The sequence below is a fragment of the Podarcis raffonei genome, chromosome 5 (genome assembly GCF_027172205.1).
Source record: "Podarcis raffonei isolate rPodRaf1 chromosome 5, rPodRaf1.pri, whole genome shotgun sequence".
Classification (NCBI taxonomy): domain Eukaryota; kingdom Metazoa; phylum Chordata; class Lepidosauria; order Squamata; family Lacertidae; genus Podarcis; species Podarcis raffonei.
In genome coordinates, this window is record NC_070606.1 from 84,681,966 (window position 1) to 84,754,054 (window position 72,089).

A 72,089-nucleotide genomic window follows, 5' to 3' on the forward strand; every position below is an offset into this window, starting at 1 on the left:
TCAAGACGGTGAGTGGGGCCGTTTGCCTGCTGTGCCCGATACCACCCCCAAATTTTTGAGGGGGATGGGGGCACTAGGCACAAAACCCTCCTGTGGGGTCTCGGCACTCCTGGACGCTGTCTCTGATCTGCGCCACTAGCTGCAAGAACTTCAAAAGAAACAAATTGGCATGAAGGAAATGCACATACTTCAGGAAATGAGGAGCAGTGAAGGCTGCAACAGAAGAGGTCTCTGGAAAAACAAGATTTAAATTATGAGAAGATACGTCAAGATACGGTACGGCAAATGACTGATGGGGGAGGGGGGGAAATGTTTTATTTTTTTACTTATGTGATTAAACCCAAGAATCCCCTCCCTTCAAGAGTCAAAAGCCAGAAATGAGTAAGGACTTAAGCTGTGAATTTAAGGCTGTGTGGAGATAAACTTTCAAACCAAAGCATGTTTATAGAAGACTGTGGAATGTATAAGAGCTTTGTTATGATGCAGTCAAAAATGCCGACGCCATTTTGGGAAGCTCTGTCAGAGGACTAAGACCGGGGGGGGGGGAGAAAAAGTGAAAGAGAGCTCTTTTATATCGTGGGAGAAACTCCTCAAAGAGGTCTTCAGAGCGACAGAGCAACAAATCTACGATGGAAAAAGTGATCTTATCTCCGAAGGTGACGATTTATGGGAACTATCTGGATTTGAGGAATGATGACGGGAAATTCACACAGGAGTATTATTGGCGTTTATCGGCTTAAGGAGACCATCAGAAGAGATCATAAAGGACAAAGAGAAAATATAAGAATAAGAAGTGATGTGGAAACAGCAAGAGAAGATTGGAAAGAACTATGAATATCTATCTGGACTTATTTGGACTGATTTGGACATTAATGCAGAAGTAAGGATTTAGATCAGAATCCTTCCTCGGATCTGGAAGTATGGGTCCCCCCCAAAAAATTTAAAAATTCGGCTCTGTAATTTGGAATTTATGTGGTTTGATTTGATGTGATTGGCCGGTTAATAAAATTTATTAAAAAAAAATAAAAATGAAAGCAATAGTAAATAGATACTACCTAAGAACATAGGATGCTGTCCTGCTGTATAAACTTCCAGGAGATGTACCTTTGGATAATAGGAATCTACTTTATAATCCATCTCACCACTCATCTGTCTAGCCCAGTTTTTCCTGCATTGACTGACTGAAGCTGTCCAGCATTTCAGAAAGCATCTCCCTATCCAGAGATGCCAGTCATTGAATCTAGGGTCTTCTTCAGGCGAAGCGCATTCTCTACCACTGAGCTATCGCCCTTCCTATAGGTATACAACCCCTAGCAGAATGGTACAATGGGATGTGGTTTAAGGTGCAAGTCATAAAGATCTCCTTATATCTAAGGGCTAAGTCTCTCTTCCTCCCACACACCCCATTTGTGAATTCTGGAGAAACTACTTGAATGTTTGAAGAGGGCTGGTGTTGCATTTATGACTGAAATAACACATGCCACACACTGAATGAATCATATACCTCCTGTTATTAAACAGGTACCAAGAGAAAATGATATGTTAATAGAAGTCTAATTGATGCTTTCTTTAATAATCTTGGCTTGACTTATACAGCACAAGTGTTGGGAAGCAGCGATGCTGGAAGGGAGCACTTAAAAAATAAATCCACAGACACAGTTTCACCTGTAGAAGGGATCTGAGATTTGTGCTGGTTCCAACAAGATAAGTGTGTTGCCAAGAAGGGGTTCCATTTACTTTCTCTCTCTCTCCCTCTCTGTATTTTATTTAAGATGGATTTTCTTTCATCCACTTCAAGTGATGAGTGGCATCAATTCCTGAGACAGACAATGAAATAATTGTGTCTATAAAATACAGTTCCTGACTTCTGTCAGATGGAGAAGCCAATGTCTATGCAGAGCTCACCCAGATGCATTGCTTATGCAATATTTGAAATAGAAAAGTAGACAATCTGGACTTCCTGAAGCTTAACCAAAATGCAGATATTCTTTGAAATTCATACTTCTCCAGATTTCATAACCTAGTGATACCAACAAAATGTGTATGAAGGTGTGTGTGTGTTAGGGGACAGTGTGCATTGAAATAGATATGTTTGTGAAAATAGTATATACAAATGCATTACAATAGGGAAAATTACTTGCGAAGATTTGCAAGCAAGGAAAAATTGCATACCAAATGTGTACATTAGGAGACATGTGCAATAAAATGCTGAACATCTTTTGGATCAACTTTTCCTTTTCAAGCTGCACATTGCATCAAAAAACCATTCTGCTTCTGTTGAAATTCAGTTTTATCTAGACCTGTGCACCAACGGCCTCTCAAAATTCTCCTCCTCATTCGCCAGCAGATGATTTTTATGGGGATAGGGGGAAATGATTTCACTGAATTCGGCACAGGAAATGAGAATTTCACCAATAATGTCCAAAGTGCATTTCTAAATTTGCAGCTGCCACCACAAAGCATTTCTCTCCATTCACCTGAGCACATCCCTTTAGGCTACTTTTGCCACTATTTTGATCCTCCAGAACAACCTGGGCTACCCAGAGCCATTGCATGGCACAGTGGGCAGAACATGGTAACTGCCACAAAAAGAAAAAAGCAGAGAATTTTTTAAGAGTAGTAGTATTAGTATTATATTTGTACCCAGCCCATCTGATCAGCCTTCTTTTTCCATGACAGTTAGAAAACAATGGATTTTTTTTCCTTTGAGAAATTTCAGCTCTATTTTCACCAGAAACTTCAAAGTTCACTTTGAATTTGTTGACATTCAGATCCCCCCATGGGATCTGCAACCCAACTTCTGCAAATGTTTGCTAGACTCGATTAAATCTATTTTAGCTTCCTTCCTTTGGGATTTCTCAGATTTGCTGCCCCAGTAGGAACTTTAAAGGTCATCAAAACTTTCATCCTGGAAGGAAATGTGTCAATAAACACCATTGTTAAATGTTCTGATTTTTATTTTTAAAATGAACATCCCTGCATCCCTGTGTCCTTTTTTCCCTTTTCTTTAGGAAGCTTTATCCCAACAAACCTTGTAGTTTAAATGTCTCAAAACTCATGCAGCAGATGCACTCAATTCAGTCAAGACTCCGAGCTGTTGACTGTCATGCACCATTATCAGACTTCAGAATGCCTGTCTCTTATCTGAAGGATGTTACCTCCCAACAGGGCTGATATTTGCCTTTGGTGTCAGCCTTCAGGCATGTGATCTTTGATCATGGATCAAGTCCTTTGTGGTAATGTAACGTGGTAACAACAAAGCACCAATTTCCCAAGACTGACTGGCTGTTGCCTGTTGTGCTTCTGATATGAGTAAGTAAACTTCATTGAACATTCTGAGCATATTCCTAGCTTGGGCAAACACATTCCAATATGTAGCCTTGCCTGATTATTAATAATAATAATGGAATCTATGGTGCAAGCTCACTAATAGCTCAGTGCACCATTCCCTTCATGTGTAGTGAAGGCTTCAAAATCCCATACCGTGTATCCAATACAGTATTCGTGATCATCAGTAGGTACAAGTTAGTTCGGATTGATGAAATGATTGCTTTCTAGTCCACGCCCTTTCAGGATCCCTTTTGTAGGGATTCCCTTCTCTAGGATCCATTTTAGGAACTCTCTGTGGCACAATTGGTTAGTATGTTCAACTGTTAACCGAAAGGTTGGTGGTTTGAGCCACCACTACCCCCCCAGGGACAGAGGCAGCATTTTTATCCTACTGGTGCAGCAGTAAAACTGCTTTCACGTTTACAAAGCTAAGCAGGGTCTGCTATGGTTTCAAATTGGATGGGGCACCATTTCATAGCTGTCAACCGTCCCTTATATGGCAGGAAACTCCCTTATCCCAGCGCCGTTTCCCGCTGCTGTCCCGGATTGATGATATCCCGTAAATTTCCCGGGTTTCATTTATTTTTAATATATATTTATTAAGATTTTCAAATTTAATACAATAAAAAAGAATCAAAAAAGAAAAAGCAAAAAAGATTAAAAACACATAAATTTCACAATACCTATTTTTCAATAACATATTTCCCTGACCTCCTCATACCTCCCTTTCTTGTATTCCAGTTCAAATTGTTAATTCAGCAAATCCTTATCCATAATTTTTAACCTATTTCTATACTTAATTTAACATATTGTCATTTTACTTTTTCTCTTTCATCCATTTCCTCAATTTGTTTTTGCTAACCTTATTTTCATTTAATTTAGTTCATTTTAAAAAACCAATTTTACCTTATCCAAACTTATACATCAATACTTATACATCAATACACATTCTTAAAACATTCTTTCTAAAGTCGACCCAAATTCCCTTCCACGAATTTCCCAATTTTCATACACATTACAAAAACAAAATAAAAACAAAACACATTATAATTATGTACCCTTTGGATTCCCAAACCCCACCCCACCCCTTTCCCGGTTTCAGTCCCCAACAAATGTCAATCAGTCTTAATCTAGTATTAGCCTGGAGATCTCACATCCGAGGCTCTTAATTCTCTCTCAATTCCTCTCTACCGTTTTTTTTGATAGTCCTTAAAATTAAACACCAAATCTCGGAGAAGCTCTGGCCCTTCAGGATCCATATTTCTTCCAACCAGTCCTCCATACTTAAAAGTGGAGCCCAAATCTTGTTTCTTACCCCTTTCAAGTCCAAATGTCCCCAAGGCTCCAACCTCCACCTTAAGCAAATTTGTAATCCTTAGGTCTTCAGATCTCCACATAAGGAGATCTCTCCTTTTTTCAATCTCCAATTCAGGCCAGATTTTCCACATCAAGTTCTTATTTTCCTTCATTACCATCATGTCAGACCTCAAGTCCTCCTTCATCATCTGCAGAATTACAGCTCCTCCTTTCTTTTCTTCAGGGACAACATATGTGTCCTTCTCCAAATTCTCAAAGTTTTCAAGTTTCTCTTTCTGTTCAGTTGAATAAACTTCCTGATTCAAATCCTTATCAGATTCAATGATATTGTTTACAGTTGAGTCCAGAGTTGTAACATTTATAGCCAAAACATCAATTTGGCCTTGTAACTTTCCCAAGAGAACAAAGACTCTGTCCAATTCAGCCTGAATTCTCCCTCCTCCAACCATTCTTGTAATGTCCCAAAAACCCCTCTAGAGGGATTTTGGTTTCTTACTATTCATTCCAGTTCAAATCCAAAAATCCAATTAGTTTGTATCAGTTCTTCCTTGTTTTCAACAAATTGTAACAAAATTGTAACAGATATAACCAGCAGAAGCAACAGAAACAAAGTTCTCTTTTTCCGTCTTGACAGCTAATTTGACAGCTGTCAAACTCACTAGTACTTCATCAACAGGCTCTCTCGCGGAACACTCCCGGGTCCGGGAGGGTGGCACTTCAGCTCCCAAAATTAGCTCTTTATCCTCCAGCAAGATTTCTTATACTGCCAAACCGTGAAATTAAAGTCTTTTACCAAAGATGGAAAAAAGAGGTTCTCTCGACCTTAGTTAGCAGGTCCTTGCTTTAACTTGTTTACAAGACGGGGAGGCAGACTTCCTTTTTACCCCTTCCCCGATCGTGCCTAATTCTTAAAAAAAAAAATTCTTTACAGTTCCAATTTCCGTAGTACTCACGGGTTGTTACTTTTAGAATCCAATTGTTCAAAAGAAGAAGTCAGCGCTCTCCAACCATGGCAATGCGGCTTCACTCCGCAGGAGAAGCAGTCGACTCTCAGCACCGCGCCGCTCACCCCGTCCCCCGTTCCGTAGCCTTTAAAAAGGCTCCTTCGCAGGTTGGGGGGCGCAAATGGTGCCCGCCGAGTCACCAGGTTCACAGGCTTCACCGCCTGTGATTTTTGAGGGTCCCCGCGTCGCCGCAGCGGCAAGACCCGATCCTGCGGAGCCGATTCCCTCCGGAGCTCAGAGGGAATCCGCCATTAGTTGATGGCGCTAACCCGGAAGTCAATTTCCCGGGTTTCAAAGGAAGCAGCACCTCTCCCTCCCTCCCTGCCAGCCAGGGAGGAGGCAGGCTCCAACTGTGTTGCTTGGCTGTGTTGCTCACCCAATAAGGAGTCTAAGGGGTGGAGCTTGCCTGCCTTGTGTCTAAGGGGTGGAGCTTGCCTGCCTTGTGCTGATCAAATTGGCCGTGTTGCCTGGGGACTCGTCTTTGCTCAGCGCTTCCCAGTGGAGAGGTGACGGTGGTTTTCCTTGCTGCATCCCCTTTGCCGGGTTGCTGCGCTGTGGGAACCACCGCTTGAGGCTTCGTTTGGCTGCTGGCTGGGCTTTCTGCCTTTGGCTCGGAGGGGCTCAGAAGTTGAACACACCTATGCTTGGAATCTAATGGATACGTCATCAATGTCCCAATCACCCTTGCCAGGGAAAAGGTCTGTCTGGAGCGGGGACACATGGTGGGGAAAAGGAAAGGAGCTGGTTGAGTACAATGACGGGTGGCGATCTCGTGGGAGAGGGGGCTTTTGGATTTGTTTTGGAGGCTCCTTTGATTGACTGTTATGGGGAAAAGGAAAGGAGCTGGTTGGCTAAAATCTCTTATTTTGGCTGCTGATCCCTTATTTTCGAGGCTTCTGGTCCCTTATTTTGAAATCTGTAAGTTGACAGCTATGCACCTTTTGTTGAGATAGGTTGGACTTGATGACCCTCAGGATCCCTTCCAACTCTACAATTGTGTAATCCTATTATTCTCCCATGGGAGCCTGCCTGCTTGTCCTGATCCGCCAGGCCTTTGGTTGGGGTTCAGTCTGATTCTTTTTTTTCTGTATAGGAACAAGCATTAAATAGGCCTCCTAGCCCTCTCACAGGTCCTTTATAAGACCAGTGGTAACATTTGGCCCTGGAGAATATTAACCTCTCTCAGTTGTACCTGTGGACTGCCATCTGTCCAGATTTTAATTTGTTCTGAACTAATTGTAAGATATATTTTAAGTGATTGCCTGTTTTTATGTTTTTATGTTATTTGTATACTGTGTAGGTTTTATGATGTTAGTCACCCTGAGCCTGGCTCCGGCCGGGGAGGGCGGGGTACAAATTATTAATAATAATAATAATAATAATAATAATAATAATAATAATAATAATAATAATTACTATTATTATCCACAGGCCCAAAGGAGGGCCTGGTAAAGTGGTTTGATGCAGGGATACCAGAGAAGGATGTCAAAAATGATGGAATGATTAAGTCTAGTGCTCTATTAGAAGAATGTGTAAATTTACAAAGGCTTGCAAAGCCTTGCAGCCTTGAGTCAGTGTGAACACCAAAACAGCAAGTGTTTGTCGTGATTATCTACACCCATGCAAGCATTTTATGCATTACTTATACAGAAAAGAGCATACATGAGTTTCACCAGAAATTCCTTTCAGTCAACGTGGCCAATGAAGGCAAAGGTGGCAGGTATCCATGTCTATGGATAGCTCCCTTTGCCAATAAACATCCCTCTTGTTATCAAAGAAATCTGAGCAGATGGTACAATGGGCATGGATAGGCATCCTTTACAACTGCAAGATCAAGGAAAAGATGCAAAGATTCAGATGTGGAACAGCCTCTCCGCCTGTCTCCAGCTCTTGTCCTCCAGCTTCCTTCCTGAACCCGAGAAGCTTCCTGGGAAGGAGCGCTCTCCCTGCAGCCACCGCTATCAGGCCCAACAATGAACCTGTCGGTTTCCAGTTCAAGCCTCACTTGGTTGCCAGATTCAAATTTGGTTCCTATCTCAGTGATTTCCGGAAGGGAATGGAAATGATGTTCTTAATTAAGGCGCAGGAGCAAGCCAGGGCTGAGCTGATACTACCCTTGCTGGTACCTTTCCTGGGAAAATCAGAGGCTCACTATGTCAGGTTCCTATTGGAAGACTGGACAAATGCTAGAACATTAGCAGTGGCAAAGTTTTTATCGGTGGTTGCAAGAACCAATGATCCCTATATTCTGAACAAGATGCACGTTTAACCTGGAGGTAGGCTGTATGAATTGTGTATTGCTTTGTAACGATTTGTTGGGTCTCTGGACTGTAATAAAGATTGATTGATTGATAAACAAAGGACCCAAGCAAAGGAATGCAAAGGAATACTGAAAAAAAGAAAGTGTTTGAGGAGAACATTAAGACCAACAATACAGACTTATTTAAATGCATTACAAGCAGGAATCCAAGCGGTGCTGGTGCGAACGACGGGCATTTCGTTCCCAACACAGGACTGCAGATACAGCCATTTCCCTCTTCTTCACTTCTAAGATTGGTTTGTTGAGAGCAAATTAGTCAGGCAAAAAAGAAGAGTGATGAAGCCGGGGACATTTTGGTTGCAATGCAATTAACATTTCCATCTTCCAAGAAAAAAAAGGGTTAAAAAAATACCATCTGGTTTTCGAATATTAAATGTGCTGCAAAAAAAAAAAAGCGCTCTTGTGTGCCTCCCTGAAATTATATTTCTCATTTGCTGTTGGCAATCAGGAAAAAAGCAAAAAGAAACAGAAATGTTCTCTGTGAGTAACAGGGCTGCGTGCAAAGTGGAAGCTAATCAAGCAGGTGCAGATCATCATTCTGATAATGATTCGGTAATAACTGCCATGCCAAATATGGCCAATGACTGCAAACACTATCCTGAAGTTGGTACGTTTTGAAGGACCACATTTTAGAGACAAAAACCTGGAGTGGAATCAAGGCCAGCCAGATTCTGGCTGTCGGGATTGTCTAGAGCTGGTATATTTGCATGGATGGAATGTACTCTTGAGCCAGTGTGGTGTAGTGGTTTAGAGCGGTAGACTCGTAATCTGGGGAACCGGGTTCGCATCTCCGCTCCTCCACGTGCAGCTGCTGGGTGACCTTGGGCTAGTCACATTTCTTTGAAGTCTCTCACTCACCTCACAGAGTGTTTGTTGTGGGGGAGGAAGGGAAAGGAGAATGTTAGCCGCTTTGAGACTCCTTCAGGTCGTGATAAAGTGAGATATCAAATCCAAACTCTTCTTCTTCCTCTTCTTCTTGAGCTATGATGATCCCTCCTGCTTGCCTGCATGAAGGAGATAAGTGCATGTATGTATGTATGTATGTATGTATGTATGTATATTACATTCATAAACTACCATTTTCTCCAAGGAGCTCAAGGCAGTGTACATGCTTCTCCCTCCCCCACCATTTTATCCTCACAGCAGCCCTGTGAGAAAAGTTAGGATGAGAGACGGTGACTGGCCCAAGGGCACCCTGTGAGCTTCATGGCTAAGTGGGGATTCGAACCCTGGCCTCTTGGGTCATATTCCAACACTCTAACCATTACACCACCCCGGCTCTCATGTAGAAAGCTGTGGCTTTTGCATGAAATAAATGTAGCCTATCGTGAAATGGTAAAAGTTATGCCTATAGCCCAGGCGACCAATGGCGTGTGGCCCTCAGAAAGTAGCTCATGAGGAAATGTGGCCCTTGGGGTTAAGGCATACTCCCCACCTGGTCTACAGTAGTCACCCACAGGTTATGTATCACTTATTGATTGATTGATTGATTGATTGATTGTATACATACCAGATGGCAGCCCCTTCAAGGTCCCTTCAGCACCCCCTCTTTTGGTTTTTGAAAACTTTGTAACCCATTTCATGACTCCAGAGCATGATTCTCTTGCATGCTCGAAGTGACTTCTTTAGGAAGAAAGTTTGCAACAGCTGTTTATCAGCTCCATTTGGTACGCAGGCTGAGCCCCTACCTGCCTTTGGACTGTTTCGCCAGAGTGGTGCATGCTCTAGTTATCTCTCGCTTGGACTACTGCAATGCGCTCTATGTGGGGATACCTTTGAAGATGACCCAGAAACTACAACTAATCCAGAATGCAGCAGCTAGATTGGTGACTGGGAGCAGCCACCGAGAGCATATAACTGTAGGAATCAAGCCTAGTCAGAGGAATTGGCCACTCTCCAGGCACCCGGCTTGAGTTCCTTGTTGACCTCCCCGTCTGCGACTCCCGGCAAGATCAGGCGAGATCTCAATCGGCGATCCTCCTCTAACGTGAGAAGAACACACCACTCCTCCCCTGCCATCCCCAGGGAGGGGAAAGAGACAGACAGAAATGTATTTACATGCCTTTATTTCTGTCTTTCCAGCAGTACAGAGAAACGTGTCTGCACTCTCTTAACACCAACAGCAGAGAGAGGAAACTCCTCCCCGTAATTCCAGTACAGGTCAAATGACACTCTGAGCTAGCATCCGGTGCTCAGTACAATGAATAGACTGTTCCTTTGTTCCCACGGTACAGTCCCAAACAACAACATCCTGTCTGGCTTTCCAGCCATCTGGAGCTCGCTGCTGCATTGCTCCTTTTTCGTAACAATAACATCAGTCTTGAAAGACCTACACTGGCTCCCAGTACGTTTCCGAGCACAATTCAAAGTGTTGGTGCTGACCTTTAAAGCCCTAAACGGCCTCGGTGCAGTATACCTGAAGGAGCGTCTCCACCCCCATTGTTCTGCCCGGACACTGAGGTCCAGCGCCGAGGGCCTTCTGGCGGTTCCCTCACTGTGAGAAGCCAAGTTACAGGGAAACAGGCAGAGGACCTTCTTGGTAGTGGCACCCGCCCTGTGGAACGCCCTCCCATCAGATGTCAAAGAAAAAACAACCACCAGACTTTTAGAAGACATCTGAAGGCAGCCCTGTTTAGGGAAGCTTTTAATGTTTAATAGATTATTGTATTTTAATATTGTGTTGAAAGCCGCCCACAGTGGCTGGGGAAACCCAGACAGATGGGCGAGGTATAAATAATAAGAAATTATTATTATTATTATTGACTTAGAGAAAAGATGAGTAAAAGATGACATCATAGAACACCACAACACCAGAACTCATGGATAGCCCAGGAATCTGAATGTTGGAATATTCAGAATAGTTAAAAGAAAGCATTTGTTCACACAGCACATGGTCCTGCTATTGAACTTGCTCCCCCAAGAGGCAGTGATGGCCACTGACCTTAAGTGGCTTCAAAAAAGAATTAGACAAATTCATGGAGAGGGCTAACAATGGCTGCTAGCCATTATGGATATGCTCTGTTTCCATATTTGGAGGCAGTGATGCTTCTGGAAACCAGTTGCAAGAAACCACAGGAGGCACAAATGCTCTTGTGTTTGAATTCTGCTTGAGGGTTTCCCACCGCATCTTGCTGGCCATGGTGAGAACAGGACGCTGGACTGGATGGGCCACTGGCCTTATCCAAGAGCCTCTTCTCATGTTCTTAAGCTTTATCCCCACCATGTGTTAGGGATGGGTTGTTGGCTGAGGCGAGACAAGAGCTGGGATCCAGGATCTGTAGGACAAAGCAGGAGGCAACAGGCTTGCCAACTTGCAGGAAATATTGGAGGGGCCCTGGTAAGCCCTGCCCTGCATAACTGGTCACATGACGAGGCACAACCACACCATTTGAATGGCAAGGCCCATCAACTTTGGGGGGTGGCCCACTCAAATATTTTATTGGGGGGTGTAGGGACCTCAGCCCCTAGGAATTGGCTCCTATAGGAGGCAATGTCCACATCAAAGAACAAGTCACAAGGCAGGCTCAAAGGGTGAGCCAGGGTTTAGGACTGAAAAACAATGGAAGACACAGGAATACAAATCAGTCAACCAAAAGCTCCTTTGTGAGCAACACTCAATGAATACCCACTGTATAAAGGAAAACCTTTATAAAGTTAATGTATATTGGGCTGGGGTGATGACATGTAAATTTCTCTTTTACTTTTCCTTCTTGGCTTCTGTTCCTGCGAATGAGACAAAAGAACCTATTTTGCAACAATTTTCGCTAATATATGCATTATTATGATAGCTTTTATATATTGTATGTGTTTGGATTATCAATGTATTTGGGTGACTTTGTATGATTTTATGATTTAACTCAGGCATAGGCAAACTCAGCCCTCCAGATGTTTTGGGACTACAACTCCCATCATCCCTAGCTAAGGGAACCAGTGGCCAGGGATGATGGGTACTGTAGTCTGAAAACATCTGGAGGGACAAGTTTGCCTATGCCTGATTTAACTGTTTTAATTTATGCGAATAAAGGCTATCAGTAGAAACATTATAACTTTACACTAAAATGTTCATTTTGGTTCAGATTTTGTAGTTGAAAAATAACATCACAAAATTCAGAGAGGTGCGAATTCCCCGGGAAAGCAATCAAACATTTGTGTTTGCATATTGTTGAATTAGATAGATACATCTTAAAATGTGAACGAAATTTCTCCTCCATTTGTAGACCTGTCCCTTAAAAAAACCAAAACAACAACAACCTGTGAGCTCTACTGTGAAGAGAGAAAATGGTGTTTAATTGCTGTGCATAACTCACTTAATTCCCGAAAAGAACATAATCCACTGCCCATTATCCAACTTTAATCTTTCCCTGTGTTTATACTTTCTTCTAATACGGTCCAAAAAAGCCTGGGCAGATCTACAGCTGGATTTGAGATGTATGTGAAGTACACAACCAACTTCTTTAATCGCTTCTGACACCATCCAAACCCATATGCAACCTCCGCATAAGCAGGAGATAATTTGGACAGATGTTTTACTGACTGGAGCTTATTAAAATTCACCAAATGTGAGCTGTCAAAGTCAAACAGCTCCAAGCACAATAACTCAGAGCCAAAGTGGAGGAACTAGGAGAACAAGATTACAGCATCGTGATGTGATCTCTTGACAAGTGGCGAGGGAAACTTGAGAGCAATGAACAAGGGAGGGGGATAAAGAGGAGCATAGGCTTACTTCTCATGCAATACTTGTAAAAGATTGTTTCCCCTAGAAAAACGTTCTTCAGCCTTGGGTCCCCAGAGGTTGCTTGAGAGCAGCTCCCTAAATCCTCAGCCAGTTTAGGCAATGGTCAGAGATGATGAGTTGATTTGGGGACCCAAGGTTGAAGAACACTGCCCTAGACTGATTTAAAGGACGGAGTAGAGGGCAGAAGGTGGTTTCTGATTCAAAACATGAAGTGATTTTGCTTTATTTTTTGGTCATCCAAGAAACTAGAAAGTTCATATCTTCCCTGAGATGTATGGCACAAAGGTGATGCAAGTATGCCCATATATGAGTATGGGACTAAGATACTTGAAATCTGTCTCTTCCACTGTGACTTTTCTGGCCCAGGGCCCCTTACCCTGCAAAACTTGCTCTTACTACCCACCATAGTCAGAGGTAGGTTGGGAAGGAAGGAAGGGCATTTTCTACTTTCCAAATGGTTCCCCAACACCCCCTTTGAAGCTCTGAGCAAGCTGTTGTTATCTTTTTACTTTGCAGAGTTTGTGGATTGGCTTGAAGTTCTTTTGTGCTTTTGGACTTTGCTTCAGCTGCTTTATTCTGCTCTTCTTATGGAATTAAAATGAACGATGTATTGTCTTCCCACTACTTTATTGTGAGACATTTTGGGTGCCCCTTTTAGGTTCAACGACAAACAATACATAAATGATATTAAATAAATAATTCAACAAGCATGCAGCTAGACCTGGTTTGTACAATTATTTTATATTAAGGGGGGATGGGTTATTGTAGCAGAGTAATCCTATGCATAGTCAGCTGTGTGTGCAGAGACCCTCGCACCACACTTTATGTGTGAGGTATCATATGAGACGTCAGGAGCAGGGCAAGTAGAGATATGGTGGCAGAAAACAGGGTTGAACTATTCCAGAGTATGCAACTGTGCAGGGAGTTCAAGCCTGTTCAGTTTGGGCACACCAGCCAATGCCTGCTGGGAACTGACTGCTGTCTGAACACTGCAGGAAGTAGGATCGAACCATTGTTTGGTTGGCTACTGTGAGAACAAGAGGCTGAACTCTGGGCCAACCCAGAAGGGCTCTTCTTATGTTCTTAACATCTGGAGGGCTCTAACATGGGGAAGACGGGCCAAAAGTAATATTTAAAGCAAATCTAAAGATTGGAGGGCTTTTTCTACAGTCGTTCCCTGTTTGTGCAATGTTCTTCCCTGGGAAGCTTCCCCGATGCCTTCATTTTAGAGCTTTAGGCACCAGGTGAAAACATTCCTCTTCAACTAGGCCTTGGACTGATTAACATCCTATATCCTTTTAAATGTGTTTGTGGGACAGGCGGTTATTGTTTCATTTTCGTTCTTGTTTTAATTATGTATTTTGTGGTTTTATCTTGTATTTTTATGCTGTGAATCGCCCTGAGGTCTTTGGATGAAGGGCGGTATACTACTACTACTAATAATAATAATAATAATAATAACAATAATTTCTTCCTAGGCTGAAACGTCTGGCGGATTATATGGGAAATTGCTGAGTTTCACTAAGATGACAAAAATCTGTCACTAACGCAAAATAGCAATGTTCATTTAAAATGCCCAAATTAATGGATTCTCATTACTTGATGGTGAAAACCATCATCCTACATTTATACGCAGGCTATGAAATGGGAGAATAAAAACACGCACCAATCAAATTTAGATTACTTGATCCAAATTTAGACTGCATCCATTATGCCCTTATTTTGTTTTAAGCTTCCAAATATGAGGTTGCTAGGAAACACATTGCAAAATAGCAAAAAGAGAATACCATCAGTCTGTTATTCAGCAGCTTCAACACAAAACACAAAATGCACAAGCTCCCCCCCTCCCCCGGCCAAAAGAAATCCTGTTTGCTAAAAATGCTAAGAGAAGATAAATCTTAAGTAAGCACGCATTGTATTTTCCCCTTTCTTCCACTAGTGACAACAAAGTGTCCCTTCTTTAGATGACCCAATATCATCAGGTGGAATTCCTAGGCAAATGAAGATATTGCTTCGCCAACTCCATCCCACCAGATGCTGGTCCATTAGGGCAGATGAGGTGCTGCCCCACCAACCTTAGTTTTCCTTCAGCCCCCACTTACATCTTGTGACCCAGCCTGCTAGCTTCCCCCTCTTTAGTCTCAGTGTTGCCCTTGTAGAACTCGGCAAGGAGGAAGACAGAGACAAACCTGAGAGTCCTTTTTGTTCAGGATAATTCAGATGGAGATTCCCAGGTGTAAAAAAAAGGTTATCTATGTATGCCACTATGGCGGCCCGTGTTTGTTAGCCCCCAAATGGAAAACGAGCGAGGACCCAACCAAAGAAGAATAGCAACTTAAACTGATGGAATATGTGCAGCTTGCGAATCTGACGTATAGAATAAGAGAACAAGAAGAACATTCATTTGAAGAAGATGTTTATTGAATATATGGGGGAAATTGTGTACACTTGAGAATGTTGGCAGCATTAAGATGAATTCAACAGTGTAAGTTTTGATGTAAGTAATAATGGAATACTGAATGGTTTAGTTTATATAAAATATGCAGGGATTTCTGCTATGTAAAATGAACCATGGAAAGAGAAGAAGGGAAGTTATTGATACAGTGGTACCTCTGGTTAAGAACTTAATTTGTTCCAGAGGTGCATTCTTAACCTGAAACTGTTCTTAGCGTGAGGTATCACTTTAGCTAATGGGGCCTCCCGCTGCCGCCAGCATGTGATTTCTGTTCTCATCCTGAGGTAAAGTTCTTAACCCAAGGTACTACTTTCAGGTTAACGGAGTCTGTAACTCAAAGTGTTTGTATTCTAAATTGTAAAACAGAAAATTTAATAAAAAATATATTTTAAAAAAGACGGCGACAAACCTGCAATTACTCGACTCTTCTTGTCATGGGCTCTGGCACCACCTAATGTTGGTCTTCCTGGCTGTTCTGCCCTATCAGTCCTATGGAGCATCAGCCACCACTGGATCTTCCTTCCCAGAGCTCTTGTGTGCACCTGGTGTCAGCCATTATAATTGCCTACAGTGGCCTCAAAGCGAAGCGGGGAACCTTAATCCCAGGAACCAAATAGGTCCCTGACAGCTTCTCTGTTTGGCTCACATCCCCCTCCACGGGCCACAACCCCACTGGTTCTGCTCTGCAATTTCCTTGAGGGTTCCTTGAGTTCTTGCTGGTCTGGAATGTGTCCCTGAACCACAGCAGCTGAATGGACCGAAGAGGGAGAACCCGGGGCCGCACTTGCCTTAAACGAGGCAAGCCACACCCCCGGAGCCAGCTGATTGGCTGGCTCAGGAGATGACGTGGCCCAGGGATTCCCCAGATTGCCCGGGGGCTGGAAGCCAGCCTCCGCGTGTGTGTTGGGGGCGTGAAACCCGCAACACCACCTCTTCCCGAGGTCGGAAGTGGCTATGGAGAACAGAGAGAGGTGTGTGGGTGTGCACCCAAACTCAACAAAGGTAAAACATTCCTTGCGCCATCCACTTTGCTGTTGGACCCACCCAGCACAGCCATGTGGCCCTTGGAAAGATGACCAGAAGGGAATGTGGCCCTTTAGGCTCATCCCAGACCTAGAGGAACCTTACTGTGGCCCAGGACATTGTGCCACCCATCAGCAGAGCCACCCACCACAGCGTCTTCCAGTCAGAAGTCAATAGGAGGAGGGGCTTCTGCAAATGAGTAACGTCTGCTTCAGTTATGTGATCAGGGACAAATAAAGAAATAGGCATATTGTATTCTTTTAAATGCATTTGCTGATTTTCCCCTCTGTACACCCCTACTAAAGACAACGCACTGTGCAAATTGAATGCTTTTATTGTTGGCAACTTCTCTCTGCTTCTTCTAAGCTCACTGTGGGGAACAACTACAAACTGGGGAAGACAGGAAAACTGAAAGGGGAGAAGTTTAGACAAAGGAAACACTCCCTAATGGTTAGGTAACAACCATTTAAAAATGGAAATTGCTGGTAAGTGGCCTTTTCCTTTTTGTTTATTTGATGCATGCTTGTTGGTTACTGGAATAAGGGAAAGAGGCAGAGAAAAAACCTGGATGTTACTAGATTTTATTTTGGTGCAGGGAAATAACTTTTAGCTCAGTCTTTAATTATACTGACAGTCCTGACTTACATATATATAGGTGCTTGAAGGCAACAGATGCTTGAATTTTAAGTGTCTGGAAGGCAAGAAACACAGCTGTTCAACCATGGGGGGGCACTCCACACATGCTCAGAGGTACTTTTACTCCTACATTCTGCTGTTTGCATGGAATGGCATATACCAGACTGCCACATTGAGGGGACAGAAAACATGATTCTATAAAGTTTGGGCTTACATTAAAACTAACAATGATAAGAAGACTGCGTCTTATGCTAGCAGTGTATTGAAATAGTTGCTTAGTACTTACATATGATGAATATACCTAAGTTCCATTCATCTTTCAGACAGGCTGAAAAGATTATACTTGGTCTACAACTGCAAGTGGCCCCTATGTGACTCATTGCCTTGCCCTAGAATGCTGGATTGACTATGTCTACTTGATTTATTTATTTTTAAGCAAACAGGTTTTCTTGCTTAAAACTCAACAGCAGCCTGCTGGATCAGGCCTGAATCCTGTTCCCCCAGTGACCACCCAAATGCCCTTGAGAATCCCTCAGGCCAGACTTGCAAACACTCTCCCATTCTGTGGTTGCCATTGGCTGTATTCAGAAGCATAGCTGCCTCTGACTGTGGAGGCAGTGCACAGACATTGTGGCTAGTAGTAGTAGGAATAATAATAATAATAATAATAATAATAATAATAATAATAATAATTTATTTATACCCCACCCATCTGACTGGGTTTCCCTAGCCACTCTGGACAGCTCCCAACAGAATATTAAAAACATCCAACATTAAAAAACTTCTCTAAACAGGGTTGCCTTCAGATGTCTTCTAAAAGTCAGTTGTTTCTTTCCTTGACATCTGATGGGAGGGTGTTCCTGAGGAGATTTCACCCTTCCCATATCCAAGAACTGCTGATGTTCTCTGCTGATTCTCCAGAGAGGAGGGGACAGTTTCTGCTCTCTACTTATTCCGCTCCACCTCACATCAAAGAGAGAGAGAGAGACTGACTGAGTGTTAGAGAGAGATCGTGTGTATAGATAAGGTTGCTGCTAAGAGCAGCTGCAGACACTCAGTGCAGTTCAGCATTTTTTGTTTAGACCTCATTTAGCTCTGTACATAGTTATGTATTATAGTTGTAGATAGAATAAAGAAGATATTCTACAGAGCTGCTCTCTGAGACGTTTATGCTCTGCTATACTCTGCTGTAGTCTGCTGTGCGACGACTGTCTTCTTGTTGGAGTGAATCTGGTGCTTACAACTCTAAGCTGTGAGTCCACAGCACTTTGACCAGTTCCTGTGCAGAAGGTGGTCTCTGGAAGTGCCACCCAGCTCGCCTGGCCCAGTCGGGGCTGAAGTGTGTGAGTCCAGTTGGTGGCACTGGCTCAAGGGAGATGCTGACAGTTCCACAGGGCAGGTGCCACTACTGAGAAGGCCCGCTGCCTGGTTCCCTGTAACCTCACTTCTCACAGGGAGGCAACCTCCAGAAGGCCCTCAGAGCTGGACCTCAGTGTCTGGGCTGAACAATGGGGGTGGAGACACTCCTTCAGGTATACTGGGCCGAGGCTGTTTAGGGCTTAAAGGTCAGCACCGACACTTTGAATTGTGCTCAAAACCACACTGGGAGCCAATGTAAGTTTTTCAGCACCAGTGTTCTATGCTCTCAACGACCACTCCCAGTCACCAGTCTAGTAGCCTTCTGTATGAATTTGTCTATCCCTCTTTTAACACCATCCCGGTTGGTGGTCATTACTGCCCTCTGTGTGAGCAAGTTTCATAGTTTAACTATGTGCTCTGTGCATAAGTACGTTGTTTTATCTGTTCTGAATTCTCTAATATTCAGTTTCATTGGATATTCACTAGTTCTAGGGTAGTGACAGTGGAATAAAGACTTTTCTGTATCCACTCTATTCTATCTGGGGTTTGGCAGCTTGGGATGTTTGGGTCATTCTTCAATGGTTCTTGCCAGTGTTTTTAGGATTTTGTGAGAATGCAGTTTTAAAAAGGATGTTATCTGCTTAGCTGCCTCAGGTGATAAACGAGGTTAAATAGATTAAACGTGGCCAAATAAATAATCCATGCAAGTACTAACCGGAAAAAAAAATTAACCACCACCATTTCATCACGTGATGTGGATAGTCAAGAAAATAAACTGTGACAAACCCTGCTCTGGAAATGTCAGTAGGTGCAAATGTGAGAAATATTTTATGTCCCCTGAAAAAAATCTGGGGATCACTTTTCCTCTCCAAAAATTCAAGACTTTATCAAAAGAAAGGCACCTCTCCACAGGGCAGAAGCAAGATCAGTAGCATTTGGAAATCTCACAGTGCTCAAAATTGACACAGAAGAGACCTTACAGGAAGACTGTCAGACTCTTCAAGATTGAGTTACTACCACTGAAAAGTCTATTCAAGTGAAAATGAAAGAACCTACTTAGACTGCCAATACATTTCACAAAATGAATTTTAGTGATCCGTCAAGGGATTGCTGGAGTCAATATTGGTAGCACAAGAAATGTCAGCACTGCAGAGCTGCAGAACACTGTGACTTGCACGGCTAGTCGAGGAAAAAAAGTGACAACCTCTACGGTCTTCAAAATGACTGTGATAGCTTGAAGTTTTTAAGATTTCGTTTGTATCAAAGGGTCAGCATAACATATGGTTGGAACGCTTTCCCTTCCTGTCTTTGAGACAGGCAGTTGGAATCAAGCCAGGGAAAGAAAGGACTAAGCGTACAGAGAACATTTTTTATATATATAAAAAGGCTGTAAAAGAAACAGTGACCTTCAACTGCAAAAGGGCTTAGATGGTAGACTTATGCCACCGATTCATGAATGGGGACAATCTAATGGTACCGAGTGGATTTCATTGGTGCGTTAAATGTAGCCTTTTGATTTGGAAATAAGACCTTTTTGTGAAGGAGCAAGAGGTTTCAGCTCGTAAGTGCTGCACTTGTCAGAGATAAATGAGAGGAAAGCGTGTAAGTCTCAAAACTGAAAACATCAAGCAGAAATAAGTTCTGACTCCTGAACCAGATCCATATGAAAAAGGAGAGAGATGGGAGAGATTAAAGAAGGATTTCGGAACTGGCAGAGTGTACATAAGAAAATGGTGCCCATATGTGTTTCTGCTGCAGCAGGATTTTCTCTCTATCTATTTTTCTGTATGTTGGCTGGATATGTTTAACATGTATTTTTGCACACTTAAATTTTTATAATGTTTACATCAGTAGTATCAAGAAAATTACATAATGCATTTTAATTATTGAAACATTTATAATAAAACTTTAATCACAAGATTAAATAAAACCAAATAATTTTAAAAACTCAGCTTACATGATTATCCTACTGGTCATCTTGCCACCCAAATGCCTCCACATATTGGCACATGTTCCTAAAATCCCCTGTAACATGGGGTGTGTGCGTGTGTGTTATTTAACACCTTGTCCTACCAAATCATATCTACAAATTCAGCACTTTCCAATAAAGGTATTACTCATTTACCTCCCTAATCATAATGTCTGCTAATGTAAACATATAAGTGCTTAGAAGTTTTCTTACAGTCAAGCAGGATATAAATTTTGTAAAATAAATAAGTCAAGTCCCAAATCTTCAGCATACATTCTACCTAAAAGGAATGCATCTCCTTGTTTCCATTTATAGCTAATCACCATTCTGGCAGCTGCTAACAGGTGACTCACAATTCCTGTAGAACACATGATTTTACATAGCAAAATAGCATCACCGCTGTGTTTAATGCTGGGTCCTAACCTGACACAAAAATCCTAATTCTGGGATAGTTTCCAAAAAGATGATCAATGGTCTCCCATAGCTCCAACACACACCACTGGTCCACGATAATCTATATTGCAATGAATGGTTTGTTTTTTCTTGTGCGATCCAATAAAAAGCAGATGCTCATGATCAGGCATGCGGACTGGTGGCCCTCCAGAGGTTGATGGGCTCCAACTCCAATCAGCCTCAGCCAGAATGGCTAATGGCCATGGATGATGAGAGTTGTAGTCAAACAATATTTGGAGGGCCTTCAGGTTTCTTATTCCTGATCTTGATTTAGGATTGGATCTAGATGTGGGCTGAAATCCTAAACACCAGGTGTTTGGAACGTTTAGCCCTCCAGATGTTACTGAACTAACTCCAATCATCTTTTAATGTAGTGACATCAGTACTTTGAAACACTGTTCCTGTTGACATCAGACAGGCACCAACAATTTAGATATTTGGTAGACTGCTGAAAATGTTTTTGTTTCATCAAGGATTTTCAGAGAATTAACTTGATTCAGTGCTGGTTGTGTCCTTTATGTAACACTACACAGAAGTCCCATTTTGGGTGGTAGGACCAATAATGTGTATTTCCGTGCTTGTTTTTTTTAAGACTCAGTTAGGTCAAATGTAACAAATCATTCCTTCTATTGGCATTTCTTGTTTCATTTGTATTTCTAAGTTCCTCCAAGTAGCACATCCTTTGAATATTTCAGACACCATCTTTTCCTCTCGCTTCTTTTTACTTCGTGTGGTAGTGAAAAACCAAAGTCATCCTTGTTAGGCTAAGGATTCAGATTGTCAGGATGTAAATGATTAACTGAGCCTAAGTAATTTATGTGCCTAAAAAGCTACTCTGTATCATGCTCTCTGCGCCTATCATGCATGTTCCTGAAGGATATGTCACCTCTCTCTAAAGCAAGGATTGACAGCACCAGTCACTCTCGAGACAAATGGTAGTTCTCTAAATCTAAATGTGTCAGGTGGCATACAATTCCTCTTCAAAGACTCTGCACATATTTTACAATTATAGACACAGTTCTGTGCTTAGTAAATATGGATCCTGATTAAGAACAGAACGGTCTACTATGCTGAAAGCAATACTGAGAGTGGCTACATATGTGGCAGTGATGCAGAGGGAACAGGAAGTATGAATGCACAGTGCTTCCTGTCCCCTTCTCTTTCTCACCTGAAACAAAGCTTTAATGTATTAGATATTGGGGGTCAAGCTGTCAGCATCGCCCTTGAGCCAGTGTCACCAACTGGACTCATCCACTCAGCCCCTACTGGGCTAGGCGAGCTGGGTAGCACTTCCAGAGACCACCTTCTGGACAGGAACAGGTCAAAGTGCTGTGGACTCACAGCTTAGAGTTGTGAGCACCCGATTCACTTCCACAAGAAGACAGTCGTCGCACAGCAGAGTATAGCAGAGTCTAGCAGAGTATATAAACAACTCGGAGAGCAGCTCTGTAGAATATCTTCTTTATTCTATAACTACAACTATTATACGACTATATACAGAGCTAAATAGGATTCTAAGCATAAATGAATGCTGAACTGCACTGAGTGTCTGCAGCTGCTCTTAGCAGCAACCTTATCTCTACACACGATCTCTAACACTCAGTCTCTCTCTCTCCGACACACTGACTGACTGACTGACTGACTGACTGACTGATTGCTGGAGCGGAATAAGTAGAGAGCAGAACACTGCCCCTCCTCTCTGATGAGAATCAGCAGACTCATCAGGAGATTCTTGGATATGGGAGGGGTGAAATCTCCTCACAAGCTAGCTGACACATGTGATGTTTCAGGTGAGGCCAGACAGCACAGCCACATTTCCCTTTCAACAGTTGGATCCCCTTTCAGGTGAGCAAGGTGTGATGGTTGCTCTAGTTAAACTAGGATTGAGTAGGAGTAGAACAAAGCTCTGTGGTTTTTCTCAGAATAGACCCTGGAAATATTCTCTACCATATGTTAGACACAAGTCCCTCTCACCCACAATGCCCCCAAACAATGTTAGGTCCCAGGCATGGAGGAGGTTGCAAAATGGCAGAATAGCTTTTGTGTTCTACCTTCACTGTCAGAGACAGTACGCCTCTGAAAACCAATTGCAGGAAATCAGAAGTGGGGAAGAGTGCTGTTGTACTCAGGTCCCACTCTGCAGACTTTCCATGGGCTTATGGTTGGCCACAGTGAGGCTAGAACTAGATGGACCTTTGGTCTGATCCAGCAAAGCTTTCCTTATCATCTTGTGTGACCAGCCTAGTAACCCAATTGCTGCTGCTGCCTCTTGTGGAGTCTGTTAAGTATAATTGTTTAATAGCACACTGAAATGGGAAATGCATGTATAGTATGTGTATTGCTAAGGGTTTAACATTGGAAAATCCCACTGGCATATACTGAAGCTAAGAGGAGCTCTTAAAACACCTAGTTGTGTTGATGATTAACTGTTCATGTTTTCTGATAGCTCACATGTGGTGTTTAACTTTAGATCATGTGAGGAAGGTATTTAGTTGCAAATGATCATTTTGAAGGAAGTTGTCTTTGGACTTTGGTTTCCAGCAAGCAGTGGCAAAAAGATGAGTCTCTCTGGGATAGAAAACAGCTGCAGGCTAATGGAGGCTGTGAAGAGAGACAGACCTCTGATTTTAAATCTGTTTAGGTCTTAGTAATCTAGTATTACTAAGAAGATGAACCTATGCTTTGACAAGCATATGTCTTAGGATGTTATTTGGATTTATCATTATATGTTTTTGTACCTGTTGTGAATAAAGTTCTGGTTAGTAAAGCTTTCAAATCAAATTTATTTAGAGGAATCAGTTTTTGTGCATCCTTTTGCTTCAAGCTGTGCAGTATTAATATCTGCAATAGAGGCAGAAAGCCATGGTGTTGCCGCTGCTGGTGGTGATCCCCTGCCCGAAACTGTTGGAGGATTTTACCATCCTCCTGGATAAATTCAGAGAACTTCCCTCCCAATAGCCCTGCCCACAATATGGTAGACCTCTGAGAGGTCATTTGCACGTAGCATTACACAGGTCAGAACGACTTGGAGAAGCAATCCAGGAATGGACTGGGAGGAAATCCCCTCATTGCTCTATGATCTGAAGAGCTAGCTTAAGGCTTGCTTAGGAGCATGGGAAGCTGCCATAAGTGGGGTCAGGCCATTAGAAAATCATTCTCTCATGTAAGCCTTTGGGTAAAAGCTGCCCTGTGAGAATAAGTTACTTCTCAGTAACTGGGGTGAACTCATTGGGTTGAAGCATCTGTGTTATTTTGTGCTATCTTGCTTCAGGGTCAGTGGTGAGGCCTGCTAATTGGGAATTGGTCTCAGCTGTGAGATCCCACATACACCACAGTGCTAGGAGAATCTAGCTTCTATGGCTTCTGATTGGCTTATAGGATTAACCTCAGTCACTGTGCTTCTTATCATAAAGCTAGACTTTTGCTGTCTCCATTTTGTTTTCTGTTCCTGTCTTCCTGACAGGTTTCTTAGCAATGCCTGGGAGATAATATCTGCTGTACTATGGAGTATAACTTTTGGAGTACTGCTCTATGGTATGTAAAAGTAAGTCCAGTCAAAGGTGACTATGGGGTGCGGTGCTCATTTCGCTTCAGGCCAAGGGAGCCAGCGTTTGTCCACAGACAGCTTTTCAGGTCATGTTGCCAGCTTGACTAAACGACGTCTGGCGCAACGGAACACTGTTATGGAAGCCAGAGTGCACGGAAACGCCATTTATGGTATGTATAGAGGTAGGAATTAAGCTTGTTACTTTACTTTTATTTGAAATTCCTATTGATTATTAACAATAAATTAGTTCTTTTATTGAACATTTGCACCTCTTATATACTGCTATTTTTATTACAATTTTGAAAATGCTTTTTCTTTTTTAAAAATAAACCAGCATCATTTAAGGTTGTTGTCTGCATTTTTGCATGATGCTTTGGTACTAATTCCAGTTTTTAACCTCTTGGTTGCAGGCTAGTGAATGAGTTGGTTAACCTGAGGCTTGGGGAGCAGGTAGCCCTGTTGTTTAGTTCTTCTCTAGAATCTTGGAGGTGGCCTGTAAGGTCTGGAAATCTCCTGGCCCAGATTGGTTGGACTTCAGAAGCAATGGCAGCTTACTACCTTGCAGGGTTGGTTTTACACCCTGGTTATTCGATACCATCTGAACCAACAAGAACTGTGTCCCGGGGTTTGTCAAGAAGCCATTCTCTTTAGGGTTCATCTAGCTCAGTATTAACTACCCTGACTGATGGTGACTCTCCAGTATTTCAGAGAGGGTTCTCCCTCAGCCCTACCCAAAGATGCTTTGGATGTTGTACTAAATTCGCTAAATTCATTTTGGAAATAAGATCTCCAAAATTAATTTAATTGTAACAGTTTCTGGAGGGATAGCTGTGTTAAGGTGCATTCAGACATAGGGAATATTGTGTTGGTTTTCCTAATTACAATGCTAGCATTTCTGTCCTGTCTTCTAATGTTCCTTTCACACAGAAGTACTTGTTGTGTTATGGAACTGTGGCTTTTTGACACATATACTGGCATGTCAAACTAAATTTCATTCACACCAGTGGTCATGTTATGACAGAAAAACAAATGTCATTGGAGAACGTCGCTACTCCCCTACCCTTTCTGCATATGTATGCTTCCGTTCCCCTATGAAAACAGCAGGAAATAACTGTATGCTGGAATACTGCTGCAAATTGCATCATTGTAGTCTCATGATTTTCCATGTTAAGGGGCCATGAACAGGGTTTTGTTTTTTTTCCTCCCCGGAATCAAATAATGCAGAAATGGGCACTAAACATTAGTTTTCCGGGAGTGGTTTAGTTTTCTGGGAGTGGCAAAAGTGCAAATAAAATGAGGAGATTAATGGTTAGGGAAACACCGGGGGACTGGAATATACTGCCATGTGAATGCAGCCATAGTCTTTTGCAGCAAAACAAAAGTGAAGCATTTTGACGTTTATGCCATAATAAGGTGCCCATTTTGGCTATTTTTTCTCACAAAATTCTTTCTGCCACTGAAATCCAGCTAAGTAAGTGGGAAGGATAGAAATGTAAGAGTTAGCATCTTTGCATAGCTATGAATTCCCACTCCTCTATTTCCTGGGCTGTATTTTTTATTTTAACCTTTATAGGCGGCGGAATGGAAGAGAAATAGCCCCAAGGTCCCCACCGGATATGGTTTTGAGCGTGCATGTGGGTCAAACAGCTTGTGTCACCTGTTGTTAATGTCATATTACTATTTCCCTCTGAGGCATCTGTCTCTCTCTTGTGAAGTGCTTTTGAAATTTACACAGAGTAAAAAACATGAGCATGACAAGCTGGAGAACTAGATTAACATATGGGCATCAACATCCGTTTTTACTCAAGGGGCTAAGAGGGCCGATTGAAGGATCATCTCTGTGAAATAAAAGAATGTTGAAGGCTACATTTGAAAGTGTGCGTTTCCCCAATTTATTATCCACTTGTTGTTATATCTTGTCATATCAGATTACTGCTTATTGTAGCTTTTATATCTCACCCTGCTTCTGAATATACGTGGTTTTCTCACATTGACCCCATTAGATTGGTTGAACTGAAAGACAGTGAAGGATAAGGTTATCATTACCTACTAGCCATCATGGCTGTACTTTGTCCATGGTCAGAGGCAGTAAAGCTTCTGAATACAAGTTTCTGGGAACCCAGGTTCCCCGATTAAATCTGACTCTCTTGTCTAGGGATGAGGAACCTGTGGCCCTCCAGGTGAACTGCAACTCCTGTCTTCCCTCACTGAGGCTGGATGGTTCCCCATCTCCTTTTTAAAGATCTATGTAGTGTACAGGCTAGCACAAGTCGGCAGAGCTGTATGGTGGCTTCAAAGGCTAATGCAATTCTAGGCTGCATCAACAGATACATCATGTTTAGATACTGAGAAGATATGGTTCCACTTTGTTCTGCTTTGGTCAGATCTCACCTGGAGTAATGTGTCCAGTTCAGCACATTGCAGTTGAAAGAGTGTATCTGCAAATTGGACTTTGCCCAAGAGGATGGCAGCAAAGGTAATGAAGGGCCTGGTGACCAAGTCCAAAGAGGAAATGTTGAGAAGAGAATATAATGCTGACCATCTTGAATTATTTAAAGGGCTGTTGCATTGCCAATGAAACTAACAGGTATGTTGAAAAAATGTTAGGAAGAACTTTATGAGGGTTTGAATGTGACAGCAGAATAGACTACCTTAGAGGTTGAACCTATCAGGGAATACTGAATTGCCTGCATCAGCAAGACAGTGGGTTATAGATCCCCTTTGAAGTCCCTTTCAAATATTTTTATGATTCTGAAAGGTTCTCAGGTAGTCTCCCATCTAAGCACTGACAAAATCCAGATTTGCTTAGCTTAAACATGATTCTTGCATCATGCTCAGCCATTTCACTTATACCATTCATGGGGACCACTTTTGTTTACCTGTTTCAGTGCCCTTTAATCTATATTGAGATCTATATAGCCTTTGGAATGGATGTCATGCAAAGGGTCTCTTCAAGTAAAATTTATGGATCTGCCGAAGGAAAAATGTCAATATTCCCTTCATTGAGCTTTGATTTAGGGAGGGAAAAATATGAATTATCAAACCAAGAATAGGCCCATATCTTTGCCCCAGCAAAACAACATCTGAGCATACACAGCAGAAACAAATAAATCATGTAATATGGTCTTTTCAAAGGTCAGAAAACAATCCATTCCAGACTAATTGGTATTGGCACATCCATTGCAGAGAGGGTGCAGGGAAGTATGGAAACTGATTAATGACTAAATGGTAAAGTGATCACTATGAGATAGAGACCTCATAAAAATGTACAGGGCCAAGATAGTGAATAGATGCATGGTAGAAATTGCCCTCTAGATAGGGCCTGGGTGAAGAACATTTTTCAGCCTGGAGGCCACCTTACTTTCTAGGCAACATTTTGAGGGCCACATGCCTGTGGTGGCCAGAGACAGAGATAACACTTGGTACAGCACTAGATGCAAATTATTGTTAAATACAGTAATTCAATTCACCGAAATTGTAAATGCTTGTATGCATTACTTTGTGTTTAAATTTGATTGGGTGGTAACTGAGTTCTAGATAGTTCCCTAGATTGGCTAACATTGGTCACAAGGGAGATACCTGGCGAAGAAGAGACACCATTTGATGTGAAGCAAGATGACTGTATTTTAGAATCCACTGTGAACACTGCTAAGTTGACTAGAGTGTTGGAGTGCTTGTTTTTTTTGCTTGAAAGAAACAGCAAAGCTGCAGAAGGTAAAAGTGGAAATCTCTCATAGGAGCTGCAAGGCATGGCCTAATTGAGATACAGGAGGCTGAAAGTGTTGAGCTCTGGAAAGAGAGGAAAATACAGTGGTGCCCCGCAAGACGAATGCCTCGCAAGACGGAAAACCCGCTAGACGAAAGGGTTTTCCGTTTTGGAGGTGCTTCGCAAAACGAATTTCCTATGGGCTTGCTTCGCAAGACGAAAATGTCTTGCGAGTTCCTGCAGGGGTTTTTTCCTCCCCCCCCCTTTTCCCCAAGCCGCTAAGCCGCTTATCAGCTGATCCGCTAAGCCCTTAACAGCTGATCCGCTAAGCCGCTTAACAGCTGATCGCTAAGCCGCTTATCAGCTGATCCGCTAAGCCGCTTAACAGCTGATACGCTAAGCCACTTATCAGCCGATCCGCTAAGCCGCTAAGCTGCTTATCAGCTGATCCGCTAAGCCCGCTAAGCCGCTAATAGCGCTAATCCGCTAATCCGCTAATGGGCTTGCTTCGCAAGACGAAAAAACCGCAAGACGAAGAGACTCGCGGAACGGATTCTTTTCGTCTTGCGAGGCACCACTGTACAGTTGTTTGGACGTTAGAAGAAGAGACTGTAAGCCCATGCTTGGAGAAGCATTTGGCTGTAAATATTATGTTTTAATTCATCTATAATTATAAGTTTCTGCAAGTAAAGTTTTTGAATGTTAAAGTCTGGACATTGGTTTAGTTTCCAAAGAAGGATGTCAGTCATATTATTTTTTTCATTGTTTTTCAATATTTTTCAATACCACTGGCACCAGGAAATTTGTTCAATGGCTATTGGGGCATCAGAAAACACTCCCCCACAGATCAAGCCACACACCACCAGTTCATCACCCCTGATTCAAGGGGAGTTAAGGTCAAAACACTCAAGCCAATCGGTGTTTTGTGAATGCAGCCTACAGTTGTCCAACAAAAATTCTATTTTAAAAGCACAGCTCTTACACACAAAAAAGACCTGAGTGATATTGGCATTGTGTAGTTCAGCAGGTAGAAAAGAATCCAAAACAAAATGGCATTCATGAGTAGTTAAAACAGGCTCACTAAAGTTTTATTAGAAAAGCAGATGGGGAGGCTAAAGTGAATTTAGTTTAACTAGGTTTTGCACAGTAGGTGCATAACTAATCAGGAAAACAGGTCTCTATGAATAAGCTTTTACAGCAGCTTCAACAGGATCCTCTGCTGATCAGGTAGGGCTGGAATGTGAATTTGTATTCCAAGGACTATTAGCAGGCATCATTTTGATGCATTTTCACAGTGGGAAGAAAATGAGGGGAGATTGTTACATCTCTCATATGATATTTCATCTATTTACATCAGTGGCTGCCTCCTTCTCTCTTTAAAACTTTTCCTCTGCTTTTCTCCCCACTGTTTGCATAGCACTGCAATACTAAATATATAAATATTTTAAGGGAATAAATAAGATGTTCCTTTTTTAAAAAAAACAACTACTGATCTGCTTTACAAAGAAACTTTTCTGCAGTGCTCAATGGAGCTCTTGAAGAGATTATAAGATGAAAAGAATGAGTATATTAACCCTAATCCATGAATTCCTCCCCTCTTCCCCGCTGCCCATACATATAAACTGCCATTGCTGCTATGGTGACATTATTTCCAATTCTATTCAACAGCGAGCTTCCTAATATTTTGATCACTAAAAGGTTATGCCTGGAATTCCTTTGTGTAGGAGAAGGAACTTCACAAATCACTTGTAAGTCTTGTATCAAAATACCCTATTGGAAAATAATTCTGATCACCAGGAGGCAGGGATCAGCTCAGTTCTGACACTACAGCAGGAATAGGGAAAGTGAGAACCTCCAGATCTTGTTGTACTCCAAATCTCATTGGCTTCAGCCAGTTTGATCAGTTGTCAAGGGTGACGGTAGTCCAATAACATCTGGAGGGATACATGATCCCCATCCCAGCCCTATGGGCAAATAGTGGAATACTTTATCATTGGTGCAAGTTCACCAATATCACATCTTACTTTAGCAAATTGTGTACTGGAAGAAACAAATAACACCAGTGTCAAAGCAATGATTCTTCAACATCAACTTCATTGGACTGGTCATGTTGTGCAGCTGCCTGATTATCATCTTCCAAAGCAATTCCAAACTTAAAAATAGAAAATGTAATGCTGGTGGTCAACAAAAGAGGTTTAAAGACTTTCTCAGGAAAAATCTTTAAAAAGTAGTGTAAACACCAACAACTGGGAAACACAGGCCTGCAGGCACTCCAATTGGAGAACAGCCTTTACCAAAGGTGTCATGGACTTTGAAGATGCTCAAACTCAGGACGAAAGGGAGAAACACGCTAAGAGGAAGGCACACTTGGCAAATCCACACCGTGATCAACTCCCGCTGGGAAACCAATGTCCCCACTGTGGAAGGACGTGTGGCTCCAGAATTGGCCTCCACAGTCACTTATGGACTCACTGTTAAAATTGTGCTTATGGAAGACAATCTTACTCGGGTACAAGTGATAGCCGAAGAAGAAGAAGGTGTAGCATCATATATGCAGAAGAGAATTGTCAGATTGTTGCCTGCAGTTGCCCCTTTAAATGCCCCCAGCATAAGGCCTAACGGGCCTGGAACTAGCATTGTTCCACTGTTATCCTATTGCAACCTATCCTTCAAGAGTTAATGATTTCTTTGTGCTCAGCATTTATTCAGTAGAGATTAGCATACAAAATAAGGTATTTTTATTTATGGTTAGGCGATGCTATATGTCGCTATAAGTCGCTCAGAGGCAATTTTGTAACAAGCAACGGAGTCTAATCAATCATCGCCATCTGCTTCTCTGGATATCCACCTTGGCTTTCACCTATGAACATCAAACTTGCCTAATCCCTGAAGCTGACTCAAGCTATGGGCCTCTTGGCTTCCTTTCTGAGAATTAATTGCTGGCTGTGTACCTTCACTCTTGAATTTTTCACTGTGTAGGGGGAGAAACCATTACATGGATCATGAACAATTTTAAAAGGTTGTGATGATGTCATGAACAGGGATGTAGTGAACATCAAAGAATCTAGATTGACTGTGTAGTCTTCTGTTTTCCATCTAGAAAGAACAGGTCCACTTACAAAACACTTACACAGAAGTTAGCAAGAAAGACTAACAGGTTAATATGTCTTAAATGCATGACTTCACATCAGGAGTGGCTGACTTGCCACATTCACTCTCAGGAACCCATGCATAATACATGCAACAATTTGCAGAACATGGCTGAGATACCACGCAACACTCTCTTGTAGGGAGGTGGGATGATGCTCTAACTGTGAGTATATGAGTTTCCCTATCTTCATTTTTTTTGCAAGCCTAAAGGGAAACACTTTGTTTTATGATGCATTCTCTCTGATTTATAGTTTCTTCTTTCCAGATAGAATCGCAGACTATGTGTTATTCATGTACACCGTGCACAAGCTCTTGTAGCATTGTCAAATTCTTCCTCAATAAAACTAAAATTCATTGAAACGGGTCTAATGAATTTCTAAATGACATCCACCTGTAGACTGATGGACCAGCTGATTTTCTACTCAAGCATAGTGCTCCTGAGAAACAAATCATTTTCAGGCCTTTGAAGACTGGAAGTGTGAGGAGTGGGACTCCACGGTGATTGTGTTAGATGACCACTCTGACATTTGCACCTCCATCTGCAAGGGTCTCTATTCATGTAAAGTCATAGATCTTTCACTCGTTCTTCCACCATCCAATGGGGGGGGGGAAAGAAGCTGGAGTCCAGGCACATACCAAATAAAGTCCTCTACATGTATGCTTATGTCTTGTATTCCTTCCTATGCACAGTGTTGTTTATATACTCCAAAACAAGACCTGGGCCCACCATAGCCCTACACAGGTGTTCTTTGCCTCATGGGATTAGATGTAGGCAGTGGTGTAGCAAGGTCAGGTGGTACCCGGTGTGGAAAATTTCTTGTCACCCCCCACATTGAAATCTAGTTGGACTCCCAAGAGACTGCGATCTACTCACAGTGTAAAAAGTCTGGCTGTGATCTACCCATTGTCACTGCCAGGAGTTGTTGAGCTATTTTTAGGGTTGCAGGGTTTGGGTCCTGAGTTGAGAGATCTTCTGCTTCTCTCCTTCCCTCCACCCTCTGCTTGGTTGCTCGCCTGCCTCCTTCCCATCCTCTCTCTCCCTGCCTGCTTGCTTGCAGGCAGTGCGGGAGCGTGGAGATGTCAAAACAAAGCGGTGCAAAGTAGCACAACTACCCCCTTCCCCTGATGGCTCAGGGTAAGCAGGAGTTGTGGGTGGGTGGTGCGCCAAATGTCACTCCCCTCAGAGATGACACCCGGGGTGCCCTGCCCCCACCTTGCTTTGCCCCTGAATGTAGGTGAGGCAACAGCTAACAAGTACACACCCATCTCCCAGCCCTAGGAAGCTTGTGGTACTTACAGAGACTCTCTACTTGATTTAAAACCGTGGCTGCGTAGAGATTGTGTGGAGTTGGTGAGGGGTTGGGACTAGTATTTCACACCTGAACAAGGTGCATTATGTGGAGTGTTTAAAGCTGCCTTAGCATGCATCCGATCATTGCAGATGGTGACAGCAGCCATGAAATTAAGAGACGCCTGCTTCTTGGGAGAAAAGCAATGACAAACCTAGACAGCATCTTAAAAAGCAGAGATATCACCTTGCCAACAAAGGTCCATATAGTAAAAGCTATGGTTTTCCCAGTAGTGATGTGTGGAAGTGAGAGCTGGACCATAAAGAAGGCTGATCACCAAAGAATTGATGCTTTTGAATTATGGTGCTGGAGGAGACTCTTAAGAGTCCCATGGACTGCAAGAAGATCAAACCTATCCATTTTTAAGGAAATCAGCCCTGAGTGCTCACTGGAAGGACAGATCCTGAAGCTGAGGCTCCAATACTTTGGCCACCTCATGAGAAGAGAAGACTCCCTGGAAAAGACCCTGATGTTGGGAAAGATGGAGGGCACAAGGAGAAGGGGACGACAGAGGACGAGATGGTTGGATAGTGTTCTCGAAGCTACCAGCATGAGTTTGACCAAACTGCGGGCGGCAGTGGAAGACAGGAGTGCCTGGCGTGCTCTGGTCCATGGGGTCGCAAAGAGTCAGACACGACTAAACGACTAAACAACAACAACAAGCATGCATCCTGTGGGAGAGGATTCCAGAGTTCAATTATTTGCTGTGTGAAGAAGTCTTTTCTTCTGTCTGAAACTGAAGCTGACGAGAGGGAGAAAAAAAATTCTTTATCCAACTTCTCTATGCCATGCATAATTTTATCATGTTACCCCTTCCTAGCCTTTTCACTAAACCAAGTGCTGTAACCTTTCTTCATAGGGCTGATTGGTTTGATCATTTTGGTTTACTAAAACATTTGCAGCTCTACAATATCCTTTCTGAGGCAATGTGCTTCCGGACCCCACCCCAGCCATTTTCCCTTCCATTTCTCCTCCTTGTTTCCCTCCCAGCCTCCTTTTCTCCCACAAGACTGCCCTCACCTGCATGAAATTGCTTTGAGGTCTTCATGAGATTAGTGTGGTAAGAAAATAAGGGCATGTTGGACCAGGCCAATGGCCTGTCTAGTGCAGCCTCCTGTTCTCACAGTGGCCAACCAGATGCCTCTAGGAAGCCTACAAGTGGTTTCTGAGCACAACGGGAAGTTCAACTCCTGTGGTTTCTGGCAACTGGTATTCATGAGCATATTGTGTGTGCCTAGGGAGGCACAGCAAGACCATTGTGGCCAGTAGCCATGATTACCAGCCATGGGATGCAGCCCTTGGACCTGAGGTAGTCCTACCCCAAGTTTAGCATTACTACATGGTAAGATAAGAAGACCCTTTATCCCTGCAAAGCAAAGAACCAGGGAGCAGGCTAAGTGACGAGGGTGGAAGAGTGAAACAATGTCTTTTCCACATTACTTTTATTCAGAACAGCAACAACACAAGTTACAAAATTTCTTGACTACAGCAAGGAATGTATTGCAACACAGTGCAATTATGAGTGGCTAGCGATATCATTTTAAATTATTAAACCTGGAATTGGAACACCGGTCACTTACTGGTGCCTAATGATCATTATAGCCTCTTATTATCCGACATATTCATTTCAGTTTCAGAGTGGGTTTGACTAAGTAATAACCACCATAAATTATATTTCTACACTGTGTTGTGTCGTTATTAGTTATTATTGCTGAAAGCAAACACACGCATACTTACTTGTTGTTTCAGCCTTGTTTTCTCAAACACTATTTTTTGAAACTGGAAGGCAAGATTGATAAAAGTACTGGACACTCAACTTTGGGCAAGCTCTGCTCACAAAAGGGTTTTGTTCACTATGGACAGAGCTCCAAAACGGTCTATAATTCATTCTGGCAACAAGGGATGGTTGAATCAGTGCATTTCCAGTACGAGTCACTTACAAATGTGCTCACACATAAGTCTGTTCCATTCTGTCCACCTAGTTCACTATGTCCTACAATGACTGACAGCAGTTCTCCAGGATTTCAACCAGAGGAATCTCCTAGCAGTATCTGGAGATGCTGGGGCCTGAGACCTTCTGCATACAAAGCAGATGCTGTACCACTAAACTATGACACTGTCCCTTCTCAGGTCAGAGTTCTACTTTGGAACTCAAAGGCCTGTTCATGTTAATGGCCTCAGTAATTTAGAACAAGAAATAAAAAAGTTCAGGCATCCATTTATGGATACCCCTGTTGGCAAGTTCACCACCTAAGTTTCAGAGTTACAGAAATATAGCTGATGGCATTTCTCACAGCTATTCTTTGGGAGTATTATGCTACCTAGGTGCCTGCCGTCATCATTTTGTTGGCCATAATCACACGATAAATGTTCAGCGTTGGCTCTTGAAGTCGCTGAATATGAAAAGCTGAAGCAGCTGGCTCTAAAAGGTTTAAAGATTTTGAAGTGTCAACTTAACCGCAGCCTTGGCTTTAATTAATTGGCAATGGCGGGTGCGTAGCCTGAGAGCCTCTGCTCAGGCATTTGCAACCAATGAATGGTCAAGTCCTTGGAGAGTGATATGGACAGTTTACCTAGCAAGCTAATGGACTTTTACTGCTCAGATTGCTGTGACGGAAGCATCATCTGAAAATTAAGCACTAGTTCCAAACAACGTAGGCCCATCTGCTTTAATATAGCTGAAGTCACACGTTGAAAAACAAGGTTTCCTCTAAAAGTTGGAGTCATAACTAGAAAGTGATTTCAAACAGGAGATAATTCCCAGTCCTACCTGGAGATATGAGGGATTGAACCTTGGATTTTTGAGATACAGAGCAGATGTTCTGCCACTGAGTTCTGGCCCATTCCTCAGTGTTTTAAAACCTGTTGAAAGGCTGCACAAATGAGGGATTTAACCACCATCTGAAAACTACCAGAAGGATGCTGGGGAAATGGACATGGGTACAGTGGTACCTCGGGTTAAGTACTTAATTCGTTCCGGAGGTCTGTTCTTAACCTGAAACTTTTCTTAACCTGAAGCACCACTTTAGCTAATGGGGCCTCCTGCTGCCACCGCGCAGCCAGAGCATGATTTCTGTTCTCATCCTAAAGCAAAGTTCTTAACCTGAAGCACTATTTCTGGGTTAGCGGAGTCTGTAACCTGAAGCGTATGTAACCTGAAGCGTATGTAACCCAAGGTATCATTGTATTCCAAAACTGAGCCCCTCAACTGAAAGGCAGACTGAGCTGTGCCTCTAATGTAGCCCCTACACTATTTTATCCCGTGTTCTCTCTTATTGCACTTATAACACAGAGATGGAGACTTGGCTCATTTATCTATTTGGGTGCACAGTGATCTCCCTTCCGGTGAAGTGAATGGTGAAGCCCTTTTGAATGGTTAACCTTGCGGATCCAGCCTCAGTTGGGTCAACATTTTTGTTTTCTGAAGTTTTACTATATATATATATATATATGCATCTTCCTTGAGAGCCACGATGGCACAGATTTGGGGGGACATTTTTCTAAGATGTCAGTATTGGCTAAGATAAGTGTACCCAGTAGAAAACTAAAAATAATCAGTAAAGGATGCACAAAGGACAGCTTAATCTCTCTGATTGCTGCGAAAGTTGCTGAGCCTTTAGATTACCCAAATGCATGTCTTTAATATTAATATACAAATAATGTGTTTGCCCTGGTGCCAGAAATAAGAATGGAAACTGATTGGGGAAGGTTAGAACTGATATGAGCCTTAAATATAATCTTAAGAATTAATCACTACCTTTATTTTGATTGAGAGATACTCTGCAGTGTTCACTAGTCCCTTTGATAGGACAAAGAAAATGCAAACCTTTGCAGTAATTCTGCATAAGAAACAAAAGCATGACCTAGAGGAGTCGGCCTTTCTCTGTATAGTAATTTCCTCAAAAGTACTAACCCATTTGCCTTGATCTAAGGGAACTTGAAAACAGTGAGTGTCTGGATGGCCTCAGCACACATAGGCACCTTGTGATAGAGACCGAAGGACTCCCATCAGAGCACTGGGCTCATCCCACCCCTATGTGCTTACCTTTCAAATGTGTCATTTCTTCCTCTGGCTTGGCATTACAGTGGGACCTTGGGTTAAATACTTAATTCATTCCGGAGGTCTGTTCTTAACCCGAAACTGTTCTTAACCTGAAGCACCACTTTAGCTAATGGGGCCTCCCGCTGCCGCCATGCCACTGGAGCACAATTTCTGCTCTCATCCTGAAGCAAAGTTCTTAACCTGAGGTACTATTTCTGGGTTAGCAGAGTCTGTAACCTGAAGCGTATGTAACCTGAGGTACCACTGTATTGTTAGAAGCTCTTACTGCTACAGAACAGGAAGGGCTTGCTCCAAGTCTATCTTTTTCTGAGGGTTCTTCCATTTATGTCAAGAAGTCTCATCACATTTCTAGAAAACTATCTGTTTTCTGTCTATTTTGCGTGTAGCATAATAGCATTCTGTTACAGTAAACATATTCAGTCAGAATCATTTGCAAAATGTTAGAACAAATCGTTTAAAGCAGTTTCTAATTATCATCAGTAATGCATTAACAACAATAAAGTAGTGGTTAATTATTTGTCATATCCCTGCTGCTCTACACAGAAGAGTGCCGTATTGTTGTTGTTTTTCATTGTGTTCCTTGATGCTAGCTAGCAGATGGGAAAATGCAACACATTTTATTTTTTACAAGCAATACAAATAGGGCTACATATATTATTCTCCACTCTCCATGTTGGGGCTGAAAAATAGTGATCTGGGAAAGAGGGTAGAAAAATATTGCTAGAAAAAAATATTTGAAAATATATTTATGGTTCTACAATTCTATTTGGTTGGATTTGTTTCTACAAGCTGCTAGTGGGCTGCCATTACAGGGCTATGAAGCCAATCAGAACTAGCCATATGATAATGTCTCTGGGGGCAAATGAGGGCAGTAGAGGGATCAGCCAATCGGTTTATCTTGTCCCATTTCTGCATGTGTCCCTAACCATCTCCATTCAGTCCTGTCGTAAGGAGGGAATCCTGAAAAAGTAACACATAGTTAGTGATAAACAAAACTGAATGCTTAACAAAGTTATTTCAAGGTGAGAGACCCACCTCAACATGGAATCCAGTAGAAGTGAGGATGTCAAAGTGGACCCATATCCCAGTCTAGGACAGACATAGACATTAGTCTAGGACAGGCATAGGCAAAGTTGGCCCTCCAGATGTTTTGGGACTACAACTCCCATCATCCCTGACCACTGGTCCTGTTAGCTAGGGATGATGGGAGTTGTAGTCCCAAAACATCTGGAGGGCCAAGTTTGATTATGCCTGGTCTAGGAGGTGCAGGTCAGGTAAACCTGCTTCAAAAGCCACTTTCATCAAATTGCTCTCCCATCCTTAAATGAATAGATCAGCTACATGATCCTAGCCACTCAGGGAGCACACCGTGAATTGGACAGCATAATACACAACATAGCCAATCAGCTGTGGCTACATGATGACATCACAGAAACAAAAAATGAAGGGGGGAAACAGATCAACTGAGTGATGTAAATGAGCAGGTATAGCAAGAGAGGGCAATGCCACAGAACAGGCAAATATTTTTTGCAAGCAAAGAACTGTCCAAATGGAAGTGCATGTTTCAACATTGCTAAAGATGTTCCTGGGAAGCTTTGGGTGCTTTCAGCTCAGCCCTAAACAGGACCTTTGAGTTAGCACAACGTAACGTTCATGTCTTGCACACTATTCTATTTCCTCACACCCAGCGCTGTGAAGTTCTATCTTTAGAGTTCTTGCTTTTGCCAACAGGCAGTCATCAGCCCTGACCACAGGGTGCATACTGAGACTCTGCCTGGAGATACAGGCGCCACCATATGCACCCTTCTGTGTGATCCAGCCAGCCTCTTGGAGTATGGTGTTTGTGCCAGCTGGCCGTCCAGAGGACAGCTGGTCAAGTCAACTTCCTCACCTTGAAAGAGCAGGAAGAAAGTTGTATGAAAGATACAAACTTCACTGAATAATGGATCAGCTTAACTTCATGCTGTTTCATAGAGCTCAGTTGATTAGGTCCCATATATTTCCTAGATAATGTTATAAAACCTTTCTAGGGATGCAACAGATAAATTATATTTTATTTCACAGTAACTGAATTTTACTAGGTAGGTAAGATTTTTAACATTGTTTTCTTCTTAATGACACAGTAAATTAGATTCCAGGCCCCTGCACCCTAGAGTTCAATTAAAGCGGATTTTTGTGGTTGGGGGCTGGGGAGATAGTAAAGTATTTTTTATTCAAACAACATTCCAGAACATTTTCCAAATAAAACAAAAAGCAATCTGTCTGAAGTTCTCCATACTGTGTACTAAATCTTTATTTGGTACTTAATAAATCTGGAAAAGCTTTTGCAAATGGGGTATACTGTACTGTGTAACAATGGATGAATGTAACGACATTTGACTCTACACATTTTGGAGTTTGGAGTATTCTCCTTGAGCAAAGCATCTGAGCAATATATATATATATATAGAGAGAGAGAGAGAGAGAGAGAGAGAGAGAGAGAGGGAGGGAGGTGCCAGGAGAAATGATTAAACCCCATTGGTACCTTTAATCTTGAACTACTACTACTTTGCTGAAGTCTCACTAAGTCTGGCCAACTGAACTCTGTGCTTTGAGAGAGCTTGTGGATGGGTTCATTCTTAAGACACAGTCAGGTTGGAAGGTAGGTGCAACTCCAAACAACCTATTTATTTGTGCACCATGCCTGGCTTGCACAAAGCCTCCACGGAAGTTACAATATGTCCAGTCTTTATTGACCATTCATTTGGATTTCTTTGTGGGGAGGTTCTATAACAATGAGCATACATCATGAATTAATCCCAATTTGCTTGTGCAGTGATTATACATCTTCACATTATCATTCATCCCACACTTTCTGAACCATAAAAGTCCAGTTGTTGTTTTAAAAAAGTGGATTTGTTGCAACAATGCAAGAGTGTTTTAATCCAGTTTAATTGTGTATAGCTAAATTTATGGTGCCCAACCAATTGCTCTTTTAAAAACCTTTTCTGACCTTGGTGCTAAATTTGCAAAGGTTTGAAAGCAGCCCAGACACTCTAGAGATGGGTCTTACATGCCCAACCCTGACTTCATCCCTGTTTATAGCCTCACATGTCTTTAGTCTGCTTCACCTGATCCCAAGGTCTAATCCTTATTACCAGGTTTTCTAAAACTGTAATCACAGAGCTTGGTCCTCAGTCCCTTCTGTGGGGACTTTGCCTCCAGTCTCCTTTGACTGCTGCTGTGGAACTTGACCCCTGTCTGTTTGGGACCACAGAACTTAAATGCTTGGAGCTCATCTCTTTTTGCGGAGACGTGATAGTAACAGTTTTGACAAGGCCAGCAAAGCTTCTGAGGACAGCGGCTTCCACATCCCTAAGTTGTCCCCGTTGTTTGCCTGAAGTTTAGACATAAACCCGCTCCATTGTTCTGAAAAACAAGAGAACTTCGATCTCATCTGTGCCCTGTCTTTGCTTCTGCCAGCTTGGAATGTATCTTCCAGTCATCCCTCGTGGCTTTCAATCTGCCACCTTTCCTTGGAATTAATAATAAGCATCTCAATTACATGTGAAATGTTACACTGCATTAGCACGAAGGTATGATCAATAAACGGCCAATTCTCTCAGCGTGCTGAAAGACCTTGCCGAATGGAAGGTCAGGCCTGATGAGAATACAATAGCTGTAAGTGTCACCCAGCAATTGCGGTGATTTGACAATAATTAGGGTATTACTTTCGCTCAGACACAATGCTTAAACAACTAAGCTGGGCAAAGTGAAGACACATTTCTCAATAAGTCCTACTGAATCTCCAAGAGGCCATCATTGCGTCTTCCTTTTTACAAGTCTGGCCCGATTCCTTTACCTAGTGCAGGGCAGGTGTCTGTCTACCATAGGGATTGGGGATAGGATTAAGTTCACACTTAAAGGCACCTGATTTGGACTTTCCATAACAATATGGAAACTGAAAAACCACCATCAAAATTTGTACTTCTGCAGGTAATGTGTACAAAAATGCATATAGTAGAGGAAAGTGTGTCTAAAGATGCATATATTAGTGAAAAAATATCATTAGGGAAAAACTGGTTTGCAAAAATAAGTATATTGGGCAAATTTGCATAAAAAATGTGCATATTAGGTAAAATTTGCACTAATTTTTTTCCCACCATTAAGATCCCAACCCTGGCTCAGCAGAAGGTACACCAGCTTAATTTGTTCAATACAAATGAGCCAAGGCTGGTGTAAGTTCCCCAAAATGAGTGTTTTGGGGTTGTGGCAGGGGCAGGACCAGATTGTTGGGGCTTTGGCTGGATCCTAAGCCCATTCCGCATGGTCACATGCCCTGGCAGCCCAACGCAGAATACTATTTTAAAGGCTTGTTTTTCCCTCTGTCAGGTTAAGGAGAGCAACTGTAGCAGCCCCACTGCTGAATGGGTTTTGCACCTGTTGTAATGGTATACTGGCTTAACTTACACCAGCTTGCTTTATTTATTTATTTCATAAATCCATATGCCACTTGATTGTAAATAGTAATAATAATAGCAGCCTCAAAGCATTTTACACCAGCTTCTTGTACATAGGATTGCTCCCAAGATTTTTAGCCAAAGATATGTGCCAAAATGCATATTTTGGGATGAAGTGTGTACAAAAAAAGCATTTTTGTGAAACATACATACAGAAATAATGCATTTTTGTTGTTGTTTTTTTAAAAGCCAGTCATGGATGGATGTGGAAACAGGATGCAATTGTCTTATGTAAAACAGTGATGGATTAGAAATAGCCTCATCCCTATTTCATCCCTATCTCCTGTCAATTGAGAAACTCCTGGATGAAATTGTTGAGGAACCCAAGGGTTCCCTGAAGCATAGTCTGAAAACTATTATTCTAAAACTATTATTATAAATGCTGTAAACTGAAGTTCTATTGATTACATTTGAGGCATTCATGGTGCATTTATAATAACATAAAGCTATCTGCAAGTTAGGATGGATGTATTATTCTGAAAACCTTTCCAACATTGTGATGGGTTGATAGAAGACATCTCATTTAACATAAGAGCAAACACTTCTCCCTCCCTCCCCCTTTTCTCTCTCTTTCTCTCTATTGCAGCTGGCTTCCTTCCTAAAGAAAACTACCCTTGATTTACTAGACTCCTCTTTCAGAAAGCACATTCTCCCTCTACCAATGTCAAAAATGGCAAGATATTTCATTCTATTGCAGCTTTCCAGCTGCGCTGCAGAATCATCCTCCAGAGATTTCTGTGGAGTAATTTGATAAGAGATGAAGTCTAGCAGCTGTGCCCTCCCCTTTCGCGACAATTATGAAAAGCTACTGACAATACGGACACAAAAATTGTCATAATTCACCCTCATCAGGTGGTGCTTAATGAACCTCCCTGCCCACGGGAGCTCTTGACTTACCCTTTTAAGAATTTAACCATGCGGGCATTGATCTGGTTAATAGAAAAGGAATAGTTTGATGATTCGCTCACCCCCGCTTCTTTCCTTGCCTTCAAGCCTCTTCTTTCTGCCCATTGGAATGGGCAGACCATTACTGCTGATGCAAGAGAGTATTTTGGCAAAAGAAAAGACCATTCCATTCTTCACACACAAAAATATTTCAGAACTTTGGCCAAGGACTTACTTCCAGAGGATAGTAGGGACGGGGGCAATATTTGTTTGCTCTGTCTTTTGCAGCAGACTGAACTAATTCCCAAACTTTGGGAATTGTAGTACTGTAGATCATGGCCACTGGTCCCATCACCTCCTGGCAAATAGAAGGCGAAGAAATAGAGGCAGTGAGAGATTTTACTTTCTTGGGCTCCGTGATCACTGCAGATGGTGACAGCAGTCACAGAATTAAAAGATGCCTGCTTCTTGGGAGAAAAGCAATGACAAACCTAGACAGCATCTTAAAAAGCAGAAACATCACCTTGCCAATAAAGGACCGTATAGTTAAAGCTATGGTTTTCCCAGTAGTGATGTATGGAAGTGAGAGCTGGACCATAAAGATGGCTGATCGCCGAAGAATTGATGCTTTTGAATTATGGTGCTGGAGGAGACTCTTGAGAGTCCCATGGACTGCAAGAAGATCAAGCCTATCCATTCTGAAGGAAATCAGCCCTGAGTGCTCACTGGAAGGACAGATCCTGAAGCTGAGGCTCCAATACTTTGGCCACCTCATGAGAAGAGAAGACTCCCTGGAAAAGACCCTGATGTTGGGAAAGATGGAGGGCACAAGGAGAAGGGGGCGACAGAGGACAAGATGGTTGGACAGTGTTCTCGAAGCTACCAGCATGAGTTTGACCAAACTGCAGGAGGCAGTGGAAGACAGGAGTGCCTGGCGTGCTCTGGTTCGTGGGGTCACAAAGAGTCGGACACGACTAAACGACTAAACAATAACAAGAAGAAGACACAACAAATCTCAGCACCCTTAGCAAACCACAGTTCCCAGAATTCTTTGGGGGAAGCTATTGTTTAAAGTGGTATCATAGTGCTTGAAATGAGTGAGCGTGGCCTGATTTACAGCTGTTAATTTCAATATGCCTACTCTGTGTAAAACTTTGCTGACTACCACCTATTGTGTATTTATTTGTACACTAGCCAGAGTACTTTGAACCTTTATCCAATAAATTAAATTACTTAAGTCATGGTGGGCCCAACCCTGGGATTTGAGGGAGTTAAACCCCCTTCTCCCAGGGCTGCTATTTAAATCAAAATGCCAGCCCCCACTTCACCCCCAATGTGATTCATTTTAAAACCGCAGAGAAATCTTGATCATCGCTCTTCTACGCCATGTGTACTGTAGCTAAAATGGCAAAAGATTTTGAGTCTGCTCATTGCCAGATAATTGCAACCAGCAGCTCTGCTTCAAACATCTTGCTTTCATTAAAAATATACAATAAATGCAGATAGCAACCCTTTAGGAACACATATTTAAAGTACCAACGAACTATTTCTAAAAGGACGTAATAATGACAATAACAATGACCCAGCCAGTGCAATACACATTTCATTAGGCACGAGTGTAGTAGCAATAAAACTGAAAGCTCTTCACTTGATACTATACTTCTTTTTCTTTTTCTTTTTTAAAAAGAAAACCATTCCAATGAAATCATGGAATGCTTCTTTGTCAGATTTGCATTCATCCTTGACCAACCACTGTTCCAGAGTTGGATCATGGAACAATAGTCTGAAAGGAGAGCCCAGCATTTTGTTGTACAATGTGGTTTCAATCTGTGGTCTAGAGTACCTAGTAATTACATTCCTGTGCTTCATTATAGCACGGTCTTTGTTATTTGGAAGAGTTTGCTTCAGCTTCCATTGTCAACCTCTTTTTCTCAGCAATGTATAATTTAACTGAGTCGGGGTGGGGGATTGTGTCGGATACAGGTTTGTACATAAAATCTCATTTGGGAAGAATATTATTTAATTCAGAGTTGCCTTAAAAATATCTATTCATGTTGCTCACGTTCTGCTTAGGAGAGAGATCTAAACAATGCTTTTAGCAAACAATGCGCTAGGAACAATGAAATACACACAGAGGCTCCCTATACAGAGAATCTGATAAATTAATATTATCCTTTACCAGAAGGCGACTTTTCATGCTGACGCTGTACTTTGTTACTGCCGTCCCATGTTGCCAGCTTTATATTTCATGTGGTGAAAAGTAGACAGTTGGAGACATCCAATGGTGTCAATCCAGTTACACAGCAGATCTTTGGTTCTGCATCAATGCTTAATTTCTCTGCTCCTTGCAGCCCCCTGTGTACCCCCAAATCTGCTCCAGAGCATTGAGGACTCCTCCCAGAAGAAATGGAAGCGGAGACAACTGCATGTGGTTCCATTGTGTCCAGTGGCATGACATTGAATCCAGTCCCTTTACATGTTTAGAGGGAACATGTAAAGGGGGCTTAAGATGACCCAGATCTGAGAGGAGCAAAACATACTTTATAACAACAGCAACAACAATTATGATAGCTGTTGCTGTTGTTCTTAATCCCACCCATTTATCTAGTGTTTCACAAGAAGAACTAATCAGATCTCACAATGTGTGATAAAAATTCAGAGTATTCTATTCTTCATTATATTGTCAACACTGTCCAGTTTTTATGCTTCTATCCACCAATCTTATTTCATCAGCCAAATAATGAGTGAATAACTGTAACTATTTCTAAATACTTCAGGCTCCTTTTTAAAGGAGGATTCCTGCAATTTGTCCTGTGTCATTAGAGATGCCCTATGCAGATGTATTAATAACTAATAAAACCTTAGGAATGTGCTTTCATTCCAGCCCCCACTTGTTAGAGTCAATTTCCATGGACTTTTTGTCCCCAGATGAATGACTTTCATACTGGGATCCATTAAAGAAATGACTCTACAGTCCTTGAGCATAAGGCCGTAGAGAGAATATGCAGCAAGATGAATAATTACATACATGAAAAATGGAAACTAATAAGGAGATACTGCTGTGCTAGCTAATACAGGGAGGAAATGTGTCATTGTTTTGGCTTGGGTGATTACTTGTTTTATGGCTTTACCAATGGGATCTTCAAAACTTTTTTGCAAAGAGAAATGGTTTCTTCTGAGTGGAGTATCTGAGTGGTCTTCTTTTTCTTCTTGCAAATAATTATTATTTGGGTATTTTGTTTTTTTTTTTCTTTTTATAAAATTTTTATTGGTTTTTCAACATACAGTATAAAACAATACAAAAGACAAACACAAACAAACAAACATATAAACATATATAATTTCATAAATATTTTCATGTACCCAATTTCAGCGACTTCCCCATGCCCCCCTTTTCTGCATCCCTGTTTTGAAATTTTTTTCCAGCAACCCCTGGTCCAAAATACTTAATTCCTTTCTTTAACCTCTTTCTTTCCTCTTATCCAATCATTTATCGCTGCAAATCTGTTATGCTTTACCTATGACATTTTAACACTCAGTAATTTTACAGAAATTTTTAAGATAAAGTTTGAATTTCTTCCAATCTTCTTCCACCGTCTCTTTCCCTTGGTCACGGATTCTGCTCGTCATCTCTGCTAGTCCCATATACTCGATCACCTTCGTCTGCCACTCTTCCAGTGTGGGTAGTTCTTGTGTCTTCCAATACTTTGCTAGTAGAACTCTCGCTGCTGTTGTAGCATACATAAAAAATATCCTATCTTTCTTTGACACCAATTGGCCTACCATGCCCAGGAGAAAAGCCTCTGGTTTTTTGTGAAAGGTACACTTAAGCACCTTCTTAATTTCATTATATATCATTTCCCAGAAGGCCTTAATCCTTGGGCACGTCCACCAAAGGTGATAGAAATTACCTTCAGTTTCATTACATTTCCAACATTTATTATTGGGCAAATGGTAAATTTTTGCAAGCTTGACTGGGGTCATGTACCACCTATAAATCATTTTCATAATATTCTCTCTTAAGGCATTACATGCCGTAAATTTTATACCGGTGGTCCATAACTGTTCCCAGTCAGCAAACATAATGTCATGACCAATGTCCTGTGCCCATTTAATCATAGCTGATTTAACCATTTCATCCTGTGTATTCCATTTCAGCAGCAAGTTGTACATTCTAGACAGATTCTTCGTATTGGGTTCTAACAATTCTGTTTCTAACTTTGACTTCTCCACCTGGAAGCCGATTTTCCTGTCCTGTTTAAAAACTTCATTTATCTGATAATAATGTAGCCAATCTCTTACTTTAAACTTCAATTTCTCATAACTCTGTAATTTCACATTTCCACCTTCTTGTTCTACAATTTCCCAATATTTTGGCCATTTAGATTCCATATTAAGTTTTTTAACTTCCTTAGCCTCCATTGGTGACAGCCACCTAGGGGTTTTATTTTCCAACTAATCTTTATACCGAATCCAAACATTATATAATGCTTTCCTTACAATATGGTTTTTGAAGCTTTTATGGATTTTTACCTTGTCATACCATATATATGCATGCCAACCAAATCTATTATTGAACCCTTCTAGGTCCAAAATGTCTGTGTTCTCAAGAAGTAGCCAATCTTTCAGCCAGCAAAAAGCTGCTGCTTCATAGTAAAGCTTTAAGTCCGGCAGGGCAAACCCCCCTCTTTCTTTTGCATCAGTTAATATCTTAAATTTTATTCTGGGCTTTTTGCCCTGCCAGACAAATTTCGATATATCTTTCTGCCACTTCTTGAAACAGTCCATTCTGTCCACAATCTGCAATGTTTGAAACAAAAACAACATTCTTGGCAAAACATTCATCTTAATAACAGCGATTCGGCCTAGCAAGGAAAGTCTCAAATTTGACCATATTTCCAAATCTTTCTTAATTTCTGTCCAGCATTTCTCATAATTGTCTTTAAATAAATTCACATTCTTAGTTGTTAAATTGACCCCTAGATATTTCACCTTATTTGCTACCATTAATCCAGTTTCACTCTGAAACTTCTCTCTTTCCTCCACTGTTAAATTCTTTCCCAATACCTTTGTTTTTTGTTTATTTAACTTAAAACCTGCCACTCGACCAAAGAATTGTATTATCTCCAAAACTTTTTTTGTACTAGTGTCTGGCTCTTGCAAAGTTAAAACTAAATCATCTGCAAACGCTTTCAACTTGTATTGTTTAGCTCCGACCTGTATCCCTTTTACCAACTGGTCACCTCTAATCATATTTAATAAAACCTCCAGAACAGTTATAAAAAGTAGTGGGGATATTGGGCACCCCTGTCGTGTCCCTTTTTCAATAGCGATTTCTTCAGTAACCACGTTATTTACAATTAGTTTTGCTTTTTGTTCAGAATAAATTGCACCTATACCATTCTCAAAACCTTGGCCCACCCCCATTCCTTTGAGATTCTTTTTCATAAAACTCCAAGAGATATTGTCAAAGGCTTTCTCAGCGTCCACAAATATTAATACTGCCTTAGTGTTAATGTTATTCTCAAGTAGTTCCATAATGTCTATTATATTTCTCACATTGTCAGATAAATGTCTTCCTGGGAGAAAGCCAGCCTGGTCTTTATGAATCTCACCCACCAAAACCCTCTTCAATCTTTTTGCCAAAATGTCTGCAAAAATTTTGTAATCCACGTTAAGCAATGATATAGGGCGGTAGTTCTTAATCTGATTCTTTTCAGTCTCAGATTTTGGTATAAGTGTAATATATGCTTCTTTCCACGATTCAGGTGCCTTCTTCCCCTCTAAAATTTCATTGCAGACTTCCTTAAACGGTTGAATCAACCAATCTTTCAAAGCTTTGTAGTATCTGGAAGTCAGGCCATCTGGTCCTGGAGATTTTCCCAGTTTCATGTTTTGAATAGCTCCCTCTATTTCCTGCTCAGTTATTTTCTGGTTTAAACTCTCTTTACTTTGTTCAGATATTTTTTGTAATCCATATTTTTTAAGAAATTCTTCTATCTCTTTTTCATCCACCGGCCCTTGTGCATAAAGTCTTCTGAAATAACTCTGAAAACAGTTTCTAATCTCATTTGGCCTAAAAATGTTCTTTCCTTCAACCTCTAAGCTTGTAACCATATTCAATTTTTGTCTTTTCTTCAATTGCCATGCCAGAAGTTTCCCACATTTATCTGCCGATTCAAATGTCTTCTGTCTCATTAGCTTTATTTTCCATTCTATCTCCTGATTCATCAGTTCCATATATTATCTCTGGTAGAACTTTATTTCTCTTAAGATTTCGTGGGACTTTGGCTTTGATCTCAGTTTTTTTTCACCTTCTTTTATTTTTTCCAAAATCTTATCTTTCTTTTCGTTCTGTCTCTTCTTTTTTAAAGTGTTCTGCTGTATCAAAAATCCTCGCATAACAGCTTTACTTGCGTCCCATATTGTTCTTTTCTCTACCTCTGTTTTCAGGTTTATCTCAAAGTAGTCCTTAATTGTTTTCTGGGCCTTTCTGTACACCTCTTCATCTCTAAATAGAGAGTCATTCATTCTCCATCTGAAGGAACCAGCTGTTGTTGTGTTCATTTCCATCTTTACGGCGTTATGGTCGGAGCAAGTCTTTGGGCAGATTTCCACTTTCTTTATCTTAGGTGCCATTCCACTAGTTACCCAAATTTGGTTGATTCTGGTCCAGGTCATTTTTGCTTCAGAGAAAAAAGTTCCCTCTCTCTCCAGAGGGTTTCTTGTTCTCCAGATGTCAATCAAATCAATATTATCTGTCATTTCAAAAAAAGTCTTGGGTAGTCTCCCATCCTTAGAAACCACCTGTCTCAGTGCTTTGTCCATATTTGTAGAGACGACTCCATTCATATCTCCCATCATGATTATATTGTAATCCAAATAGTCCATTAATGTCTCATGTAGTTTCTTAAAAAACTCTGACTTCCCTTCATTCGGAGCATAAATCCCAATTATCAATAATTTTTCTCCTTGGACTTGTATTTCTATTGCCAAATATCTTCCTTGTTCGTCTTTAAACATCAACTTAGGGGCCAATTTTTCCTTAGCATAAATCACCACTCCTCTTTTTTTCACCTTATCTGATGAAATAAATTCCTGTCCCAGTCTTTTATTAACAAGTAATTTTCTATGTGTTCTAGTCACGTGGGTTTCTTGCAGACAAATCAAATCCAATTGTTCTTTTTTTAAAATATGAAAAACCTCACGTCTTTTTCTGGGAAGGTTCAAACCGTTACAATTCCAGCTTAAAAATTGTAGAGCCATGTTGTTGTTTACTTCGTTGCTCCTCCAACTGCCCCCAGCAGTTGTTCTTCCTTTGTTGGGGTCTGAAGTCCAAATGTCAAGTTCGATATATCCGCTAAGTCCTTAGCCTCAGTAGTCAGGTCCACCACTCCCTTCACAAGGTCTTCTTGGTTTTTTTCCAGAAACTGTTCTTTATCTTGCACTGTTTTTATTTTGATTTTTTTCCCTTTATAGTTGAAAGACAGGCCTTGTGGGTACTCCCATCTATATATTATGTTATTCTTCATCAACAAGGTGGTCAGATCCCTGTAGTAGGTTCTCACTTCCAAGATATATTTAGGAATATCCTTATAAATCTGAACAAAGGAGTCTTCAATCTCCAGAGATCTTTGATATTGTAGATTCAATATTTTATCTCTCTCCTCCTTAGATCTCAAGGTTATCAGGCAATCCCTTGGCTTCTTTTTATTCTGTCTTCTTCCCAGTCTGAAGGCCGTAACTATCTTGAATTCCTCCTCTTTCAAATTCACTTGCCAGAAATCCGAAAATTCTTTTGTGAGGAACTCTGCCAAATAGTCCTGCTCACTTTCTGGCACGGCTCTCAATCTCAAGTTCCTCTCCTTTCTCTGAAGATCTATTAAGGACAGGGCCGCCTCATGTTCCTCTAGCTTTTTACAAACAGGTTCTAATTTAACTTGCGTAGATTCAGCTATAATTTTTGCCTCTTCAGCAGTCTTACGAATTACAACATTTTCTTCAATTAATTTATTTATAGTCTCTGTATTAGATGCAACACTTTTAGTGTTCAAGTCAAGCTTCTCTGATAGCTCTGTTAATTGTTTAGAATTTTCTGTACCTTGTTTGGTCAAAGCCTCTAATGATTCATTAATTTTTATTAGTGCTTGTGTCACTGTATCCATCCCTCTTTCCTGCCCTTCTACACCTGCAAGGGCTAAGCCTGATATGGAACCTCTTCTCCTTTGTGCAATTTTTGTTTTTGCTCTTGTTTTTATCTCATCCTCTTGGCCTCTCATGTCCCAAGGTCATTCCCACGGGAATTGTTTCCAGATGGAAAACTCCACTAACTTATTCTTTACACTGTTAAATTTTCCCTCAGCCCTCTAGAGGGAGCGATTCACAGTTCAAGGTACAGGGAAACAAAGAAAAAGAAAGCAAAAAATGGCCACAACTTTTCAAATAATTTTCCAGTCAGAGAACTGTTACTTTGTATCCTCAGCCACCAACAGTAGCAGATAAAGTCTCAACTTTGTATCCAACTTGCAATACACCAACTTTGTATCCAATCTCAAATGACAGCTTTCGATCCCGGTGAATTAGTCCTTTTTAAAGCAGTCCTTTCCCAAGGGTTTAAAACAGCGGGTAATTTTCCCTTTCATCTCTTTCCAGCAGGTAATGCTAGTTCAAGTTCATCCCCCCCCGCTCCTGCTGCTAAGGGGGAAGGTTCAGGTTCAATGTCTAGGTTGAATATAAATAGAGCTATCTTCCGTCAAATTGCAGCTTGTATATCGTTGCTTTAACTGTCATGCAGTCCGGGAAAGGCAGACTTCCTTATTTTAACTCTTTCCCATTTTCAGCCAAATTTTCAAACCTTTTTGCTTTAAATCCCGGAGATTTCCCAATCTTACTCACGGGTAATTGTAAATCCAAATCCGAATGCCAGGAAGGAATCGGCGCTCTCCGTTATGGCGACGCGGCTTCACTCCGCGAGCTGGGTAGCGACTCTCAGCACCGCGCTCTCACCCGATGCCGCTCCGGAGCCTTTAAAAAGGCTCCTTCGCAGTAAGGGGGGGCGCTTCAGGTGCCCACCGAGTCTCCTTGTTCACAGGCTTCCGCGCCTGTGATTTTAGGGGTCCCCGCTTCGCCGTAGCGGTCGGACCCGAACTCACGGAGTAGTCTCCCTGAGCGGAGCTCAGCAGGAGACCGCCATTAAACGCTGGCGCCGACCGGAAGTCTTTGTTTTCAATATTTATAGACAGCTTTTCACCAAAGGCGATCACAAAGCAGTTAACAACAGCAATCAATAACACAATCCATCCAACAAAATAATACAAATAAAGTATTAGAATAAACAAAAACAACAGGTAAAAATGTCAAGGCCCATAAAACTTACCTAAAATGTCTGCTGAAATGGAAAGGTATTTGTCAAGCATCCAACATCAACAAGGAGGAAACCTGACTGATCTCAGCTGAGATGTTGTTCCACAAAATTTGGTCCACAATACTCAGAGCATGGCACCTGGTGGATAGGAGCTATGCATCTGAGCCATGGAGGATCACGAACAGAGACTCTCCCCAAATTCTCGGTGATCAGGCAGAAATATAAGGAATCGGGAAGTCCTTAAGATATCCTGGACCCAAGTTGTTAAGGGCCTAGTAAATTAATACAAGAACCTTTTTTTTAAAAAAAATATCATATTTATTACTTTTAAAGATTACAAAAGAGGAAAAGAAAAGAAAAGAAGACAAGAGAGAAAAAACAAAAGAGAAAAAAAGCAATACAATACAATATATAAACAATACAAAACACAACCTAAACACATTAAACTAAACACATTAAACTAAACTAAACAAAATCTTAACCCTAACCCTAACCCTAAATAAAACAAAACAAAAACAATTTAAAAACATACATCACACCTTTTCCATACTCTATCTTTCATTCCCTTGTTTCCTCGACCTCCTCTCACCTCCCTTTTTGTATTCCACTTCTATTAATTGTTTCAGCAAATCCTTTCCATCTTTCTCTATTTTCTATCATATTATAAATATCTCAACATATTTTTAACCTTATTTTCCATTAAGACTAAAATACTTATATATGCTTAACTCCTTATAACATTTCTGCTAAGGCCATAAAATTTCATTCCACCATTTTTCTATCACTCATTAATTTTACAGTATTTCTATATATAAACTTTAAATTTTCCAATCTTCTTCCACCATCTCCTCTCCCTGGTTTTGGATTCTGCCAGTCCTTTCCGTCAATTCCATATAGTCCATCAACCTGGAGATCTTATGTCTGAGGCTCTTAGCTCTTTTCCAGGTCCCTTCTGCAGGTCTTCTTCAGATTCTTTAATGCTAAAAAGCAGATCTCGGGAAGACTCCAACCTAACAATACTTTTATTCCTTCTGGACAGGTCAGCCAAATTTCCATAGTTGAAGCTAAGATCCATAAAGTGTTTCAGGACATGTTTCAAGATTCCTCCAAATCCAACAGCCCCCAGAACTTCAATCTCCTCCAGACCCAAGTCCATGTCCCAAAAGTCAATTAATCCCTGCATAGAGGGATCTTTCCAACTTTCCTTCTTCAGGCCGGGATCCGATCCTCAGATTCTGACTTTTTCTAGATTCGATCATAAAAGGCCTCAACTTGTAGTCCTCAATTTTCTTCTGTAAGGCTGAGGATCCCGCTTGTATTACTTTAGGTTCAACAACAACAGCTTTCTCCTTCTCCTCCACAATTTGTCCTGCCAAAGTAGATTCCTGTACCAAGTCCTGAATTATTTCTGTGTTGGTGCTCACTTTTTGTCTCATGTTAGTCACTTTTTGTCCCAAGTTGTCAATTTTAAAAGCCATGTCATCCGTCTTCTTATGAAGCTGTTCCAGCAAATAGCTTATCTTGCATAATACAGTCACTATGGCTTCTCCTGTCAACATTTTTAAATGGTCCAAGGTCAGTCTCTGGTTCTCACAATTTCTTATCTTGCAGCTGGAGACTCCCCAGTTACACTCCTGTAACAGTTTCAAAAGCTTCCTCTAGAGGGAAACAGTCTCCACTTGTATCAATCCTTTCAAACACAACTCAAGCCATAAAAGATAGTTTCAATTTTCAGTTACTTTTCCTCCTTTTTAAACGCAGAAGAGGACAATGGAAACAGTATCTTTCTCTTATTTAGCTAGCTGTCAAATACTTTCTGTTCACAGTCAATGAACTCTCCCAAAATGTCACTCTTTCTGGCAGCCCTTTTCCAGGTTCAGAGCAGTGGTAATTTGATTTTTCACTCTCTCCTGCAGGCTCGCTAGGTCCAAAATTTTCCCCCTCTTCTCCTGCTTCCAAGGGGGGTTTTGTAATTTTAACCGATGGAAATTTAATCCTTTACCAAAGGCTTTCCAAGACTTTAGCTTGTAACGTCTTTGCTTCAATCTATTTACAAAAGAGGAAGGCGGACTTCCTGTTTAAGACCTTCCCGTTTCGGTGCCAAATTAAGGTATTTAAGGATCCAATTTTCCGTTCTACTCACGGGTAGTTGTTTAAAGTCCAATTGTCCACAGGAAAAAGTCAGTGCTCTCCGGCAACAGCAATGCGGCTTCACTCCGTGAAAGAAGCAGTCAATTCGAAGCACTGCGCCACTCACCCCACGTCGCTCCAGATCCCCAAAACAGGGTTTCCCCACGAGTAGGGGAGGCGCAAAAGGTGCCAGCCGAATCCCAGGTTCACAAGCTTCTCCCGCTTGTGATTTCAATGGGTCTCCGCCTTCGCCATGGCGGTCAGACCCTGCTTTTCACGGAGCAAGTTCCTCCCGATCGGAGGAGCTCCACCATTGCCGGAGGCGAACTAATACAAGAACCTTGACCATGGTCCGGAAGTGTATAGGCAGCTGGCACAGGCTTTTAAACACTGGAGTTGTGCTGGCAGCAGCCTGTCCTCCCCAAGAGATCGGCCACAGCATTTTGCACCAGCTGTAACATACATGTAACTCAGTAGCAGTTTTAGTACTAAGCCCTTCCAGGCTTACAAGCCATTTCACAGCATCATAATACAACACCAGGTTCTTTAATCATAGAACCCTTCATTTGTGGGTTTCCTTGCACTGTGCTCAATACGCTTGGAGCAGTTCCTGCCCTATGCAAACCGAGCCTTACACTGTCTACTCATAAGTAAGTCCCACTGCATTCAATGGAGCTTACTCCCAGGTAACTGGGTAAAGACTGCAGCCTTACATTGCAATCCTAAGCATTTTTAGTCAGAACTAAGACTCACTGAGTTCAATCGGATTTACTGCCTGGTATGCTCCATTCTCACAGTTTCTATTATTATCACCACCACCACCACCTACCTTTTTCCCTGATAGGGACTCAAGGCAGCTTACAGCTACAATTCCATTTATCTGTTGAAGGTGTTGCGCATGATCCCTTCACGCAAACATTTTTTGCTCACTCGAGGTAGGTGAGGCTGAAAAGTAGGAATCGGCTCAAGGTGACTGATATCAGTGTGTATATGGTGTCTATGTGTGTGGGAGATAAAACGCAGGAAAAGCTTCCTGCTGTTGAATAAAGGTAAAGGACCTGACCATTAGGTCCAGTCATGTCCGACTCTGGGGTTGCGGCGCTCATCTCGCTTTACTGGACGAGGGAGCCGGCGTTTGTCCACAGACAGCTTCTGGGTCATGTGGCCAGCATGACTAAGCCACTTCTGGCAATTCAGAGCAGCGCACGGAAACGCCGTTTACCTTCCCGCCGGAGTGGTACCTATTTATCTACTTGCACTTTGATGTGCTTTCAAACTGCTAGGTTGGCAGGAGCAGGGACCGAGCAACGGGAGCTCACCCCATCACGAGGATTCAAACCGCCAACCTTCTGATAGGCAAGTCCTAGGCTCTGTGGTTTAACCCACAGCGCCACCCACATCCCTGTTGAATAGCTGTTGAATAGGATGACACTATTTTCATCAGGGAAATGTTGGAGGGTCTGCCCTACCAGTTGGTTAGATGAGAGGACCACTTCAGGGAGGGCAACTGAGGTGCTGGAGGCAAGAGATGTGTCCATTGTGCAGCCTGTCTGCATTCTCAGCATCCCAACTCAGTTGTCCCCACCCTACCCACTGTGGTCAGTACAGCTTGAATTGCTCCTAAGTTTGCTACCCCCTTTTTACTGGCTGTAGATCAACCCATTTTCCATCAATGTGGGGCTCATTCTAGAGAATTTTATATCCATATTCCAAATGTTCCTGTTTGGAATAGAGCACACAGTAAGGAGATCGTGAAAATTATTATTTTTTAAGTAAAAGGTCAATATCATGTATACAGCTGTAATCAGCTGCTTTTCAATTATATCCAGAGAAGTCTTAATTGTACCATAATTGTAAAATACATGATTTGTGCATATAATATTATGTCTCCATGTGGCATGCTGCTTCGTCTATTATTATCCCAATGCAGGTAGTATAGAAGGAACTGAAATAGAATTAAAACACCAAGTTATTTTAGTGAGCTGTTACTAATTTGCACACAGGAATAAATAAAGCACCTTACCATAAAATGACTCATGTTTTCTGACTGTAACAACACCCTCATTATTTAAAGATCAGCGCTGTTTTATTACAATTTGGGGTGTTCCCCCCCCCCTCCTTAAAGAAAGACTGGGGAGAGAAAAAAAGGAAATGGAATTAAACATTATGGATGGTGATGACTTTTAGAGTGATATTATTTATATTGATAGCAGACTGAACCTGAGCCGAAATGATTGCATTCCCATGACATCGTATGGTGTAGGACTTAAACAATATCAATTTAAGTAAGGGCGGGGGGGAGCAGGGGAGCTTTCAACTAATCACAGGGACAGTGGTATCATATCTGCTGTCACTTTGCATTATCCAAACACTGCATTTTTAATGAGAGTCTTGAGTACAAGCATTTGCAGAGTACCTGACTTAAATCCCGAATTTAGTCCTACAAGTCTCTTTTATGAAAACCAAGTTAGATACTTTTTCAAACTCCTGTTATTCTATATGCAGCATTATGTTCCTAGCCCCAGTTCAACTGAATATATGCTGCTGTAACTGGGCCAAAGCTGGGTGAGCTGAGACCAGTGTAAGCCCCACAAAAGGGACATTTCAGGGGTGCGGCAGAGGCAGGAGCAAAGAGGGGGTACGTAAGCTGGATCCTAAGGCCATTCAGCTTCATCCTGTATACCCGAAGGAGCATCTCCACCCCCATTGTTCAGCCCGGACACTGAGGTCCAGCTCCGAGGGCCTTCTGGCGGTTCCCTCACTGTGAGAAGTGAGGTTATGGGCAACTATAGGGCCTTCTTGGTAGTGGTGCCTGCCCTGTGGAATGCCCTCCCACAAGATGTCAAGGAAATAAACTATCTGACTTTTAAGGTAAAGGTAAAGGGACCCCTGACCATTAGGTCCAGTTGTGACTGACTCTGGGGTTGCGGCACTCATCTCGCTTTATTGGCCGAGGGAGCCGGCGTACAGCTTCCAGGTCATGTGGCCAGCATGACTAAGCTGCTTCTGGTGAACCAGAGCAGCGCACAGAAAAGTCGTTTACCTTCCCGCCGGAGCGGTACCTATTTATCTACTTGCACTTTCATGTGCTTTCGAACTGCTAGGTTGGCAGGAGCAGGGACAGAGCAAAGGAAGCTCACCCTGTCGCGGGGATTCAAACCGCCGACCTTCTGATCAGCAAGTCCTAGGCTCTGTGGTTTAACCCACAGCACCACCCGTGTACCTTATCTGAGTTTTAGAAGACATCTGAAGGCAGCCCTGTTCAGGGAATTTTTCAATGTTTGATGTTGTATTGTGTTTTAATTGTTGGAAGCCAACCTGAATGGCAGGGTGAACCCAATCAGATGGGTGACATATAAAATTATCATCATCATTAATTATTATTTTTATTTCTTCTACTTCTTCGGCAATCATTCTTGTCATCTGAATCTGGCAACAGCATTTTAAAGACTTATCAGACCCTCCAAGTGTCCCCATTTTCCAGGGACAGTCCCAGATTTACAGAAGCCATCCCAGTTTCTGATTTGATCCTGGGATGTGACACTTTTCCTTATAATGTCCCTATTTTCATTGGAGAAATGTTGGCAGAGATGTCTCTATTTTCATCTGAGAAATGTCGGAGGGTATGGAATAGGACACTCCTTATTTTCATTGGGGAAATGTTGGAGAGTATGTTATTTTCCCTCTGCCAGGCTTAGGCACAGCAGCAGCCTTGCTTCTGCATGGGTTTTGGACCTGGGGTAACTTTACACTTGTTTGCTTTATGCCAGCCACCTGTGCATAAAATTGCTCCCTAAGAGGTTCAATCCTGGTATTTAGGATTACATTATCCCTGGCAACCGGCCACACGTGCTATGGTTGATGAAAGTTGTAGTTCAAAAGCATTTGAATGGTACCAGGCTGGAGAAGACTGATAGAGAATATTATCTATCCACTGTCACCCTGAAGTCTTCTAGCTCAGCTATGGCTTTACGCAACTCAGGAAGCACTCACCCTTCATCTGCCAGATTCCAGAATTCATTTTTCTTTCTTCCAGTCCAGCAAGGAATTGAGAGCCAATCAAGATTTTAGGCTCATTATGGGTATCGATTCTCAGGGTGAGTAATGTAACGTGTTTATTAATACATTTGTTAATTTCCTTCCTACAAAGCAGGCAAAGTGATTTACAATATGGGCAGAAAAACCAACACTAACTGCCTGACTCACACAGAGTAAGAAACTCATCATGAGGGTTTACTGATCCCTGTCTTCTTCTTCTTTGGCGATCGCTCGTAGCCAAGTAAGATTGTCTTCCATAAACCCGGTTTTAACAGTGTGTCCATAAGTGACTGTGGAGACCAATTCTGGATCCACACGTCCTTCCACAGTGGGGACATAGGTTTCCAGGTAGGAGTTGATCATGGTGAGGCTTTGCCAAGCGTGCCTTCCTCTCCCTTTCATCTGGAGTTTGAGCATCTCCAAACCCATTACACCTTTGGTAAAGGCTGTTCTCCAACTGGAGAGCTCGCAGGCCAGTGTTGGTGTTTAGCCTACATTTTTTTTCAGATTTGCCTTGAGAGAGTCTTTAAACATCTTTTATTGACCCCCAGCTTTACACTTTCCATTTTTAAGTTTGAAATAGAGTAAAGTGGTACCTCAGGTTACAGACACTTCAAGTTACAGACTCCGCTAACCCAGAAACAGTACCTCGGGTTAAGAACTTTGCTTCAGGATAAGAACAGAAATCGTGCAGTGGTGGCGCAGCAGCAGCGACAGCGGGAGGCCCCATTAGCTAAAGTGTTACCTCAGGTTAAGAACAGTTTCAGGTTAAGAATGGACCTCCAGAATGAATTAAGTTCTTAACCCAAGGTATCACTGTAGTTGCTTTGGAAGACGATAATCAGGCATCTGCACAACATGACCAGTCCAACAAAGTTGATGTTAAAGAATCATTACTTCGACACTGGTGATATTTGCTTCTTCCCTGTGCAAGGATACCCAAGTCTTCCCCAACGTCCTGTTTCCAGCTGATTTTGAACTACAACTCACACCAGCCCTTTCTGTCCAAATCAACTTAAGGGTGTCAGGCTGATCTGGATCAACACGTAAACTGACCTATGTTTCATTATCAAAGCACTTCGCTGAATAGGACCTTGGTATACAAGGCAAGGCAAAATGGAGCAGCCACAACCCATCTACATTTCCTGCTGGATACTATGCCTTGCAGCTAACATCTGTATTCTCCTCCAGGCAAGGTTTTAAAGAAATAAGCTTTCAAAGCACCATCTTTATTTCTACATGCTATTTTCTCTTCCCAACATTTTCCTAGTCAAAATATCCCTGGAGGCATCCTGTAAAAAGAATGTCCCTTTCTTTCAATGTTAGCTGAGATCAGAAGGATAAATAATGGCCAGCTGGGACAACAGCTTTTTCAGAATACATCTGTCAAAGTTGCTCCCAACGTGTAACTCATATGTGTATCATATTCAACATTTTGTCCCCTTTGTATAAAACACAGCATCTTTTGAAACGGAGAGTGGGGAGTTTTGTTGCTTTCAGGATTCAACTGCATACTTAGAGCTGTGTGCAAAATGGCCTCTTGAAATTCTTCACCCCATTTGCGGGAAAAGAAATTGAGGGGAAGGTTTCACCAAATTTCTTCAGGGGAAGGAGGGATTCCTCAGCAATATTTCAGGTGTGGGCCTCACCATTAGCAGTGACAAATGCTCCACCTCTGCAGTGACCTCACCTTTTCGTATGATCACACTCCCCCAACCTTGCTCCTCTTTTAGATTGCTTGTTTCGCTTTTTGAAAACATAGGAAGTGAAAAGAAGTTTGAAATGCAGCATAACGGTGGGTCGCTGAATAAAACAAAAGACAAAGAGCCAACAGCATTCGTGAACCCTCTGGGGCTCTTTGGATCGTGGCCATTGTATGCAAATGAATTTCACTTGAGTAGGTTGCAAAACAAGACTGTAGTTGTTTTTCAGGTTTGGGTGATTCAAAATTCACATCAAGGGATACGTGTGGCATTGATGCGCCTGTTTCCTGTTTCATTTCCATATGTATGCTGGTACTTAAACGCTCTCTGTGGCAACATAGCATACTGATTGCTCTTCCACATCATGAGACAAGACATTTAATTACCGGTTTGTGCTCTAAACAGGACAAAAAGTGATACTCTGTCGATAGTAGCATTCAAAGCCATTCATGGCATGTTACAGTGTAAAATACCATTGCTAAGCAATCCCACGGCATGCATTCTGGATAATTAAAGTGGCAAGGCACTTCCCCCTTCCCTCCCCCCCCCCGGAAGGGTTGGTGGTGTCTCCAATTGTGGCTGAAAAATGCTTTTCTATTATTTAAAAGACAGGCCTCATTTATGGACGGAGAGAAGCCTGTTGGCCCAACTGAAATGACTGAAAATAATACCATTGTAGCAATGTTTCATGGCATGGCTTTATTGCAGTCTTAAACGGAGGTTGGGCAGGAAAGGCGCTGTTTAACATACGGTATACCTGCCAAGCAGGCTTGCCATAGCACATCCTTTGTTAGGTAAAAACTGCAGGTGTCATGTTGTCATGGGTACCAAATAGTTAGCCAGTTGTTTCCCAGTGAAGGGACTTTGTTGGGGGATGTTTGAAATACCAAATAACTCTTTTTCTTCAGCTGAGATAATTAGGGTGTCTGTTGAAAAGAAAACATTGCTGAAGGGAATGTTAATCTTGCCCAATAAGCCTATTTCAAGAAGGTATGGGTCTTATCCAAACACTTGCACCCTTATAGACCACAATTCCATCTCAAAGGACTTGATTTTCGCTGCTTCAGCCCACCTTGCAGTGGATGGAACCTATTGGATGGGAAACTATGGTTGATTAACCATCTAAGTCATGCTCAAAGGGTAGATTCATTGAATTGATTGGGTCTACTCCAAAAATGACTTAACTTTGGATAGCACCCAATGAGTTCATCTTACATGCCTCTCACAAAATGGCTAGAAAATTACCAAACGTTGTTCCTTCCACATAACTAATTAACAAATAAATAAATAAACCTCCTCTTTGTAGGCATTATTCATATTAATGACATTAAACTCCACTTAGATACTGTCTAAACTGACACAATCAGTCAGTGGCATCTTTCCAAAGCACTAATAGGCTAAAAGGCTATAATTAGTTTGAGCTGCTTAAAAGTATAAACTGAAAAGGAGGGTGGGGGGAACCACTCATGAATAAAAAGCAGATGAGTTGAAGTTAATTGCAAAATGTTTGAATCAGAGGAACTTCTGAAGCATCCTATATAGTTTCGCTGTCTCGGTAGCTTTGAAGTAATATGACCTCTGGACCACGCAGACAGTGATTCCAAGTACATAAATCAAGTGGAGCTTTTATAAAGCTGGCTGTCTGAGTTATACGAGGTGGAGATACAATTGACACAGTGAGGATGGCACTTATTTTCTGTGCCCTTGTACTATCACTTCATTTTCTCTCCATCATCACCCTCCCCCCTTCTTCTTCTTCTTCCATTTTTTTGTGTTTTTTTCTTTAAGAAAGAAGAGAAAAACCCCCACAAAAATTGATATCAAGATGTTCACATTCTGAGCTGGTTGTATCTGTGAGATAACTCGTAAGTGAAATGATTTCTCCTTGTAGGGCAGAATTTTCATCTGCTAATCAATGGGAGGAGAGAATTATAATTAAGCATGGCTATTGTCACCTTGTTGATTTTCTTAAGCTCAAACCAGCATTCAGGCAGGGTGAGGCAGGTCGCCTCTTCTTTCTTCAGACAGGTCCCTTCTTTGTTAGTGGGTCTATTTTTTCCGCAGCCCAAGTTTTGCAGCTAGAACATTGCCTTCCTGTTGGCTGCTAGCTACCTCCCCACCCCTCTGAAAAGATGCATGGAATAGCTGTCACTTACGCTGAGAAAAAGCAAGCCCGCCTATTGGTCGGACTTGTTGTCTGGGTGCAATGCGGAGATACAAGGCATCATTTTGTGGCTTGCTCAAACTCCCTTTTCCAATAGGGTTTGTTTCATCCTGGCTGTGTTTTAGGGCTCTCTTGTCCTACCCTACACTGCATACCCAAGAAATTTGGAGCTCCAGTCCAAAGCAAGCAAACAAAAACCAGCCCTAGAAGATGTTCACTCTTAACACAGGCTTATGGAAGTTGTGATGCAGTTCCTCAGAGGTGAGAGATACTCTGCACATAGTCAGCAATTATTATTTTTTAACCTTTTCAGCATTCAGCCACACCACCAAAATCCCTACACCTCAGTGACCCCTTGCTCAAACCGAACCCTTTTCTTTTTCTAGGTGGCTTATGGAAGCATTTAATATCTGGTGTTTTATCGCTTTTATATTATTATTAATAATAATTCAGCCAGATGGGTGGGGTATAAATAATTTTTTATTATATTATTATTATTTTTATTATTAATGTGACAATTGGATGAGTATTCAAAGCAGAGTTGCTCAAAATTCAAGGTAACTTCAATTCAATCTGAGATTGACACTGTTATAATGGACTGGACTTCATAATGATAAATGCAAAGTTTGCAAAGACCCACAATCGCTAGCTGCAACACCAGGCATCCCCAGAGACTCCCTATAGAGTATTGTCTTGGGCTTTGGTGGGCTTTTGAAGCCTAAGGGTCCAGAGTGCTTCCAATGTCCACTATCTCAGGCAACCTACCACAGTCCTGGAGACACCCTTTGAGGATGCCTTTCTGACCTGAGGTCTCAGCCTGCAAATGACAGCTCCCTTCATACCTACCTCCCTGCAAGGCCCCGGCTGTGGTTTGCAGAACAGGAACTTGATCCTTGGGGGAAAGAGGCAGGAATTGGGTTGCTTGGCTATCCAAGCTGGTCAGTGGTAAAACCCACAGACTCCTCATTCCATGGCTATAAGGTGCTGGGACTCAACATTGTCTGGATGTCATTCCTTCCATCTATATAGTGATGGAGGAGGAAACCAGTTTGGTCCGCATGCAGAATCTCCCTGAGGCTGCAATCCTAACCTTGGCCACTGCCCTATAAGACTTGATGGGATAGTGGGATCACCATCACACCCACAGCCCTGACACACACACCAGAAAGGGAAGAAGATGCGGGGCAGGTAAATCACCGTGCAGGAGTAGCTATTGAGCCTGGATTGAACTAATGCTGTCATGTGGAGGAGCGGGCAGCTCGGGATCCAGTGGATCCCTTCCTGATGCCGGAATGCCTGTTCCAAGGATTTCTGATGGCAAAGGTTTGTGAGGATTATTATTATTATTACTGTATTATTGAAAACTGATAGGGCAATGTGACAAACTGAATTTAAGACTAGAGGGAAATGAGAAATTGAGAGACGCCACACCTGACAAAATCCATGCATCCCTATCTGTGTGAATGTTGGAAAATTGTTGATGTTTCCTAGTGGAGAGACGATAGATACTCTGCACATGTTTAAGGGTTTCTTTTCTTTGTAAGTGCTGTAAACACCCTGCTGTAGGGAAGAGAAAGGGTTTTAAATCTTGCAGCCTCACGCACTGAAAAAGTCCTCAGCTGACACTACGAAGGGAGGGAATATATTACATACAGCTCACCTACTAGAATTATTATTATTTTTCTTGAAGAACTTCTCTTTCCCCTGCTGAAATTAACCGGAAACAGTGCAACTGCTACATCCACATTAGGGACTTAACGCATTGTTCCAGCAAACAGCATCTTTCAAATTTGCAAATCTAATTTCAATATTGGTTGATTGGGATGATGATTGTAATTCAAGCATGTGCTTTCCCAATCTGTGAAATACAATGAATTTGAAATTTGCTATGAATATTAACTTCTGCTCTACATATTTCCCTGAAGACAATCCCCAGATTTTTGTAACCATACAATATCCTCAGAAAAGCTATGAGCAATGTTTTAAAAAACCTTGTAGAGCAGCGTTTGCCGTTAGCAAAATTTTGCCACTTGTTACATGTCATATAACAAACAGCTGCATAAAGCTTACTGACATTTCAAAGCCCTTTCTTTATTCTTAGCAAGAGCAGTCGGACACCTCGGAGGTGGGATTCGTCTCCTAATGAGACAGAGCAATAAAAAAGCTTAAACTCTCCGTAGGAAATGGGCACATTGGAAGTGCCTTATCTAGTGAACATAAATTCAGAAAATGGAATTTATTTATTTATTGAAATTCCAAGTTCAAAACCCAATCTCGGCTCCCGCACCCTCATTCAAAGAGATCAAGAAAAATGTAAATGTGATACTTCCTTTGAAGACGGAGAGCTCCCGGTGCAAAATGGCATGAGGAACATTTACGATATAATTCACCGCGTAAGGTTCAACAAATGTTTGATCTCTGCGCTCATTTTCAAATGGGAGAGGAAAAATGCATAATATCTTGGGCTGAATCCAAAGGTTCTCTTTCAATGAGAGGGATGTATCTGGCTGGTAGAGCCCTTGCCTGCAGGAGGTCCCAAGTGGGCTTGCTCAAACTCTAGAAAGATTGTTATCTGAAACTCTAGAAAACTGATTTCTCTCATACGTTCTTTCATATGTGGTGGACCTGTAAAAGGGTACAAGAGTATTAGGAAATAATCCATAATGGGGGGGAAATGTTTAAAAGCACTTTTCAAAAAACAAAAACAAAAAACACCCAAAAAACCAGAGTCCTTTTTGTTGGGGATAATTCAGACAGAAATTCCCAGGTGTCAAAAAAGGTCATTTATGTATGCCACTTACTGTGGCCTGTGTTTCATTAGCCTGAAAATGGAAAACGAGCGAGGTCCCAACCAAAGAAAAATGGCAACTTAAGCTGATGGAATATGTGCAGCTTGCGGACCTAACATATAGAGTAAGAGAACAAGAAGAACATATGTTTAGAGAAGATTGGAAAATGTTTATTGAATATATGGGGGGGAATTGTGTACACTTGAAAACTTTGGCAGCATTAAGGTAAGTTCAACAGTGTAAATAAGTTTTGATGGATGTAATAATGGAATACTGAATGGTTTAGTTTATGTAAAATATGAAGGCATTTATGTTATGCAAAATGAACCATGGAAAGGGAAGAAGCAAAGTCATTGATATTTTAAGGTTGTTTAAATAAATACTCTAAATTGTAAAACAGAACATTTAATAAAATATATACATATATATATAAAAGAAAACTGATTTCTCTCAGTACAGACAATATTAGGCTAGTTGGGCCTGTTTCATGCTAAAAGCAATTCCTTATGCTCTACAACAGAAGAAAAGAAGAAGAACTGGATTAGGCCCATGACACATCTTGTCCACCATAATGTTTTTATAGTGTCCAACCAGATGTCTATGGAGAGCTTGGAAGCAGGACCTCAGCACAACAGCACCCTCCTCTCCTGTGGTTTCCAGCAAATGGTATGCAAAAACATACCATTCTGCTGAAGTCCAGTGGGACTACTCCTTCCGTTGGAGGATGCTTCTTCTGTCAAAAGAAGGGAATGTCTTTATCCAACCCACTACAGTCTGCATCTCATGTGGTTTGTGAGTAACTTTGGTAGGTTCGGAGTGTTAGAATTCCTGCTCCATGATTGCAGTCATGGGATTGCTGTCTTTCACATGACGGTATATGATTTGACTCCACAGAGTGGGAAGTGACAGAGACAGGATGTTTGTATTACTGTGTTCCGTGAAGTAGGACTATTGTCCTTTGTTCTTTCTCTTTGCTGTCTGATGCTAGAAAGAGAGGGAGCCATGTTGCAGTGCTCCGGGTGTGTTTATATGTAAATAAAGTAGAGTAGCCAAAATGCTGAGTTGCTGAGGTCTGTCACCCGAACTGCACAGACTCTGTGGATCCCTAAGTGTGCTGATGTCTGTTAGCATTGGTCGCTGTGATGTTCGGGCAGAAGAAAGCCTTTGAAGCTCCTGAACGAAAGACCAGGAGGGAGAGAACATGCCAGTCGGGCATGTGTCTCTACCAGGGTCCTACTCGAGTGTAGGCTGAGCTCCTGACACTCTCCACCCCTTTCATAATGTGTAATGATGGTCAGTAGCATAGATAAGCATTAGACATATCCATAGAGGATGAGTCTTTCAAATAGATATGACAAATGGCAAGGCAAATGGATCTCCCATTATTAAAGACAGTGGGCCACTGACAAATTGTTTCTCAATTTGTATTGTGCTATTTTATGCACCATGACTTGCTGTTATTTTTATTGGTCATAATTTAGAAGTTATTTATTGTAAGAGTGAATTTCTGTTCAATTATTATTTGCTGATATTTAATTTTATGGTGTACTATTACATTCCAATGGATCATTGAATATTATTTCATTTGACATACGTAAGTTGTTTATTTTAAATGTATGCTTTTATTATGACATCTTTGTATTGGGTCAGATTATTATAAGGTGTGCGGTCTTTGTTGTTTCTTCAGCTTGTAAACTGCCTTGTGTATAGTAATAATAATAATAATAATAATAATAATAATAATAATAATTTATACTCCGCTCTCCACAGCCAAAGCCAGGCTCAGGGCAGCTAACAAGCAATAATAAAAACAAGGTGAATGAATATAACTTAAAAACAAGATTAAAATACAACATTAAAATATTGAAACATTAAAATATTAAAATGCAGCCTCATCACAGGAGGAGAAAGGAAAAAGAAAGAGGGGGGGGGGAATCAAATTGGCTCTAAGCCAAAGACCAGGTGGAACAAGTCTGTCTTACAGACCCTGCGGAAAGAAATCAGATCCTGCAGGGCCCTGGTCTCATGAGGCAGAGCGTTCCACCAGGCTGGAGCCAGAGTTGAAAAGGCCCTGGCTCTGGTTGAAGCTAATCTAACTTCCTTAGGGCCTGGGACCACTAGGGTGTTGCTATCTATGGACCATAAGGTCCTCCGTGGGGCATACCGGGAGAGGAGGTCCCGTAGGTACGAGGGTCCTAGGCCGTGAAGGGCTTTAAAGGTCAAAAGCAGCACCTTAAATCTGACCCTGTACTCCACCAGGAGCCAGTGCAGCTGGAAAAGCACTGGGTGAATATGCTCCCATGGCAGAGACCCCGTGAGGAGCCTCGCTGCAGCATTCTGGGACAGCTTCAAGGGCAGCCCCACGTAGAGCAAATTACAGTAGTCAAGCCTGGAGGTGACCGTCGCATGGATCACTGTGGCCAGGTCGGGGCGGGAAAGGCAGCATGCAAATAAAGAAAGAAAGGTGGCATACAAATTAGAAGCAAAATGAGATGCCAAGGATTTACAGCAAGGCACAGCAAGGAAACAAAATGGCCATCACATCATCACAAAAGAAGCTGTCTTACGTCAAGTCAGACTATTAGTCCATCAAGCTCAGTATTGTCTGACTAGCAGTGGCTCTCCAGGGTTTCAAGTTGCCTGATGTGGAAATGAGGGAAATTGAACCTGGGACCTTCTGCATGTGAGCCAGATGCTCTCCCACTGAGCTACGGCTCTGCGGTGAACATCGCAAGGCATTTGACATGCCACCACTGGAGACAGAGTTCTGCACTAGATAGATCTTTGGTCTTACCCAGCAGTGATGTTCTTAACACTCTGATTAGTGTTCCCAGGGAGGTGTATTATGTTCATGAGCCCTGATGGCAGGTCTTCCCCTTCCTTGTATGTCAGCTTAGCTAAGCAGCTCAGGGAGGAAAAATAATAAGCTTCTCATCATCTGACACAACAGAGGAAGAAAGCCTTCTCTTCTTTGCTGTTTCATTCCATTCCAGCACTTACAAGTGTTTGCCTTCATTTATGTCACCCACCATAATGGCAATTCGTCACTTGCTTTTGTCACCTCTGCAATATATATATATATATATATATATATATATATATATATATATCTCCCCCTTTGTTTTATCAGTGTTTTCCAAGGTGCAAACCTGACTGCTGAACAATTCCCATGTTCATTATCGGTCGTTTGTGATTGTTTCTCCTGCAAGCTTCTGACATGTCGGTTCACTTACAGTGGCGACTCGTTTCTTGCATTCCTGCAGGTTAGCCAGAAAAAGGCAAGTGAACACAGTGGTACCTCGGGTTACATACACTTCAGGTTACAGGCGCTTCAGGTTACAGACTCTGCTAACCCAGAAATAGTACCTCAGGTTAAGAACTTGCTTCAGGATGAGAACAGAAATTGTGCTCTGGCGGCGCGGCAGCAGCAGGAGGCCCTATTAGCTAAAGTGGTGTTTCAGGTTAAGAACAGTTTCAGGTTAAGAACGGACCTCCGGAACGAATTAAGTACTTAACCCGAGGTACCACTGTACACCCACTTCTAGTGAGCAATGCAAGCCAGGGCACAGGAGAACAGCAGGAAAGCAAATTGCATGTGCCCCATTATTATATTAGATGCAGTGAGTGGTATTCAACTAAGTTTCACTCAGAGTAGATCCACTGATATTTAGTGAGCATAAATAAGTTAACTCCATTCATTTCTTTTTGGAAGAAAGTTTTCATTTATTTAAATGGGTCTGCACTGTGTAAAACGTAGCTGAATACCACCCAGCCAGATTATGTATAGTAGAGCTCTCCAATTTAAAACAAAATTGCAATGCCTGAGAAATTTCCACCGGTGTCAAATGGAATCATAAAACAGATTTCTCAGTGGAACACATGCATGCTATACCCCTTTCCTGGAATTGACAACGATTTTAGAACTTGGTGTTGAAGAACTTCAGTATCCTATATCCCAGTGTTCTGCAAGCTGGTGGCATCCACATGTTGTTAGACTCCAACTCCCATCAACACCAGCCAGCATGGACAATAGTCAGGGATGGTGGGAGTCTAGACAACATCTGGGGGGTATGAAGTTGGGGAAGGCTGATATATACTACTGATGAAATCATTCACTGAGTACCTGCCTTAGGTAGCGTAAAGGCACCACCCGGAAATGAGAGAGGTACCCGTATAATCAGAGGAACTGTGTGGTTTGTAGAACTAACCCCCCAAAAGTGCTTGGGACAGGGAGCCACAGGAACCCCCCTTCCCCCTAAAAGCTAACAGTGAGGACTAACTTAGATCCATTCATTTCAACAGGTCTACTCTGAGTATGACTGATGTTAAATGCAACAGCAACATTCTATGTATGGTAGAAGCAGTTTAAAAACACATTCTGTGCCCAGAAAACAAATGCCTTCAAATGCAGTGAAAGTGTGTTATATTAGAGATTAGAGAAAGCCTTGAGACTGCTGTTCCGGCTGCTTAGTCACCCTTTAGATCAAAGTTGTGGCTTATTCAGATCCTCATTCTTTGTTGTCTGCTTTTATGGACCCCAGAATATTACAGCAATCCTGAAATGTCTATCCAAAGCTACTCTCTTTGGTTTTAGGAAGGTAGTGGAACCCTGTTGTTGTTGTTAATATTCTAACAAACATTTGATCGTTTCTGATTAGCAGAGCTAATTGGTGCTGTCCAGTGCTGAATATGTGGGATTTCTCTTTTGTGTTATCAGTTGCTGCTTATCTTTCTTTTGTAAAAATGTGACCTGATTGTAAAAATGGGGTCTTGAGTTGCTCCGATTAGCATTTCCTTTTATTTTTGGCTTTTTGTTTCCAAGACTAATTTTAATTAACAAATTTGATTCTTCACTAGCAGAAGCCTTACACGGAACACAAGAAAGCAATTTAGTGATAGCAACCAGCTGAGGATTAAGAGATTCATTTAAGACGATAACCTTTGGGGGCATTCTGTCCATGTGTAAAACCTACCCATGTGCACTGAGAATGGGGATGAAGGCAGGAATATTAAAAAAAAAACCAAATTTCATTGAGCATGTGAAGGAATGGGTTTCCAAAACCCAAAACTGACTGAGCAGGCAGTTTGAAACTGCACCAAAATCCCTATTTTTCCTTAGCTAAAATCCATTAATTTGAGCTCTGAGCTCAATGCATAAACAAAAGCCCGGCTGTATAGACAAGTGCTCAGAGCCCTCTCCTTTATCAGTTGTGATGGCAAGTATGGCCTTCACTGTAGCGGTAGTAGAACAGAACAGAGAGATGACACGTCTGTGCTTTATCTTATGTCCTGGACACACTCCGACACACAAACCCAGGTCCGGGAACAAACGCCAGAGCGTGTTCCTGGAGATGATTACCTCTCCCCAGATAAGAGTAGGAAGAGGAAGATCCTTTTATGGTCAGAAGTACAGGAAGGAAGATCCTTTTATGGTTGAGAGTACCAGAGCAGGAACATATGTGATGTCAACCTGCATACTTAGGCTGACGTGGTTGGGCTCCTAGGGGAGGAGTGAGAGGATGCCTGGAGGATATATATACTGCATGAAACTTGTCATTTCATTGGACTTGCTGTGGACTTGATCACGCAAGTGCCTTCTGCTATCCGGAGAGCAGAATAAACTCTTTCCTTGAATCAACCTCAGGTGTCGTTTGACTTCCTTCCTCCTGTCCCGGAGCAACGCAGACCCAATCGGTGAATTCCAATAAGGCTACACATGTAACTGAAGGGAGGATCATGTAATTGACAAAGGGAGTCTGTATCAACAGGAAGCTATCCTGGAGGTCTGCTATATCAAGGTGGGTCTCTGTGAGAGAGGCAAAAGCTTTGTTAGCCTGAGAGAAGGGCAAACAAAGGAGGAGGGGTTTCTACTGAATGGTAAAATTCACTGAAAGCCTAGTGAGGGTTTAAGGGATTGTTTCAATCCAGGGAAAGTGGTTGTATTTCAAATCTATTATTTTGCTCCAAATATGATGGTTTTCTATAACTTTTGCACTTAGTGTCTTTTTTCTTGAAAATGTATTTTTGTCTTAGTAGATTTTAGTTTTTTGTTTCTTAAACCTCTGTGGTCTCAGCTTATTGCAAACACCTTCAGGCCTGGATGTCATGATCTGGGACTTCAGGGAAACCCCAGAGAAGTGTTTAGGCTGATTGACGAAGGACAGGAAGGAAGGAAGGGAGGGAGGGCAGGATTCAGCTAACTAGTCCTGGTAGGGAAAACCCATGCAACAACTTCAGCTACCACCACTTTCTCCACCCACACATCCCAAAATCGACTCCAATATGGTGTCAGGAGACCACGGGTATTGTTCCATCTGGCAAGCTAAAAAGCTTGTGATGATGGAACAATTTTGAATCCCTCCCAGAGAAAAGAATCATTCCACACTCATATATGTTCAATGGTTGGACTGCAATTAAAGTAGGCAACTGAGTTTCCATAATTCCAGGCTCTGCTTACGCAATCTCTCACTGAATGCTGCCTTACAAATTCGTTCATACTTGCACAATTTAGAAAAAACAAACAAAAGCAAGCTAGTTATTAGCATTCCAAACCATGCAAACCTCAAAACGTCAAATGGCTCCTTTCTAATCTTTTTTCTTGAGAACAGATACAACACAGGGTGCAATCCCAACTTCAAGGGCTTTGAACATCTATGATGTGCTACATAAATGCTATTTCCTAAAATTTATCATTTGTGCCTTTAACATGCCTAGCACTGTCCCTTAGGGAATGACAAAGTCTGTGTTGCAAGCATATTTAAGGATGCTTCTAAACTTCTCCAAATTTCAACCAGACTATTGGCATTCCAAATGACCTGGTTTATTTTCCAAAGTGGTTTAGTTTTGAAAGTGATGTGACGTTATGGTAGTTTAACTCACACCAGCTTGCCAGCTTGCTTTTCACCAGCTTCTTGTGCATAGGATTTCTCCATTAGACATTATATGACAGCTGGAGTGAAGAGCCTTTGGCTTTCCAGAAGTTGTTGAACTACAGTTCCCATCAGCACTGGCAGGCATGGCCCATGACCAGGATGATGGGAGTTGTAGTTCAGCAACATCTGGAGAACCAGATGTTCCCCACTCCTTCATTACAGCAATTCTGCAGCCTGCTGGAATTGAAGGGAAAGCGCTTAGGACAGCCCTTTGAGAAATGAGGATGAAAAATACATTTGGAAAAGCGATGGGGATGAAGTCAACACACACATTTTAATCTTACCATATCACAATGGGCATAAAATGAATGAGCTTTCTCAACAAATCCCATCTATTCCAAATGAATATCTGCCTTGTGCAAAAGAAGAAGAAAAGGGAAGCCAAGCATTGCAGGGATATGATCAAAATGCAAGCGAGGTCATTTAGCCTTGGGCAAAGAGAGGTCTTGATCGTTTTAAAAGTCGCAGCTTTTGCAATGCACGTGTGGCGCAGCATCAATTCAAAGCCATGAGGGATATGTAAGCAGAAGGAAATCATATTTGTGCTGCCGCTTCCCAACAGGCTGATGCCGATGTTGTTGTAAATGAATCTTCTTCCTTTGTAGTTTAAGAATTATGAGCTTCAGTGCTTGAAACAAAAACAAACAATCCGGTGATGCATGCATAGGAATTGAGGGTATTAAACAGGCCCCTGAAAGTGTTCAGCATCCCAGAGGACTGGCCCCTGATAAATGAGATACACCCCTAGAAAATTTATGCTTTTATTCTGTAGTGGTGATGTACGGGTGGAATGAAATAGCATGAACTTTGGAGTTTTCATTCAGCAGCCATTCCTGTTTGCAATAGTCTGAAGTCTTCTTGATTAACTTGCGTAAAGACTTCCTTCGTGATTCAGGGAGTGGGGGGTAGTTGTTTCCAGAACACACTGAGGGCCGAATGGATGATTCATCCCTTTTCTTACCAGAATTTGCCAGCTTACAGAGGTGTTGGCAATAATGTCTCAGTAGCAGTCAGCAGGACAGAGCGGAGCCTGACCCTCCATCACTGACTTCGCTGCAGCTGACTGGGAGCAGGACGAGCAAGGCAGTTTCCCATGGTAGAAAAAATATGGGGGGGGGGGATTCAGCCTGACGCTGAGGATATTGCTCCATCAGCACAAGTATTCCTGC